Source organism: Lycium ferocissimum, chromosome 9 (genome assembly GCF_029784015.1).
Source record: "Lycium ferocissimum isolate CSIRO_LF1 chromosome 9, AGI_CSIRO_Lferr_CH_V1, whole genome shotgun sequence".
NCBI classification, from domain to species: Eukaryota; Viridiplantae; Streptophyta; class Magnoliopsida; order Solanales; family Solanaceae; genus Lycium; species Lycium ferocissimum.
In genome coordinates, this window is record NC_081350.1 from 21,073,988 (window position 1) to 21,146,076 (window position 72,089).

Sequence of the window (72,089 nt, forward strand, 5' to 3'; positions counted from 1 at the left end):
CTTTCAAACCAACCAACTTCAAAGGTTTTTAGTCAAAATGTCAAAATATGTTGGGTCATTGTTGTTCAATCGTTTGGGGATTCCTCGAGGACTTGGATAACGAACCGATATCTATCTGTGAACCACTTGGGACTGAAGAATAACTGAAGTGGATAGTGTTGTACTAGAACATGCGTGACTGAAGGTCTTGCTACAGCTCCTTAAAAAAACAAGTTAGGGGGAAAATAGCCAAAAGTGTAAAACATTGGAAGTGTAAAATGCCTTTTAACTCAAATTAACAAGATAACATGTTTACCCGTAAAATGGAATAGTTAAATTTGTATACATGGTTTATGGACACGCGGATGGAGATGACGAAATAAGAACCAGCAATGACTATGAAAGATGATATAATAAGCAGAAAAGGGTCATATTTGCCCTTATACTTTTAGAAAAAAAAATATTTTTGCTCTTCGTTATACCTTTTTTTTTTTTTATATATATATATCTTTACCCTTCGCATCTAATTTTAGGTTCATATTGTCTCCTGAGCCATTAGTTTTCTTGTTCTCACCTTTATTATCCTACGTGGTGTCTACGCGGTGCATACATGGATATTTATTTCTCATAAATTAAATCCGGCACAAACCTACCCAACTTGAGAATTAACCCACCACAAATTTCCACCAGAAGCCACAACAACCAAAAATTTCCTCCTCTTAGAAATCTTTGCAGAGGCTTTTCGGTATTGAGACTGAAATCCAAACAAAGGCATGTATCCATGATTATCTGGAATATATGTTGTTCATCAGAAACTTCCCGCTCGTAATTCGCTGGCTTCGCCAATCATTTAAAGTATAAAATATTATTTCTCTAATTCTGATTTTTGAATGTTGTATAGTAATTTCTTGTATTTTGTAATAACTTCTGACTATACAATTTACTTTAACAAAAAAAATAAAGAATATAGCTCGAGATCAAACCAAAATCTAGACGAGTCGACTCTCCAATTTCAAATTATATCGTGACATTCTTTTCTCGAAAAAGAGTAGTTAACTGGAAAATTGACACGAAAACAACCTTCCTAGAGTAGAGTTACTTAGTATCTCTGCTGGTGAAGGTAACAAGTCTCACATAAAATTAGTTGAGAAGCATGCAAGCTGGCCTGAACACCACGATTATAAAAGACGTTGCTAGAGTACAAACTTCAATCATCACAATTATGCTTTGTTTTACAGAAGGTCAATTAGAGTCAATCCGATCATAATATAGTGTTTATATATATAAGAATCATTACGATCTTTTCTATTAGTAACATTTTGAGGCTGGTGATGTGCCACTTAACCATTTTCTGAAGGGGAAATCTACGTGGTGTGACAACACTAATAGGTAATTATATTTAGTAGCTACATTTTACTTTAATTACATCTCATAGCTAAATTTTGTATATCAATTGTACAATATAACTATTCTCCTCTTATTTCATTGTATCAATGATTTTCCCTCAACCCCCCTCTCCCTCTCTCCTCCCTCAACTCTCTCTCCTCTTTCACTCTCTCTTCTCCGTCGGAACCACCGCCAGTCATCTTCTCCGGCGAAACCCGATGCTTTCTCTTCACCTTGCTGCTGTTGTTGCTGTTGGTTGTGGTTCTCTCTCTCTGTTGTTGTTGTTGTTGGCTGCTGTTGTTTTTATTCCTAAAAATCTATAGTTTAAGCTTTTCTAGGAAGAAATTTCTTTTTGCATTTTACTATTTTTAACGCTACATTTTGGTTTTGGTTTAACAGGACTGTGAAAAAAGAGCGAATAGAGCTCTGAAAACTCAACAATGGCAGCTAGGTATGTGTGATAATCTCAGCCATTAGTTTTTGGTTCCAAAAGGATTCATTAACCCCCATTTTGGATGGTGGTTTCCCGTGGTTCATTAATGTATGATTTTTATGAAATCAAGTTTGTTTCCATTGTTCTTGAAATTATGTGGTATGGTGTTGTAAACCCGTGATTCATCCAATGGTTATATAACCATGAAAAGTCCCAATTTTTGTAACCACGGATTTGGTGGTTTTTTCGTGGTTACGTATTTCATTTTTCCATTATACCCCACCCTCCACCATCCACCCCACCCTACACTCGCCCCCCCACCCCCCGCCCCATCCTCCACCTCACCCCCATGCCTACCCTACCACCCAACCCGCCCCAACTACCCCACTCATCCCGCTACCCACCCCACTACTCACTACCCCTCACCGCACCCAATTTCTTTTTGCATTTTACTATTTTTAACGCTACATTTTGGTTTTGGTTTAACGAGACCGTGAAAAAGAAAGCGATTATGAAACTCGAAAACTCAACAATGGCAAATTAGGTATGTGTGATAATCTCGGCCATTAGTTTTTGGTTCCAAAGGATTCATTAACCCCCATTTTGGATGGTGGTTTCCCGTGGTTCATTAATGTATGATTTTTATGAAATCAAGTTTGTTTCCATTGTTCTTGAAATTATGTGGTATGGTGTTGTAAACCCGTGATTCATCCAATGGTTATATAACCATGAAAAGTCCCAATTTTTGTAACCACGGATTTGGTGGTTTTTTCGCGGTTACGTATTTCATTTTTCCATTATACCCCACCCTCCACCATCCACCCCACCCTACACTCGCCCCCCACCCCTGCCCCATCCTCCACCTCACCCCCATGCCTACCCTACCACCCAACCCGCCCCAACTACCCCACTCATCTGCTACCCACCCCACTACTCACTACCCCTCACCGCAGCCCAACCCCACCACACAACAACTCACCCCCACCCTACCACCTACTATCCCCACCCTCATTCCATAACCACCCACGATCACCCAACCCCACCCCTATAACCACTCACCCCCACCCTACCACCAACTACCCCCACCCTCATCCCACAACCACCCACCCCTCCACCACCCCCACCCAATACCTCCTTATTTTTTAAAGTTCCTATTTTATTCTTTACTTGAGTTTTATTAATATATATAAACTAATTTCTAATTAAGAGTTAAGGGTATTTTAGTAAACTTACAAGTTATTATATAGTACCATACAGTCAAACCAAACAATACAAATGTTATTAAACCATAACAAACGATACAGTCTATCCAAATATTGTGTTCATTAATACAGTACAATACAATACAACACTATACTGTACCATACTATACTGTACATTAATGAACCACAGGAAACAACCATCCAAACAGAGGGTAAATATCAACCGTTGGATTTCCTTAATAGAGTCACTGTTCCGATCCAAGTATCTGGTAGAAGAATCAATCTCAGTCGTTGAGATCCTTTATTCCCATAAGATCTGAACCGTTTAATCTGTTGGTTTAACTTTCATTCCTATTGGATTCCTCTACTCTGCAGATCTGGCCGGAGATAGTGGTTGGTACTGTTGTATTCACGAATACGGCGATTGTATTCACTTTTTGAGCTTTTTTTTGTTAAATGTTTAGATTGTATTCATTTTTTTAGGGTGTATTTGTTAATATTTGGTGTATCTATGTTTTTATGTATTCAGTTTTTACTTGTTGTATTCATCAATACAGCGAGCCTGTTTATGAATACAGATAGTTATTTCATGAATACAGCGAAAAAGTAGCTACAAATGAATACAGTTGAGTTGATTATATTTGATTTGAATACAACTTTATTACCAAAAAAAAAAAAAAAAAAAGATTTAAATACAACTTAGTTGAATACATCTGACTTGAATATATCGAACTCTGACTTGAATACAGTGAAATCTGATTCAACCGAATTTTGAATACAATTTACTGTAGCGCGTATCTACTGTAGCTACGAAATGTAATTAGCTAAAGTGTAGCTATGCCAAATTTTTAACCCTCAAAATGTAGTCATTTTTGTAAGTTTCCCTTTCTAAAGAGTATAAGTACTATGGACCCGACCCATCAACCCACTAAAAAAATTAAAAGGGCAATTTGCAGGATTGTCCTTCGCTAGGGTGGTCTTTTATTTTTGTCCCTCAAATTGGTGCTCTTTAACTTTTGCCTTTCGCTAAAAATTCCTTGGTTTCGGATTTGAACTCCTGCTCAGTCAAAAATTTTAAATAAATTCGCAAGGTAGAGTTTGGATTTGCAAGACAGAGTTTTGCCTTCAAAACTCTGCCTTAATGCAGAATTTTACCTAATTTTGGCAAATTCCGCCTTGCGAATTTTTTTTTTTTACTTTTTGGCTGAGTTCGAACCCACAACCTCGGGGTATTAGGCGAAGGATCAACCTTAAAGACCACCAATTTGAAGGGAAAAAATTAAAGACCACCCCAAATGAAGAACAATCTGCGCAAAAAAAAAAAAAAAGAAATTAAAACCCAACCATTTTCTTTTCTTCTTTCAATACCCACCAAAAGCTTCAAAGCTTGTTCTTTCATGGGTTCAATTTTTTTTATTTTTTTAAAATTTTTTTCAAAACTTAGGCCCTGTTTGGACATGTGATTTGAAATCAGGTTGATTTGAAGTTGAAATTTTATTTAGACATGCAATTTACATTTTTTAAGTTGTATTTTTTTAGGTTGATTTGAAGTTGAAATTTTATTTAGACATGCAATTTACATTTTTTAAGTTGTATTTTTTTCTTAAATATGAAAACCCCACAATTTTGGAAAATATCAAAACTTCCCTTACTCTTCAATCTTATCAAATGATCAAATCATAGTTTATAAACAAGGTATCAAAATATCCTAAGGTGTTACATTAATAAATTACGTATCTCCATATTTCTTTTACGAATAAATGCTCGCGATTATATGCTATTACAAACATTCACATACACACAATTTTACAAAGATCCACTTTCATAAAATCATCAATAGTAGTAACTAACTATTTTTTAATATAATCATTCTACATGGCACGACCAATCTCTTCTTGTCGAGCATGAGTCTTTTTTTAACAAAATATAAAATGATGGTTTTTTTTTTAGAAAATATAAACTTATGGGTTAAGTTTTATATTTAAAAGAATTTGAACTCATGATAATCCCGAATCCTATTTTTTAGAGAATTTGGGATTTGAAATCATGATATAAAGTTGAAGTTGAAAATTTGTGCAAATTTCATAAACAAATGTTGATTTGAAATCAAAATATAAAATCATGATTCCAAATCGCATGACTAAACGCCTCATTTTCATCCTAAAATTTCTTTTGGTTGTCTCTCTCCCTTCCATTACTCTTAAGAACGTAAATCAATTCTGTATCAGTAGTCCTCTTAGGAAAATCCATAACATATGTTGAATGGGAAGTGGCTAAGGTACACCATACATCTTAACTTTAGTTTTGCATTAATAGAATTCTAGCCATCTAGATTTCCTCGGTTCTAAATCAGAGGCGGATTCGGGATTTAAACTCTGCGGTTCAACTTTAAGATTCTTAGTATAAACCCGTCGTATTTTAAAAGTTATGGGTTCATGTCTACTATTTATTACAGTTTTAATAAATTTTTACACATAAATTTATGCTCCGCGTCAAAAGTTGGGGGTTCCATGGAACCCCCACCTAGCAAGCTAGATCCGCCTTTGGTTCTAATGAGTTTGTCAAATTCAGTTATGATAAGTGGACGGATCAAGCCTACAAGAATCCGCACTCAGATATGATAAGTGGACGGATCAAGCCTGCAAGAATCCACACTAGTAGAAACATAAGTTTTTCCCACCGACGTTTAGTGGAAAATTTGTGCTATAATACGTGATTTTCCCACTTCATTCCCACCGAACCAGCTCACTGGAAAAACGCATGGTGGGAAACAGGTTCGCATTGAAATGCTGGGAAACCTCCTAATTTTTCCATGTGAAAACACTACTATTTAATTTTTTCCAACCTACATTCAGTGAAAAATAGTCACGAAATATTTTTCAGTTGGAAATAATAGAGTTTTTTTTGGTAGTGCCAGTGTTGATGCTGCAGAGGCCAAGGATCTACTTTTTATAGTAGCGTACAAACCTGGAAATCATCCAAAATATTAGAATTAGAAGGACGTGTATTTACGACCAGTTTAAACTACTAAAACTAATTTCTAAAGTTTAATTTGTTCATATCCTAGACGGGATAGATTTTTACAATCAACAAGATCTGAAGCCAACTTATATTCGTACAAATATTTTCTGTTCCCATTGATTCTTCGAGGTCAGGCATACATATCGCTAATAGTACCATTATTAACTGAAAACTTGAAATCCACCGTGAAAGAACAAGTTTTGAAGTTTTGGATGAGTATTGGAAAGAGAAAAGAAAAATAAAATGAAAAGAAAAGAAAATGGTTGGGTTTTAACTTTTAGTAGGTCCGTGGGTCGGGTCGGACGAATTAAAAGAATTTAAATGGGTGAGTAGATTTAATTGAAAAAAAAGTCACGTAGACGCCACGTACGAAAATTAAGGTGGGGCATGGGGATTTAATGGAGTAGAGATAAATATGACTTTTTTTAGAGTAGAAAGGCAAATATGACTCTAAAGTTGGATGACAAGGGCAAATATGTTAAAAAGTATACGAAGGACAAATATAAGAATTAGAAGTTTGGATGGTCTCTCAACTTTGGGTAAATGGCGACCATAGTCACTCAACTTTGTTTTGTCTTCCAAAAGTCACTCAACTTTGAGTTAGAAGCTTGAATGATACTCAACTTTGGGTAATTGGTCACCATAGCCACTCAACTTTTTGATTTGTCTTCCAAAAGTCACTCGACTTTGACTAATTAGTTTCAATAGTCATTTTAGCAGGAATTATAATTTTCGGTACCTATTTAATAACGTGCACAGCTATAAATTTTTAGAAAATAACATTTAAAAAAAATTAAAACTAATATGTAAATTTATTTAGGATATTCCAATGCATTATAATTAGTTGCATATAATACTAAATTTTAGAATATTATTCATTATTAATAATTATAATGAACATATAAATATATAAAAATTTATATTGAAAATGCAACTTAAACACAATAATTAAAAAAAACTATACTCGTTAAATAAACTAATTAATTAGAGTATATAATACTAAATTTTAGAATATTATTCATTGTTAATACATAAAAATAATGAAAATATAAATATATACTTATACAAGATGTCCCAAGTAATATAAAATTGTATTTAATCAAACAACTGAGCCAATAAACCGAAAAAACCCTAACCTCTAAAATATGCAAATGTAATTATGCAGTTAAACCCAAAATTGGCTCAGTTGTTTAATTTAATAGACCCTCCCCATACCCCACTTGTGGGACTACACTGGGTATGTTGTTATTGTTGTTGTTGTAATATTAATTGAGACATCTCATAAAAGTATATATTTATATGTTCATTATTTCTATGTATTAGTGATGAATAATATTCTAAAATTTAGTGTTATATGCAATAATAATGATGAATTGGGTCCTAAATAAATTTACATATTAATCTTAATTTTCAAAATATTTTTTTCTAAAAATTTATAGACGTCATGTCATTAAACAGGTACCAAAATTATATTTAGGGCTAAAATGACCATTGAAGCTAACTAGACAAAGTTGAGTGACTATGGTGGCCAATTAGCCAATGTTGAGTGACTATCTAAGCTTATAACCCAAAATTGAGTGACTTTTAGAAGACAAATCAAAGTTAAGTGACTATGGTGGCAAATTATCCAAAACTGAGTGACCATCGAAGTTACTAACTCCAAATATAACCTATTTACGAGAGTACATGGGTAAATCTGACCATTTTATGTTTATTTAGTGATCAAAATGAGGAAGAGGACATGTTTCTTGGGTGAATTAATTAAGGGTGACGAAAAAGTTTCAAATTTATTGTAGTGACTCAAGTTATTTTTATTGAGTAGGGGTGATAAAAATTAGATTAGTGATTAATGAGTTTTCACTCATTTTCGGACTTTCCCCCAAATTTTAGTTTTTACACTTTGGCCCAACTTATATAAAACCCTAATTACCTAAAATGGATGGCAAAAGAAAAGCACTGTTTCCGCCACCAACGACCTCTTCTCCTTCTTCAGTCATCTTCTTCATCTCCTTCTTCTTCTCTCCTCCTCCTTCTCCTTCTCTCCTCCTCCTCCTCCTCCTTCATCATCATCATTTAGAAAACATTTGCTCAAGAAAAAAAAAAAACCCACTCGATTTACGTAATTTCCCGACCGAATTTCGTTCATGTAGCACTTGGCATTACTTCATAGGTGATTTCCGCTCATTTGGTAAGTAAAACAATGGTGTTTTATTTCAATTATTCATATGTGTATAGCTGCTGATTTTCCAACAATTTACAGTAGCAGTTGCAGTTGTTGCAACAAGTGCTAAAGATGTTGTATAAGAGCTTCTGAATTTATTGCAACAGCTTTTGTAGTTTCGACAACACTTGCAACAACGCAACAATTTATGCAGTTGTTGCAACTTCTATACTAATCTGTTGCAACAACTGCTAAAAATGTGTATAAATAATTTGGAACAGTTGTTGTACTTTTTGCAACAAGTAGCCTGCTTGTTGCAACAACTGTGAAAGCTGTTGGACAGCTTTTACTCTTTCAAACGATTCACTGACTTGTTGCAACGAGTAGGCCACTTGTTACAACAGCTACATTAGTTGTTGGACATATTTTATAGCTATTGGATAATACCGATACTAAAACTGAAGCTGTCTCCAACAACTAAGTGAGTTGGACATATTTTACAGCTCAGACAAACTGAAGCTGTCTTCAACAACTAAGTGAGTTATTGCAACAAGTAACCTACTTATTGCAACAAGTAACCTACTTATTGCAACAAATAGGCCACTTGTTGTAACAACTACATTAGTTGTTGGACATATTTTACAACTGTTGGATGAAACAGAGACTAAAACTGAAGCTGTCTCCTACAACTAACTGAGTAGTTGCAACAAGTGGCCTACTTGTCGCAACAAGTCACTTAGTTGTTGCAACAACCACTCCAAAGAATTTCATTTTGTAACTATACTGTCATGACTAATTTTTTTAAAACAAAATATGTCCAGGTACCATTAATGGGGGACTCAATAACAATAGGGGTTTGGTGAAGACTTTGGTAAAGACTTCGTTGAAACTTGTAACGCTTTGAGTCCAATATGGTGAAGACTTTGGAAGGCGGATATATGAGTACACATCTTTATATTATAAGATGGAGAAATACATAATTGCATACTGTGAGGAAATGAATCCTGCGCCTTCTGAAGAATCTTGGGTAGTTCCTTTGGAGTTGTTAGGGAGAAAAATACCTCCTCCATATGTTGACTCGAGTAAAACGGGAAGAAGGCAAACAAAGAGGGGGCGTGGAATCGGGGAATCATTTCCAACGAGGAAAAACAAATGCTCCATATGCAAAACAGTTGGCCACAAAAAAACTATATGCCCAGACCGAAATGCTCCATAGTAGTTAATTTTGCTCTGTCTTGTAATAATAATTACTGTTGTTGGTATTTGTGAACTTGGATTTTTTGACATTTTAATTTTGTTCTTTCTTGTAATGGAAAATTCTATTATTGGTGGTTGTGAACTTGATTTATATTAGATCTTGATCTTGCTTAAATCACAAATATTTTTTCTATTGTCAGTTCTGTTGTTAATAAATTGCCATACAATTTCCAACTAGTAAGAAATCTATTGCAAAAGCTTTATAACTTGATGGTGTTTTTCCAGCAAGTGACATGACTTGTTGCAGAAATTGGTGAGTTGTTGAACATATTACAACAAATGGGAGTTTCTAAGAAGTACCAAATCTGTTGCAGAAACTAGGTAGCTTGTTGTGTTTTATCCAACAAGTGGAACAACTTGTTGCAGAAACTAGGTAACTTGTTGCGTTTTATCCAAAAAGTGGAACGACTTGTTGTAGAAACTAGGTAACTTGTTGTGTCGTATCCAAGAAGTGTAATGACTTGTTGCAGAAACTAGGTAACTTGTTGTGTTTTATCCAAAAAGTGGAACAACTTGTTGTAGAAACTAGGTAACTTGTTGTTTCGTATGCAAGAAGTGTAATGACTTGTTGCAGAAACTAGGTAACTTGTTGTGTTTTATAATCCAACAAGTGGTATGACTTGTTGCACAACTATGTTACTTACTGCAACAGATACTGCAATTGTTGCAACATATACTACTAGATTCACACATATTTAGTGATCAAAAAAGGGAATCAATGATATTTAGTGATAAAAAAAGGAAATCAATGATATTTAGTGATAAAAAAAGTAAATCAATGATATTTAGTGATCATTATATAGACTTAATCAATTTGATGGTATTTTGAGTCAAGACAGATGCTCAACTAAGTGACTATGCACTAAATCGATTGATCATTAGAGTGATTTGACGAGAACTACTTGATTCACCTATATTTAGTGATAAACAAAGGAAATCAATGATATTTAGTGATCATTATACATACTTAATCAATTGATTGTATTTTGAGTCAAGACAGATGATCAACTAAGTCACTATGCACTAAATCGATTGATCATTAGAGTGATTTGATGAGAACTACTTGATTCACCTATATTTAGTGATAAACAATGGAAATCAATGATATATGGTGATCATTATGTATACTTAATTTGGTGGTATTTTGAGTCAGGACAGATGATCAACTAAGTCACTATGCACTTAATCGATTGATCATTAGAGTGATTTGATGAGAACTACTTGATTCACCTATATTTAGTGATAAACAAAAGAAATCAATGGCATTTAGTGATCATTATACATACTTAATGAATTTGATAGTATTTTGAGTCAGGACAGGTGCTCAACTAAGTCACTATGCACTAAATCGATTGATCATTAGAGTGATTTGATGAGAACTACTTGATTCACCTATATTTAGTAATAAACAAAGGAAATCAATGGTATTTACTGATCATTATACATACTTAATCAATTTGATAGTATTTTGAGTCAGGACAGATGATCAACTAAGTCACTATGCACTAAATCGATTGATCATTAGAGTGATTTTATGAGAACTACTTGATTCACCTATATTTAGTGATAAACAAAGGAAATCAATGATATTTAGTGATTAATAGAGTTAAAATTTTACAACAACTAGGTACATTGTTGCAACAAATGAGTACTTATTGCAACAACTATGCCATCTGTTGCAACAGATGGGTAACTTGTTTCAACAGCTGATCCATCTGTTGCAACAGATTAGTAACTTGTTGCGACATCTTCAACAACTGTATGATTTGTTGCATCAACTGATACATCTGTCGCAATAGAGTACTCGGTTGTTACAATAATTTACTATGTTGTTTGATTTTTATCCACCAGTTGCAGTGCTGCAACAGATAATGAATCTGTTGCAACAACTTTACTCTTCTAATCAAATATTTGTAGCAGTTGTTTGATTATTACTAGCAGATGCAAGATCTGTTGCAACAAATTTGTAACTTGTTTGAAACAACTGAAACAACTTAAATACATACCGAACAAACAAAATACTGGTACTGAACACCTAACACACACACACATAACTAAATTACATAATTTCATCAACATCCACCATATTTGAACAACAACATAAACTAGAAACTTAAAAGAAATTGTTCAACAACCCCTAGGGCTCCAAAAACGCAAATTAAAGTTAATTCTTCATCAAAGAAATCCACCACCACCACCAACATCACCAAATCCACCACCACCATAGCTGTGATGACCACCACCATCATCATCATTCTTATTTTTTCACTGGCAAGACCTGCCACAAGATCATCAACACCAACAACAGCATCACCAACAATACCAATACCAACACCACCAGTTGATTCCCTTGTGATGACTGTCACTCCAGCTAATTCTAATTTCAACCCATCCATCAACCTGTTAGGCATAGATTCTAAGGGCACAATGGAAGCAAGACGTGGCATCTCCAACTCTCGTCCATCGGTCTTTTCAAAGAAATCTAAATACAACCCAAAACAGCTAGACCTAAAGAAATCCTCCAACCCCTTCTTTTTAAGTATGATCCTAAACTTATCGAAGCTCATGCCCATGTCTGATTTGACCATAATATCACCGATCAAATCATTGTGTACATCCATCGGCATGCTCACACCGTACTTGTCAGTACTAAAACTTTTGACGACATCATCGGTGGAAGGTCTGTTAAGATCTGTGCCAATACTAGAACACTCAACAAGATTGACATTTACATTATGTAAGTTTTTTTTTGTCTCTAACTTTAGCTACGGTCATCGGCCTTTCATTTGTATTTTCATCTTCATCTTCATCTTCTTCATTATCCTTTTCACTTTCTTCATCTTCTTCATTTTCTTCATCTACTTCATTTTCATCATTTCCTCCATCTTCTTTACTTTTTTCATTTTTATCTCCTACTTCTGGGCCATCTTCAGGTTGTTCATCTTGGCCATCTCCAAAACTTCTACTTGAGAGGTTTCCTTGGACTCTGAGCTCTCCTTTCTATCTGAAGATTATTTATCAGTAGGAGTATCACTTGGACTACATTTGATGATTCAGAAATAACATGTTCAGCAAACTCTTCTAATGGTGTTTTCCCCTTAGGTCTTTTACTATCTCTTGATGCCTCAGTTGATTCCTCTCTTTTCTTTTGCTTGGAACCATTTTATCTACACACAAGAGATAAACAAAAACAGTTTCAATTGATTTGTACATCATTCAAAGTAAACAGGGAAAAAGAACTGCATCAGTTGATCAAACTAATACAACAAGTAATGAATTTTTTCCAACAGCTTATTAATCTGTTGGAACAACTGATTAAGTTGTTGCAACAGGTGTATAAGTTGTTGCAGGAGATTCTTAAGTTGTTGGAAAAAAATCAAAACAGTGCAACAGCTTCCTCATGTAAAAAGAACTGTAGCAATTGACCAAACAAATACAACAAGTAATAGATTTTTCCAACAACTTAATAATATGTTGCAACAATTGATGAAGCTGTTGCAGCAGATTCTTCAGCTGTTGGAAAAAATCAAAACAGTTACACCATATTACTAAACAACTGTTTTGATTTTTTCCAACAACTTGTGAATCAGCATGCAATGCCTTCTTCTTCTTTGCCACCTCTCAAGAATCGTTTTGATTTTTACCAACATATGAGGAATATGTTGCAACAACTGATGAAGTTGTTGGATAAAATCAAAACAAAGGCAAGATCCTTTTTCATAAACCTTACAAGGACAACAAGAACAAGAACAAGAACAACAACAACAACAGCAAAAAAAAACATCTATTTCACTATCAGTGTATGATATTTACAAACACACAACCATCACAAGTTAAACAAAATACACCAAATAAGGGTTTTTGAAGCATGCAACCTCAATAGATGTTTGCTTTTGTCAAACAAGTGCTGAAGCTGTTGCAACAACCATTGCAGTTGTTGGAAAAAATCAACAAAAGTGCAAGCCCTAATTTTCGAAATCCTAGAGGAGAACAAGATAAAAAAACACCAGCAAAAAATAAAATTTCACTTCCAGAAACACTATTTACAAACACACAACCACAACAAGTGAAACAAATACCCCAAATAAGGGTTTTTTAAAGTATGGAATAACAAAATAAACAACATTGAAGAGGAACCCATGTTCTTCTTCTTCTTCTTCTTCTTCTTCTTTAACCAAAATCACCATTTTTCATGCTTGATTTCAAAACCCTAACTTTTGAACCAAGTGAAAGAGAAAAAGAAATTTTACCTGAGAATCTACCCAATGTAGAAGGAGAAACAACGAAGAGAGAGACACGATGGAGTGCCAGAGTCGCAGAGGAAGAAAAATTTCGCCGGTTGTGATTTTGGAGAGGAAGAACACAGCGAACAAGAAAAAGAAGAAGAATAAGAAGAGGGACGGTTGAGCGGTTCCTGATGAAGTGGGTGGGTTTTGATTTTGAACTTTGAAATGGGTTTTAATTTTGATACAAATGGGTTGGGGTTAAGTTGGGGTTTTTTGTATTTTTTAAAAATTTAACAAGTTTTAAAAATTACATTTTGAATCCTAATTAACTTAATCAAATCTTTAAGTAGGTTTTGACCTTAATTGGTCAAACTTGTCACCATGTGTAATTTTGAGACTTGTTTGATACCTTTAGTTAAATCTTCTCATGTTTTTTGATAAGGCAGGCTTTATAGCTACTCGATATAGGCTGCCATAAAAAGTCGGCTGGTTTGGCTAATCATAGTATTGCACTCCACCATTTTTAGCATATAAATAGACCACACATCATCTCAACAATTAGTCGCATACCAAACTCCTCCTTCAAACCAACAGCTTCAATAGAATTAAAAAGCCACGTGTGTTTTTCTTTCTCCTTCATCTGTTTTTCCTACTTATCTCTCATTCAACTAAATTTTTGTTCATCATTCACTTCAAGCACTTGCATTTTCTGTCAATGCATGCGATAGCGCTGTTTAGTACTCCTTTTTGTTTGTATCAAATTTTACACAGAATAGTATCTTTATTAAGAATATGTGGTAATACGGTATAGCATATGAAGTTTGGCGTAGACCCTTCCCAAAAACTGAAGACATAAAGAAGAGTAATTTAATATCTTAATCCTACGTTAGGGTTAAATAGCATCAACCTGCTTAAGCGTAAATAGCTCGCGTGCTATAGAGTGATGATACTTCTAGACTATGTCTTGTTTACTCGGCATATATCCACCTCCTTGAAGAAAATAAAAGACTATGGTTTTAATCCATCATTATGCCAATGTAGACTTTCTTTGTTAGAGTTTAAGTTGTAGACGTGTGGAGCTGCAAGTTGATTGTTTTTGTTAAGGTTCTACATGCGGATAATAGTAGAATATTTATAATCAATTCACTTATTAAGTAATTATAGATTAAATTTCATGTTTTTTTGATAAATACCAGTAATAGACATGCAAATAGATAAATGTACCAATTAATCTGCTATCACGATTTAAATTTTACTGATAGTCTATATAAAAAAAGATATGTAACTTAAATACTTCTCGTGATGGTACTGTGACATTGATGTATTTTCCATCTTATATACTATTTCAGGAACTAAGACGAGGTGCGATAACTTGTGTTGAACGATTGAAGAAATGACAAAGAAGCTTCAATCAACATGGAAATTGGGATTGATGGCGTGGCCCTTATCACTATGCTTAATCCACCTGTCAATGCCTTAACTCTCTCAGGTCCTTTTCTTTTTTCCTTAATACAAAAAAATTCACATTCAATAGTTCAATCAAAACCAGCCCCATGGCAGGTTTTCGTAAAAAATAATACTCCATGTGTTTCAATTTATTTGTTTTACTTTCCTTTTAAATTCGTTTCAAAAGTTGTCTCTATCCTTTTTTGACAACTTTTTAATTCCAACTTTCCACATGACACGTTTATGACCACAACATTAAAAGACGTTTTGGTATATTCTACATATCTTTAATTTAAGACCACAAGATTCAAAAGTCTTCTTTACTACTCCCTCCGTCCCAATTTATGTGGCATCATTTGACTTGGCATGGAGTTTGAGAAAGAAAGGAAGACTTTTGAAATGTGTGGTCCAAAACAAGCCTTATATAAATGTGTGACTGTAAATCATCTCATAAAATTAAATTGTTTCTAAATATAGAAAGGTGATATTCTTTTTGGGACAGACCAAAAAAGAAATGGTGCCACATAAATTGAGACAGAGGGATTATTTCTTAAAATTTCGTGCCAAGTCAAAACCAGACAAACAAATAAAAATTGTGTGTGGGGGGGGGGGGGGGGGTAGACTATTGATCTTCTCCCAAAGCGCATACTCAATAATCTATATCTAGACCCTTAGTGAAATGTCGTTGCCTCTTTTACCCTTTAAAAATAGGATTTACACTGGACAAAATAATCATTTAATCATTTTCCTAATTTCTGAAAAGTTCAAGTTTGATTGTCTGGTTTATATAGTCTCACTATAGGTGCATGTAGGGAGTAGCGGAACCAGGAATTGTACCAAGGGGTGTCAAAATATAAAAAAGTAGACACACGTAAAAAATAATGGGAATCAACATATCGTATATATACATAAAACTAAAATTTTAACCTAGCTAAATAGCGTAATTTTCTGACGAAGGGGTTTAGCAGAAGGTGGCTCCGCCACTAATTGCAGGTATATCCAAAATCAATTATTGCAAATCTTTTATCAAAATAGTAAAAAGAAAACTTAGTTAAATTTTTTGGTCGATATCTATATATTTGATATAAGTGTTTGTTACAAAAAGAAGTTAAACTAGACAAGAATACACTGGTTATTCAAAGTTAGAACATGTGAGATTTGATGGTTTTGTAATATTTGAATTGGAGTGACTGGATATTGTCCGAAACATAAAGATGAATAATTAGATTAAGTTAGATAAACATTATTTATAATTGCATCACTTTTATTTTATAAAATACACAAACGTTATTTGGTTGTATCTCATCAATTTTGATAGTTCATTTCTATTAAGTTAAATAGAATTATTTATAATTACATAATACTCTATACACGTTTTATTGATAGACACAAAATTCACGCACAAAACGCGTACACTAAACTAGTTAATGAAAATACTCAATTATTCTCCTAAGTTTTATAAAACGGAAAAGGGCCAAAATTACCCCTGAACTTTGAAAAATAGTTCATCCATGCCCTTCGTTATACTTTAGGGCCAATTATACCCTTAACGTTATACTTTGGGCCAAATATGCCCCTGAGTTTAACGGCTTGCCACGTGTCAGCCTCTCAGTGGCTAACTTAATACCCCTTTTATTTTTCACCCTGATCCAATAAATACGGATCCGACCCGTTCAAATTAATACCCAACCCATCTAAAAAACCCATCAGACCCAAATATACCCAAACAAACCTAAATCTAACGCTACTCTCTCTCTCTAAAACAAAACGCAGACAATAGCTATCGTCTCTCTCTCTCTCTATCGTCTTCAACCTCCATAGCTGACTTCTCTATTAGAACGCAGACCACCTCTTCTACAGTAAATCACTGCCTTACGTCTCTCTACATCAAACCTAACTTCGTTTATGTCATGATTTCTGTTGTCATGACTAAACTTCGTCCATTGTCTGCTACTGTTGTTATGTTCTTGTATTTTCAGTTTTCTAAGGTTTGTTGTGGATTCTCTGTTTTGCTAGTTGATGTGGCATTTTGTTGAAAATGCAGACTTCTTAGTCTGACTGCAATCCCGGAAGGAGATTTTGGTCTTGTCCTCACTATGGGGTTTGTGTTCATGTTCTAATTTGGTTGATTAATTTTAGTGTTAGTGTTAATTTGAAGTGATTGCATTCTTTAAATTTCAGGCCACCAATTGCAAGTTTTTCAAATGGAGAGATAAGCAAAGTGTTGATGAAAGATCAAAGTTTATTATTCCAAGATTGGTGAACAAAATCAAAGAGTTAGAAGAAAATTACGAGCGTGTTAGGTTGCATTTGGCTGAACTTGAAAGTTTTAAGATGCAGTTTGATAATCTCAACATGAATTCACTTGAACTTGAAGATTCAAAAGAGGATGAAATTCAGTTGGATGAGCTTGAAAGTCTTACCCTTCAATATGATAATCTCAACATCAATTTGGTTGAGCTTGAAGATTCAAAAGAGATAGGTGATTTGAATGAGGTTGAAGTTTCAAAAGAGGAGACGAATGATTTGGATGAGCTTGGAGATTCAAAAGAGAAGAGTAATTTGAAAGAGAATGATATGAATGAAAAAAAGAATAGCAACTCGTGTAGGTTTAATAGAACAAATCCTTTGGTGTTTGATGGTTTGTGTATTTGTTGTGTATCTTAGTGGTTTAATCCAAATGGGCAACTTGAAGAAAAATCAAATGAAGTTGCCATAGTACTAATAGAACCTCATTTTGGTTGTCGTAATGGAACTTTAATGATCTCGGATAGGCTAAAGTTAGATTTGTTTTGTTGTAAAGTACATTTTGGTATTATAATGAAGCATGACTTGTTTGGTTTATCCTACTTTTCTTGTTGGTATTATTTGAGTAAATTTTGGCAATTTTCTTTTGTTATTGATTGAGTCAATTATGGCAGAATAAGATCACATATAGCAACAGATTTTGTTTCAAAATGTTGAGGACTGGGGGAGTGTATGCCGGATCCGGCATACAATCTTTAAGGAAAAGCTAAAGTTATGCCGGATCCGGCATAACTAAAAGTCTGCCCCATAAGGCAGAATTTTTCCTAAGACATAGTTTAGTTATGCCTTATGGGGCGTAAATTTTAGTTAAGGCAAAGTCTGCCCCCTCCGGCAGACTTTAGTTAAACATAACTAAAAGTCTGCCCCCTCCGGCAGACTTATTGTTAAACATAACTAAAAGTCTGCCCCCTCCGGCAGACTTTTAGTTAAACATAACTAAAAGTCTGCACCAGTTTTTGTTTCAAAATGGACCAACTTTTGTTTCAAAATGGACCAGATTTTGAGTCATAATGCACCAGATTCAGTGTCTGTACCTAAAGAAGATGTTGTGTTCAAGCAGAATTCAATTTAAAAAAAACAGTGTAATTTACCTTCTGCATGTCTGATATGAAGGTTATTCCTTTGCCATTATGGAGTTCAAGTGAGTGTTGCAACTGCTGTAAGAACCAGCTCCAAGTCCTCGTGGTCTCTTTATCAACCACTGCCCATGCTAGAGGGTAAAATTGGTTCATACTGTCTTGACCAATAGCAACCAATAATTGACCCTTGGCTTTTCCTTTAAGGAATGTACCATCTAACCCAATAAATGGTCTTAACCCTTCCTTAAAACCCATTTTCAATGCCTTGAAACAAATATACATTCTTAGAAATTTCCTTTTACCTTGAGCTAGTGCCTCCTTGGACAAATTAATCACAACATCACTTCCTGGATTTGATTCTCTCAATTCATTTGCATAGGCCTCCAGTTTTTTGTAATTATCTGTAAAACTACCTTCCAGAGTTTCCAGAACCTCTCTTTTGGCTCTTTTGCATTTTCCTTCACTTACATTTAAATCAAAAACTCTATGTAAGTCAGCCCTCATATCTTTTACCTTGTATTTTGGGTCATCTTGTAACTTTCCCTTGAAATATTGAGCTATGATACTAGAGTTAATCAGTGGGTTATCATACACTACACCACAATCACTATGAGGAATTAAAGTCTTAACAGTCACCCCAACAGTAGTCTCATCATCAGATATGTGGCATATAAATGGGCATCCTACAGTATCACATGAATATCTCACCCTATGCGTATCACTTTTTACAACAACTAACTCTTTCTTGTTTGCCAGTGCATAAAGTCTACAGAAATTCCTTGCTTCTGGTATGTCCTTGAAGGTCATACCCTTAACTAACTCCCTAAAATCATTCAAGTTTTCAGTGATAGCCCTTCTTTTGTGGGTAGCAAGTCTCTCTAATTCCTCACTATCATATTCTGGACAATCAAATGTCATACCATTATCATCCTCAGTCTCACTACAATCTGTCCCAACTTCAGTAACAAAATTAGGTACTAAGCAAAGTGATTCATCATTTTGTAGAACATTTGGAACATGCGCATCTGTTCCAACTTCATTAACAAAATTAGGTACTAAGAAAAATGATTCATCACTTTGTAGAATATTTGGAACATGCACAGCTATTTCACATTCATCTGTAGCAAAGAAATGAATGACATGGTATTCTTCGGAGACAAATGATAATAATTTCCTAATACCTTCATCACCTTCTAATTCAAAGTACTTTCCAGATGGTCCAGCAACAATTAATTGTTGGACACCTACAAATCCTAACTGGAAAGTGTACTCATTTACAATGTCAATATAAGATAAGAGATCAGGATCATACTCTCTCCAATAGTGAACCCATTTCTTTTCATACAATACATGTGGTTCTCGAATCCAATCACCACCATGATGGAAGAATAAGTTGACTTTTATCATCTTAATAGGCTGCAATTAATTAGTAAGTAAAAGTTAATGTGACTGAGTAGACAAAATACCATTTATCAAAACAGAAAAGTAAATAGTAAATTAGTTAAAATAAGGGACCACAAACTGAAACCAAGACACAATAGTATAAAAATGAAAAAAAGATTTCAACTACTTCGGGGACCACACATAATAGTATAACAATAGGGGACCCCTTCATAAATGTAAAACTAATTACCACACATAAATGTTAAACAATAAAAAACACTAAGAGACAACAAGACTACAAGACACCACACAACCAAACATATATCAAATGGAATTGTTTATCACACTAATCAATATAAAATTCTGGAGAAAGTATAAAAAACATGAAATTGTTTATCCCAAAACACACACTTGACATGGCATTGTTTATTGACTAAATTCCCCAACATTGACAAGATTTTGTTTTTCATAAATCACCCCATAAACTAATAAACAACGAAACCAAACTAAGCAATATAAAATTCTACGGACCAAACCCTAAAGAATATTTTAAAAAAATAAAAATCCTAAAACAAGTACTCACCTTTCATTATACCACCAACCACACATTAATATCAGGACCAGACAAGAACCCTAAAACCACTAAAAACAAAACCCCAAAAGCAAGTAAAAAGCAAGTAACTATAAAGTCCACCACAGAGGCATAAAGTAACTATATGAGTCCACCATTTTCACTAAAAAACAAGTAAGACCAAACTTTAAGTTTGTAATAACTGCCAAGACACCTTTCCAGAAAAAAGTAAAGCTAAAAAAAACCTAGGGACTCTAACCCAACAGAAAAGAACTATGCTTATAAGATTCTATTGCACTTTCCATATAACCCCACAAAAGGGAAACATATCAAAGACAAAAAATAACTAAGACAAAAAGGAATCTAACGAAAAAGTTGAAATCGGAATATATTAATCAACAAACAAACCAAGAAATGGACCCGAATTTAAAATGGAAAAGAAAACTGAAAATAACAACAGCACCAGTTAAACACATATATGTACAATCAGTACCTTCTTGAGCCTTCAAAAAACCTAGGGTTTCTAATAGAGAAGTCAGCTATGGAGGTTGAAGACGATAGAGAGAGAGAGAGACGATAGCTATTGTCTGCGTTTTGTTTTAGAGAGAGAGAGTAGCGTTAGATTTAGGTTTGTTTGGGTATATTTGGGTCCGATGGGTTTTTTAGATGGGTTGGGTATTAATTTGAACGGGTCGATCCGTATTTATTGGATCGGGGTGAAAAATAAAAGGGGTATTAAGTTAGCCACAGAGAGGGCTGACACGTGGCAAGCCGTTAAACTCAGGGGCATATTTGGCCCAAAGTATAACGTTAAGGGTATAATTGGCCCTAAAGTATAACGAAGGGCATGGATGAACTATTTTTCAAAGTTCAGGGGTAATTTTGACCCTTTTCCGTTTATAAAAACACTAGTACACTGTTTCTTAAAAAAAAAAAAAAAAAAAAAAATCTAGTGCTTCCTTAAAATTAAACAAAGATATAAATCCAAACACCAATCATTAGACAACTTTATCAATATGGATGGTGGTAGAATGAATAAGATCCCTTCACTCTTAACTAAAGGTTTCGAGTTTGAAGCTAAGGATAAATTCTTTAGGGAGCGCTTTCCCCTTAAATGAGTCGTACATGGCGCGAACCTAAATTAGTCAGGGCCCAATAAGAATATTGGACACCGGGCGGGAAACTAAAAAAAATTCATTAGACAACTTTAAGTTTCGAGAAATTTTATCTTCTATCTCACGCTATTGACATAAGCTGTAAGACAGTAGGAGATAGTTTTAATATTTGTGATGCATGGTATCAATGGCTGAGCTAAAAATTTTGGTAAGAGTGTTCAAATGTTAATGAGTAAATAGTTTTTTTCCGATAAATGAGGGCATCAAAATTCTTTTAACATCATCACTTCACACCTGCTAAAAATTTATGATTCATTTGATTTTGTAAGTTATATTTTTGATAAATTTCGTTGCTAGAAAACTTTTACAGTGATTGCAGTCGCAAATGACAGAAGCAAAGCAAATTTTACTAAGCGAAAGATAATGAACCAATTACTTTTTTTGAAAGATCACCAAATTCTAAATTGGAAAAAAAAAAAAAAAAAAGAGAACAAAGTTGGATGACTATTTTTTTTTTTTTTATAAAAAGTTGAATGACTAAAATGTTCACAAAAGCAATTAAAAAAGAAAAGAGAACAAAATAAGTGGTTGATAATTTGCAATTAAATCTTGTTCGTCTTCCTTTCAACAAAACAATAGGTCTTTTTCTCTCCAGAACATGTTGAAGGGGTTCTTTTCCTTTTTAGGAAATAGGAAGGAAAAGAAAAAGACTAAAGGAGCTTCAATAAATGAGTCCAACTCCGAACCAGCATTGAAAAAATCTAAACACAAATCATAACTCAAATACAAATAAATTTAGCCGGAACATGAAAGAAAAATAAAAAAAGAAAAAAATACAAATACAAATCAACCAAGTAGTTTCAGACGCTGTTTTTCTATGTTTTCTTTTAAAGAAAGAAGAAGATCAACGTTTGACGCAAGCTTTAAACCGTGACTTATAGGTAAAATTGAACACCATTCACCACTAAGCTATCTATCTCAATTGTCTTGAGGTTGTTCAAAATTTAATCTATATCTAATTAACTATAATATCTAATCTACCATTTCTCAGCCAAGGGTATGCAAGTGACCAACCTATAGATGTCTTTCTTGATTGCTGTAACTTTTCCATTCCGCGTCTCTTATTTGAGGTTATTTCATTTACCCCACGCCCTACAAATTTCTCCATCCTGCCGTATTTAACATGATACGCATCCCCAAGTGCTTTATTAGTAATTATATCAACTTTGAAACCCATTTGGGTAAAAGTTTCTTGACAGAAAAATAATGTGCTATTATTTACGAATAAAAATAACAAATGTTCGAAGATATTTGTAGACAATAAAATTCATGTTGAGAAAATAATAATCAAGACAGAAAAATATCGCAACAATCGTTGTATTTGATTTCAAAATATGAGTGTTACAATCTCTATGAATCCTCTGATTCGTCTTTTCGATAATAAATTCAAGGGCTTTTGAGCATGATCTTGAACTTGATGGGTTTGATCTTGATTTATACTTGAATTCAAAGGCTTTTGAGCTTGATCTTGAATCTGGTGGTCTTGATCTTGAACTTGTACTTGGATTCAAGGGCTTGAAGCTTGATCTTGAATCTCCGTCTGGATCTCTAGACCTTCTAGAGAAATACTTGAGTGCTTGAATGCTTTTAGCTTGTAGAGAAATCTGCGGCGTTTGATCCACGAGCTCTCTCTGGCTTTTTGTTAGAATTTCTATCCTTTTTTCTGAATTATAAGGCCCCTATTTATAGTTGTAGGATGGAGGATTCGTGATAAGGACGAACTCCTTTTGGCCAATAAGATTTCAGTTGACATGGCGATATTTGATTGGTCGGAGCATTCACTTGTACACGTGGCACATCTTCATTGGTCTTTGATTTAACTAGGCATGCTGTATCATTTTGACACGTGTCCTGACCCTATAGGTTTCTTTGTTTGACTTGGCGTGCCACGTCATTTGACATGTGGTACCAAAGTGGGCCTCTAGGAAGATGACATCTTGGGCTTAGCAAAGTGGACTCATTATTTATAGCTCAAATTAATGGACTAGCCCAATAAAATCATACCGTTAATTAAATCCATCTTTATTGGACTTAAATAATTAATTCAAAATTATATTAATCCATAATATTTGATTGGACTAATGTTTTGAATTTATTATGATCCGAAATTCTTGTGAAATTAAATTTAATAAAATTTCTTTATCCACAATATTGTCTTTCCCATTTTTTTTAAATTTCTGTGTGAACCAAACATTAAAATTCAAGTCAAATGAAAAAAGATAACCTAAGTCAGCTGGACCCATGTAATTGTTGGAAATTATGATCCAAGAAACAAAGATAAAGGCTTGTAAATTAAGAACAAAGAACTAATAATTATTATGCCCTGAAACACGTATGAAACGTTTTCCTAAAAGCGATATTTGATCCCTCTCCTCTGCGAGATTGTTATGGGATTATGCGCAAATAGCTTTAGTTGATATGACAAACCTTTGGAAATCTACACTAAGCAAACAGTGAAAATATTCATCTTAGGAAAGCAAGAGCTATTTTTATTTTCAAGTGCAGGATTCTTGTAGAAGAAAAAGAATTCTGATAAGGAAGACAAGACTTAGAAATCTGTAGACCTCAAAACAAAGTAACGTTTAAAGAATCTCTATTCAAAAGGCAAGGAAATTCTCTTGGAATAGACAAGTGTGGTTATTGTTGCGCTATAAGAACTATATTGGTAAAATGATTCTGTGTTGTTTATTTCTCATCATGAGGATACATATATATACAAGTATCTGCATACCAAACTTCTACCTATTCTAGGAAACAAATATATACAAGGTAATAAGAGATATTCCCTAATTATGAATCCCTACAATCATGATTTACTACAATTATTATGGATCCCTAAAATCATGGTTTACTATAATCATGTTGATACTCCTACAATCATGCTAACACTTCCCCTCAAGTTGGTTCATAGATATCTATCATGCACAACTTGTCAATCACTCCATGAAATATCCTTCCTGAGACCGCCTTTGTAAGGATGTCTGCAAGTTGGCTTTCTGACTTGACAAATGGAAATTGAATAATCTTTTGGTCCAGCTTCTCTTTGATAAAATGACGATCAATTTCAATGTGTTTAGAGCGATCATGTTGTACCAGGTTTTGAGCAATTTGGATAGCAGCTTTGTTATCACAAAATAAACTTATAGGCCTTGAACATTCAATTCCAAGGTCCTGTAGCACTCCTTTAACCCATAACAGCTCGCATAAACCATGTGCCATACCTCGAAACTCTGCTTCTGCACTTGACCGAGCAACGACCTTCTGTTTCTTGCTTCTCCAGGTGACAAGATTTCCTTCCACAAACGTGAAATATCCTGAAGTAGATTTTTTGGTTGACTGATCTCCTGCCCAATCAACATCGGTGTAACCTTTAATGATGGAGGCTTCATTCTTTGAGTACAATAACCCTTTTCCAGGTGCACCTTTCAGATATCTCAAGATTCTATAGACTGCTCTCATGTGTTCCTTATTTGGAGCATGTATAAATTGGCTTACCACGCTCACAAAGATATGCGATATCCGGCCTAGTGTGTGTTAGATAGATCAACTTTCCTGCTAGCCGTTGATAGCGACCTATATCTACCAATTTTTTTCCAGCAGAAACTTCAAGTGAATGGTTCATATCCATTGGTGTTCTAACTGGTTTGCATGTTAACATCCCGATTTCAGTAAGCAAATCCAATACATACTTTTGTTGGCATAGAGAAACTCCCAGATTTGATCGTGATACTTCAATACCCAGAAAATATTGTAGTTGTCCTAGGTCTTTCATTTCAAACATGGTGGCCAAATACTTTTGTAGCCTCTCCATTTCTTCAGCATCATTACCAGTCAAGACCATATTGTCACGACCCGCCTAGAGGGCCGTGACGGGTACCCGGAGCTGGCTACCGAGCACCACACATCATGCTACTATCGTCTTAACTCGTACACATATATGCTCCATAAAACATGTACACATATCCACATATATATAAGCCCTCACGGCAGCAAAAGAATAATATGCAAAATATACATCAAGGGTCACATAGCCACCGTTACCCACGTACAAGCACCTACGAGCCTCTAACTGAAACTTTGAGGTCATGAAGATGGGACAGGACCCCATCATATCCAAATATATACACAAAAGAATATATCAGAGACGGCGCCGGTCCCCATGAAAGTGCTCGGTGCTGCGGATCGACTCTAGGAAGGCTTGGGTCGTCTCCTTGTCTACCTGTGGGCATGAGCACAGCATCCAAAAAGAAAGGATGTCAGTACGAACAATGTACTGAGTATGTAAGGCATACATCATAAAGTAACAGGAGAACAAGAAGGTAAAATAAAGATGAAAAGATAGCTGGTGACTGCTTGCCTCTTAAGGCGGAGCCATGCATGCATACGCGTAGATATCATATCACGTATTGTCTTTAACGAACATGCAGCCCGATCCATATATCAATATCTTGCCGTGGAACGTACGGCCCGATGCATCACCCATATAGCTCGCATCCGGGCATCCCGCATCAGGGATGATATCATAATAGGCCAGCTGATCAGGTGGCTATGCGTCTATAGCGCCTCTCCTTTCCCCATATCCCCTATATACATATACATATTATATATACATATAATATACGTTTCCCCATATCCCCTATATACATATACATATTATATATACATATACATATTATATATACATATAATATACGTAGCATGCATGAGAGCCCAAATAAAGATATGCTCTCTCGGAGTGACGTAAGGTTGTAACCCTCTGAGTACATTATGGCGTCATCATCATCATGGTTTGTGTCCTGGGTAATCCATGACATAAACGAGGCCATATGTTATATAGCTCGGACATAAGTCAAGCCATATGCTTTATAACTGGGGCCATATGTTATATAGCTCGCTCGGACACAAGGGCGAGGCCGTATGCTTTATAGCCCACTCGGTCACGTCATGAAATCATTTAGGATTTCGGGTTTGAAAATCTTTCGGATTGGAATCGTGTATGTATGCTTCGGAAACTATAGACTCTTGGCATTTATAGGAGTAGAAATATAATGAATGTCATGTATGGAATCAAAATATAAGGGTCATGCCTTTGAAAGAAAAAAGGGATAGCCTTACATACCTTTATATCTCCTTAACGACGTCGACTAAAAGCTTTCCTTCCGACTTACGATTCTACATACAAAAGGGTTCGTACGAAGGTTAGATTGTTGAAGGCATGCTTAAGCCTAAACTAAAGCGAACCAGGCTAACGAAAATTGGGCAGTATTTCGTTTGTTTCAACAACTTTTCCTCATATATCAAAATAGCTCTCAAGTAACACAACAATGTCCATAATATCATAATACGCAAATTTCCCTCAAGTTAAACATTATTCAATCTCTAAACTCATTTTCGGAATTCCCCCCCGACTATAGCTATAATACAACTTCATACTTGTTTATAATTCCAGTTCTTCAACCACTCAACACCCTTACTAGCATGAAATAATTATAATACTCACCTTGATTATGTAAAGATGATCTTTGGATAAAAATACTCCACTTGAGAAGAACTCCACTTGACTACCAAGGAGATTTTCAACTTCTATCAACCTTTAGGAAGCATTCACGCCCTTGATTCTACTAACTTTTGATGTTTAATCTTTGTTTCCCTTCTTGAATATGTATTGATGTGTTAGGGAGAGGGTTCTAGAGGTTTTTGGAAGATTAGAGAAGTGAGAAATGAGAAAAAGAAGGAAAAACCGTGCCTATATAAAAATGAAGTTCGGACCCGACCCGAAATATACGGTCCACTATACGGACGGTATAATTTATACGGTCCATACATTGGACCGTATGTTTCCTCCAGAAAGCCACCCTTAACTGGAAGGGTTCTACGGTCAAGTATACGGGCCGTATAAAATATACGGTCCGTATATATGGCCGTATAATCCCCAGTTTCCCGATTTCATTCTCGTCGCTTCGTTTGATCTCGAATCCTTATGGAACCTTCTTGGTACTTGTGCAACACTTCCTTAACGATCTAACGGACATTATAACTCGTCCTTAAATCCTCACTAAACATTCGTTAGTTCGACACCTATGAAATCCTTCCCAAACATAACTTATACTTCACTTTCATGACGAGCCTAGTTTCGCCAAGTCCGATGACTCAAAAATCTTATCGTCTATACATTAAGGCTGCCAATCGCCCTCTTATAGTCGTGAAGGTCTCGTGTCCACCTTGATCGACGTCAGTCCATTCACGACGCAACGTCACGAAATGGCCGAGGTGTAACATTCTCCCCCCCTTAAGAACATTCGTCCTCGAATGTTAAATTCTTAGAAATCCTACGAAAATTTTGCCAGAGTTTTCCCTGTAATTTGGCACTACCATCCTGTTACAACGGCCCAAAATAACATCGCCACACAGGGCTACAACATCAACAATAAGAAATTTGGCCACACACGACCCGGAAGCAATAAAGTAGAACATTTCATACCTGGGGGCATTGATGTTTCACCTTGGGTCTCTGTTGGGGGTGGAAATAAATGCGGATATTTAGTCTTCATAGCTTCTTCTGCTTCCCAAGTCATCTCCTCTCTGTTATCGTTCCTCCATAATACTTTGACCGAAGCGACCTCTTTATTTCTGAGCTTCCGCACTTGTCCAGTATAGCAACAGGAACTTCTTCATAGGTCAGTTTTTCAGTGACCTGAATGTCGCTTGCAGGCACTATTCTGGTCAGATCCCCAACGCATTTATGAAGCATCGATACATGGAAGATTGGATGAACTGAATTCAGCTCTGGGGGTAAGTCCAGCTCGTAAGCTACTTGACCCACTCTGCGTACAATCTTGTAGGGCCCAATGTATCGAGAACTGAGCTTACCTTTCTTACCAAATCTCATTATTCCCTTCATAGGCGATACCTTCAAAAATACCCAATTATTAACCTGAAATTCCAAATTCCTACGGCGATTATCCGCATAAGACTTTTGGCGGCTTTGAGCTGTCACCAACCGGTCTTGGATAAGCCTAATCTTCTCAACCGCTTGTTGGATCAATTCTGGGCCTATTAGTTGTGTCTCTCCCACTTCAAACCATCCAATAGGCGACCTACACTTCCTCCCATATAAAGCCTCATAAGGAGCCATCTGAATACTGATATGGTAACTATTGTTATAGGCAAATTCAATAAGTGGCAAATGATCCTCCCAATTTCGGCCAAAATCCAACGCACAAGCTCGCAACATGTCTTCTAAGGTTTGAATAGTGCGTTCAGCTTGTCCATCAGTCTACGGGTGGAATGCAGTGCTAAATTTCACTTGGGTGCCCAATCCTTCTTGAAAGGATTTCCAGAATTTAGCTATGAATTATGCTCCTCTGTCAGTAATAATAGATGTAGGAATGCCATGAAGCCGCACTATCTCTTTGAGATACAATCTAGCATAGTCTTCTGCTGAATATGTAGATTTGACCGGTAGAAAATGTGCTGATTTTGTGAGCCTGTCAATAATCACCCAAATGGAGTCGTACTTTTGTCGAGAACGAGGTAATCCAACAACAAAATCCATGTTGATCGCCTCCCATTTCCAGGTTGGAATTTCTATTTCCTGTAAGAGCCCTGCTGGTTTCTGGTGCTCAATTTTTACCTGTTGACAGTTTGGACATTGAGCTACAAACTCGGCTATATCTCTCTTCATTCCTTCCCACCAATACATTAATTTGAGATCATGGTACATCTTCGTCGCTCCCGGATGAATGGAATAACGAGAGTAATGAGCTTCTTCCAGAATCTGACGACGAAGTCCCGCAATATCCGGAACACATAACCTGTTGTGGTACTTGAGAACCCCATCTGCTGAGACTTCAAATGGTGACTTTTCTTTTGGGAACTGCACACCTTTATAATACTTCAATTTGGGATCCTCGTATTGACGCTCTTTTATTTCTGTGTCCAAGGATGAAACAGCTGGGTTAAGCACATTAACTCCTGTATCGCCCGAATCCACTAAACGAACTCCTAAACTAGCCAGCTGGTGGAGCTCGCGGGCTAATTCTTTCTTTTCTGGTGGAACATCACTTCGACTACCCATAGATTTACGGCTAAGGGCATCAGCTACCACATTCGCTTTACCAGGATGGTATAGAATATTTACGTCGTAATCCTTCAATAGCTCTAACCATCGCCTTTGACGCAGATTCAATTCTTTTTGCTTAAAAATATATTGAAGACTTTTATGATCTGTGTAGATGTCCACATGGACACCGTACAAATAGTGCCTCCATATTTTTAGAGCGTGAACGACCGCAGCCAACTCAAGGTCGTGAGTCGGTAATTCTTCTCATGCCTTCACAGTTGCCTGGAAGCATAGGCAATGACCTTGTCGTGTTGCATCAGTACACAGCCTAACCCGACACCTGAGGCATCACAATACACCACATAACCTTCTGATCTTTCTGGAAGTGTCAGGACCGAAGCCGAGGTCAACCTTTGTCTTTCGGCCTCCCGAAAGCCTCGCCACAAGCATCCGTCCACTGAAATTTAGCGGCTTTCTGTGTTAGCTTCATCAACGGTGCTGAAATAGAAGAAAATCCTTCCACAAACCTCCTGTAGTATCCTGCCAGTCCCAAAAAACTACGGACTTCCGTAGGTGTTGTGGGCCTCGGCTAAGTTTTTACAGCTTCAATCTTTTGGGTATCAACCCGAATACCATCGGATGAAATAATGTGGCCCAGAAAAGTTACAGAGTTCAACCAGAATTCACATTTTGAGAATTTCGCATATAATTTGCGAGCTCGAAGAATTCCAAGAACAGTACGCAAATGTTCTGCATGTTCTCCCTCTGATTTAGAGTATACCAGGCTATCATCGATGAACACAATTATAAATAAATCTAGGAATGGCCTAAATACATCATTCATCAGGTTCATGAACACCGCTGGAGCATTAGTCAAACCAAACGACATCACCTGAAATTCATAATGACCATATCTGGTCCTGAAAGCCGTCTTCGGAATGTCTTCTTCTTTGACTCTTACTTGATGGTATCCTGACCTCAGATATATCTTGAAAAACCATTTGGCTCCTTGTAGTTGATCAAATAAATCATCGATCCTCGAAAGTGGGTATTTATTCTTTATTGTCACCCTGTTCAACTGCCTGTAATCGATACACATCCGCGAGGATCCATCTTTCTTCCTTACGAATAAGATGGTACTCCCAGTGGTGATGAACCGGGCCTAATAAACCCCTTCTCGAGTAAATCCTTCAATCGTGCTTTTAATTCTTTCGCTTCTGAGCCATTTTGTAGGGAGGAATAGATATTGGCTCAGTGTCCGGCAATACATCGATAGTGAATTCAATCTCCCGTTCTGGCGGAAGACCTGGAAGCTTGTCCGGAAATACATCTGGAAACTCGTTCACTACTGGCAAGGATTGAAGAGTTGGCGGCTTTGCTTCCGTATCATGAACTCGAACTAGATGATAAATATAACCCTTGGCAATCATCTTCCTTGCCTTGAGGTAGGAAATAAATCTGCCTCTTGGAGATACAGTGTTACCCTTCTACTCTAGAACTGGTTCTCCGGGGAATTGAAACCGGACCACCTTGGCCCTGCAGTCTACATTTGCGTAGCAAGAAGTTAACCAGTCCATGCCCATAATAACGTCGAAATCCAAAGATTTCCAATTCAAACAAATCAGCTACGGTGTGTCGACCGTACGCTACAACTATACAGCCCCCATAGACTTGCCTGGCTAGTACTGGGTCGCCAACTGGAGTGGACACTTCAAAAGGTTTGATTGGCTCGGGTGTTATCCCGATACAACCGGCAATGTAAGGAGTAATATATGACAAGGTAGAGCCCGGATCAATCAATGCATAAACATCATAAGAAGATACTGTCAATATACTTGTCACAACGTCTGGAGAGGTCTCCAAATTTTGCCGTCCGGTCAATGCATAAATACGATTCTGGGGACCGCTCGAACTAGAGGCTCCTCCTCTGCCTCTGCCATGGCCCACTGGAACCTGAGAAACCTGCCCTGCGGGGCACACCGATGACGAAGAACCCGCTGCTGAACCTGTAGGCTGGACCTCATCTCGGCCGCTCCTCACTGGGCAATCACGCATCATGTGGCCAACTTGACCACAGGCATAACAAGTATCCAAGCCTCGGTGACACTGACCCGGATGTAACTTACCGCATTGACTGCACCGTGGTATCGGCGGCCTCCTCTGACTAGAATCGCCACGATACTGGGAACCTGAAGCTCCCGAACCCTGACTCGGCCCAGAATAAATGGGGCGATCAAACTTTCGGCCCGCAAACCGAGGGGTTGCACTAGACGCAGACTGGCCTGAATGTCTGAGATATTGCTGCCCCTGACCTTCTCTGTACTCACTGCTAGCACCCGCTGATCTAGTCCTTTTTCCATGTCCCCTGTCCATAGCTCGCTCTCCCCTTGGCGGCTGCTGTTGTTCTTCCGTTCGAGCACGCGCTTGAATGCGCGAGATATCCATTCCTTCCAAGAACGAGGTCGTCAAACAATCTTTAAATAAGTGTGGCCCTACGCCTCTCACAAATCGGTGTACCCGGTCTCTCATATCTGCTACCATGGCCGGAGCGTATCTAGCCAATGAATTAAACCGGAGACTATATTCCCGAGCACTCATATTCCCTTGCTTAAGATTCAGGAATCTATCTGCGCGAGCCCGACGAACCTCAAGTTGCCGAATAAAAGCATCCACAAACTCTTGCCATTTTGGGGGAGGTGCATTTTCCCCTCTTGAAGAAATCTAGTTATTGTACCATAAAATAGCTACGTCCCGGAGTCTATACGAAGCCAATTCCACGGACTCGATATCTGAAGCATGAATAATCCTTAACGTCCTCAATACCTCATCAATAAAGCCCTGCGAGTCTTCATCCGGTTTCGACCCAAAAAATTCTGGAGGATTTAAACTTATAAAATCACGGGCTCGGGCACTAGTCGCCCTATCACTTGAACCCGCACCCTACCACTGGGCCTGCGGAGCAAATAACTGGGTCAGCAACTGGACGGCATCCCGTAAGTCCTGGTCTGGAGCAATAGGGGGAAGAGATGGGACTCTCTCGTGTTCCTCTGCCGCTGGAGGAATAGGAGTGGGAGTGGCATGCGAGGGAGTAGCACTCTGTGCCTCGCCCTGTCCCAACTCCGCTGGAGGCTCTCGGCTGGTGCCTTCCCCGGCGGCATCTAATATTGTGCGGATTTTCTTCCTTCTTGTCGGCATCGCTGAAATCATAACGCACAATTAGAATAGGGAAATCTTACATTATGGCTCTATCGCACGATCTATGAAAAGAAAGACGGTCATTATTCCTAAATGCCTTGCAGCTTCTCGTTTATAAGTGTGGCGTGCTTCACACCCATAAACAAGACTCTACCGGACACGGCTCGTAGACACATCCTAGGACGAACTGCTCTGATACCACTTTTGTCACGACCCGCCTAGAGGGCCGTGACGGGTACCCGGAGCTGGCTACCGAGCACCACACATCATGCTACTATCGTCTTAACTCGTACACATATATGCTCCATAAAACATGTACACATATCCACATATATATAAGCCCTTACGGCAGCAAAAGAATAATATGAAAAATATACATCAAGGGTCACATAGCCACCGTTACCCATGTACAAGCACCTACGAGCCTCTAACTGAAACTCTGAGGTCATGAAGATGGGACAGTACCCCATCATATCCAAATATATACACAAAAGAATATATCAGAGACGGCACCTCCGGCCTACGGAAGTGCTCGGTGCGAGCGGATCCGACTCTAGAAGCTAGGTCGTCTCCCCGTTCTCCCGCGGGTACGAGCACGGCATCCAAAAAGAAAGGATGTCGGTATGAACAATGTGCCGAGTATGTAAGGCATACATCATAAAGTAACAGGAGAACAAGAAGGTAAAATAAAGATGAAAAGATAGCTGGTGACTGCTTGCCTCTTAAGGCGGAGCCATGCATGCATACGCGTAGATATCATATCATGTATTGCTGCGGAACGTGTAGCCCGATCCATATATCAATATCTTGCCGTGGAACATACGGCCCGATCCATCACCCATATAGCCCGCGTCCGGGCATCCCGCGTCTGGATGATATCATAATAGGCCAGCTGATCAGGTGGCTATGCGTCTATAGCGCCTCTCTTTTCCCCATATCCCCTATATACATATACACGGAGCATGCATGAGAGCCCAAATAAAGATACGCTCTCTCGGAGTGACGTAAGGTCGTAACCCTCCGAGTACATTATGGCGTCATCATCATCATGGGTTGTGTCCTGGGTAATCCATGACATAAATTGAGGCCATATGTTATATAGCTCAGACATAAGCTGAAGCCATATGCTTTATAGCTTGAGGCCATATGTCCTGGGTAATCCATGACATAAACTGAGGCCATATGTTATATAGCTCAGACATAAGCTGAAGCCATATGCTTTATAGCCTGAGGCCATATGTTATATAGCTCGCTCGGACACAAGCTGAGGCCATATGCTTTATAGCCCACTCAGTCACGTCATGAAATCATTTAGGATTTTAGGTTTGAAAATCTTTCGGATTGGAATCTGTGTACGATGCTTCGGAAACTATAGACTCTTGGCATTTCTAGGAGTAGAAATATAATGAATGTCATGTATGGAATCAAAATATAAGGGTCATGCCTTTGAAAGAAAAAAGGGATAGCCTTACATACCTTTGTATCTCCTTAACGACGTCGACTAAAAGCTTTCCTTCCGACTTACGATTCTACAAACAAAAGGGTTCGTACGAAGGTTAGATTGTTGAAGGCATGCTTAAGCCTAAACTAAAGTGAACCAGGCTAACGAAAATTGGGCAGCATTTCGTTTGTTTTGACAACTTTTCCTCATATAACAAAATAGCTCCCAAGTAACACAACAACGTCCATAATATCATAATACGCAAATTTCCCTCAAGTTAAACATTATTCAATCTCTAAACTCATTTTCGGAATTCCCCCCTGACCATAGCTATAATACAACTTCATACTTGTTTATAATTCCAGTTCTTCAACCACTCAACACCCTTACTAGCGTGAAATAATTATAATACTCACCTTGATTATGTAAAGATGATCTTTGGATAAAAATACTCCACTTGAGAAGAACTCCACTTGACTACCAAGGAGATTTTCAACTTCTATCAACCTTTAGGAAGCATTCACGCCCTTGATTCTACTAACTTTTGATGTTTAATCTTTGTTTCCCTTCTTGAATATGTATTGATGTGTTAGGGAGAGGGTTCTAGAGGTTTTTGGAAGATTAGAGAAGTGAGAAATGAGAAAAAGAAGGAAAAACTGTGCCTATATAAAAATGAAGTTCGGACCCGACCCGAAATATACGGTCCACTATACGGACCATATAATTTATACAGTCCGTACATTGGACCGTATGTTTCCTCCAGAAAGACACCCTTCACTGGAAGGGTTCTACGGTCAAGTATACGGGCCGTATAAAATATACGGTCCGTATATATGGCCGTATAATCCCCCATTTTCCCGATTTCATTCTCGTCGCTTCGTTTGATCTTGAATCCTTATGGAACCTTCTTGGTACTTGTGCAACACTTCCTTAACAATCTAACGGACATTATAACTCATCCTTAAATCCTCGCTAAACATTCGTTAGTTTGACACCCATGAAATCCTTCCCAAACATAACTTATACTTCACTTTCATGACGAGCCTAGTTTCGCCAGGTCCGATGATTCAAAAATCTTATCGTCTATACATTAAGGCTGCCAATCGCCCTCTTATAGTCGTGAAGGTCTCGTGTCCACCTTGACCGACGTCAGTCCATTCACGACGCAATGTCACGAAATGCCCGAGGTGTAACACATATCATCTACCTACGCTATTAATGCTGTGATTTTTTCTCCTTCATGTTTAATAAATAAAGTGTGGTCAGAATTACTTTGTCTATAACTAACCAACTTCATTGCTAATGTGAACTTTCCAAACCAGACTCTCGGTGATTGTTTAAGCCCATACAAAGATCTCTTCAATTTGCATACTTTACCTTTATGTATGGACTCACATTTAACACCAGGAGGAATCTCCATATACACTTCTTCCTCTAGGTCCCCATTCAAAAAAGCATTCTTTACGTCAAACTGCCACAATGGCCAATTTCGGTTGACTGCAACTGGTATGAGGACATGAACATATTAAGCTTAGCAACTAGTGCGAAAGTCTCTTAATAATAAACTCCATACTTTTGTGTGTAACCTTTTGCGACCAACCTTGCTTTATACCTGTCGATACTTCCATCAGCTTTAAGTTTGACAGTGTACACCCATTTGCATCCAATAAGTTTCTCCCCTTCAGGCAAAGGGACTAGTTCCCAAGTTGAGTTCTTTTTCAAAGCCTCCATCTCTTCATTCATTGCTTTCAACCACCTTGGATTTGCTAATGCTTCCTGCACACTGTTAGGAATACACACTTTGGACAATTGATCAACATTTAGGGCATATGAATCTAATATTCTATGAGTAGAGGTATAATTATTGATAGGGTATTTGACATTTACTCTGACATCAGGTTCATATTGTTTCTTTAGGACACCTATTTGATCTTGGTGGTAATCGGGAGGGTAAAGGATCATTTGAGAGGGAATTATTAGTTACCTGGGGTCCAACATTTTCTTGATCATTCTGAGAAGGATGCTCTTCGGCTAATGGTGTTAACACGAGCTCTTCTATTGGAACTTCATCATTATCGTTCACTGATAAATTCAGCAAACTTGGAGTCTGTAAACTTGGAGCATCTACATTGGGCTGATCGATGGTGACTTGAGGTGTATTTAATTCTTCTTCAATAGCCTCTAGTTCTGAAAAAATAATTTCACCTTTAGAATTTCCATTGTTTCTGTCATGTTGCTCAATCTCATCACTCAAGTTCTCCCTCTGAGGAGATGGGCCCAAAACTCCCCCTTTGTAGGATGGTTCAATTTTATGGAAGGATACATCCAAGAAGACTTGCAATTTTTTAGTGCGTGGATCATAACATCGGTAGCCCTTTTGAAAATCTGAATATCCAACAAAAACACATCGTGTGGCATAAGGATCCAATTTGTTTCGTAAGACTTTGGGAATATCAACATATACGGTACACCCAAAAATTCTGGGTTCGAGATTTGCCAAATGCGGAATAGAACAAAAAGATTGGAGCTTTTCTTGTGGAGTTTGGAAGTCTATAACTCGGGAAGGAACCCGATTGGTAAGATACATAGCAGATTTGACTGCCTCCCCCCAATAAAACCGCGACATGTTCATCCCAAAGAGAGGTGCACGTACCACCTCCATAATTTGCCTATTCTTCCTTTCTGCCAACCTATTCTATTGTGCTGTGTATGTACAAAAAGTATGGAGTCGTATTCCTAACTGACTCAAATATTCTCCAAATGAAGCATCAACAAATTCTATGGCATTATCAGATTGCCAAATTCGAATTTTTTGTTGATATTGGCTATGGACCATATTGTAGAACTCCTTAAATGCCCATACATGCATCACTCCTCTTATGAAGCAAAGATACCCATGTAAACCTAGTACATTCATCTATAAAAGTAACAAAATAACGAGCCTTTGCGAGGGATGGAACCTTTGCAGGTCCCCAAATATCAGAATGTATAACAACAAAAGGCTGGGAGCATTTATTTAAACTGGGTGAATACAGAACGCAATGGTTTTTTGCCAATTCGCATATATCACATTTAAAAACTGAAATATCTAAACTAGAAAATAAATTTGGCCTAGGTTTCTTAAGGCAGGCAAAGGAAATGTGACCAAGTCGCCTATGCCATAGCCAAATACTATCACTAGTCTTCTCAACCCCAGTTGTGTGAAATGCATGATGAAATTGTTTTTTTTCCATATTCAGTCAACTCTAAATAGTACAACTCACGTTTAACACCATAACCAAGAGTTCTTCGGGTCAGAATGTCCTGAAAAACACAGAATAAAGGCCAAAACATTACGGTGCAATTGAGAGATAAGGTGATTTTTCTGACTGACAAAAAATGATAAGCAAGTGTGGGAACCACCAGGACGGTATCAAGTGTCAAAGTATTAGAAAGAACAATTGATCCCTCTCCCGTAATAAAAGAGCTGCTACCATTTGCGGTGGAGATGTCAGATTGAGATGAAGATTTAAATGTCTATAATTTGGTAGAATCACTTGTCATATGATCGGTTGCCCCTGTATCAATAATCCAAGCACTATTATTAGTAGTGACATAAAGTACATCCACCTTACCAGAAATACCTGGATGAGCAACATTAGCAAAGGGTTGAGTTTTTTCTTCTTGGGCTGATCGGTTGTGTCCTTGCGTTGCCATTGCTACATTGTCATTGATATTTTTTCTAGGTTTCTTTGAGAAATCCCACCATTTCGGGTATCCAATAATCTCATAGCAGCGTTGTTTCGAATGTCCTTTCTCACCACAATGAGTACAAATGTAATCATTAGATTTACCCGACGATTGATTATAGCGCCCTTTGTTTTGGTGAAGCGTCACGACTGAGCTTTCACGAATTGGACGAGAATTTCCCATGGTCTGCCTTTGCTGAAATTCCCGCCTGACATATGCATATGAACTTTCCAGATCCAACTTTAGATCCTTTCGCAAAATCTCACCACAAACTTGATCAAATTCTGCATCAAATCCACTGAGGAATACATGAACTTGCAGCCTAGCCATCATGGAATGCCCATGTACAATTCCAGCAACTGCTTCCTCCTACGCGACTATTCGATGGTCGATTTCCTGAAATATTTCAACCAGTTCATTATAGAAAGTAGACAAAGGTCGATCATTTTGTTTGGTGCTGAAAGACTTTTGATTTAACTCAAACAAACAAGTTTTGTCAGATCCATCATAGAAGGTTTTTGCAACAGCTTCCCATATCTCCTTGGTTGTGGCTAGCCGGATAAATTGCTGCATAAGATGAGGGCTCATTGAATCAATGAGCCAACTTTTAACTCTATTGTTGTCAGTAATCCATGTCGCATAGCTCGGATCATTCGTTGTTGGTTTCATTTTTTCCTCTGTCAAGTATCCGATTTTGTTTCGTGCGCCAATGCGCCTCTCCATCAATTTTGACCAAAGGAAAAAAATTGTTTCATCAAGAATAATACTGGAAGGAAAAGCTGAGTTATCGTGATGGACTATGATAGATGGTGGTAGAGAGGTAGTGGGAATGGTCTGGTCTCCCATTGTGAAGAAAAAAAAAATTGATTCGGGTTTTGTTTCGATTTCAATTCGATTGTTAATCAGAAAAGCACTGATACCATGTTGCACTGTAAGAACTATATTGGTAAAATGATTCTGTGTTGTTTATTTATCATCATGAGGATACATATATACAAGTATCTGCATACTAAACTTCTACCTATTCTAGGAAACAAATATATACAAGGTAATAAGAGATATTCCCTAATTATGAATTCCTACAATCATGATTTACTACAATTATTATGGATCCCTAAAATCATGGTTTACTATAATCATGTTGATACTCCTACAATCATGCTAACATATAATTTTGAAAGGACAATTACTTTCATAAAAAAGACACCTTCTCATGTAATTTTTTTTGTAAATAATTTATATATTGACTTCTAATCATAAGCAAGAAACTCCCAAAATTTAAATATTTCAAGAGCCTTTTCCATCACACATATCGAAACTCAAATCACAGATTCACAGTTAGGTAAAAGGCATAAAATTATTATACTTCTTTCGAAACGTCAAACTCATAAAAGGTCTTTAATCTTTAAGCTAAATCAGACGGTAAATATCATTCATTCTTATGATCTTAAAATGATAAAATTAATTTTCAAGTGTTGATATGATCCTTATAAATAAATCATCTAACAACTTGAAAATAAAATTGGTATATAATTTGGTAGCATGCATAAAGCATTTTGCAACAGATGGCGCCTCTTCGAAAAATTTCACTGGCCTCATCACACGACTTTGCCCCATTCTTAAATAGAGATTTTCTTGAAAAACATGATTCAAGAACACAAGATAAATGCTTGTAAATTACGAACGAAGAACCTAGGAATTATTAAGTCTGGAAACATGTACGAAACCTTTCCTAAAAGCAATATTTACTCCCTCTCCTCCTCCGCGTGCAGTTTCTTAAATAGAGATTTTCTTGAAAATTATGATTCAAGAACACAAGGTAAATGCTTGTAAATGACGAACGAAGAACCAAGAAATTATTAAGTCTGGAAACACGTACGAAACCTTTCCTAAAAGCAATATTTACTCCCTCTCCTCCGCGAGATTGCTATATAGGACTATGTGCAAATAACTTTAATGGATATGACAAGCCTTTTGGAATATAATCAGTAAACAGTTGAAGATCTATCTTAGGAAAGCAAGAACTTTTTTGGTTTTCAAATGAAGGCTATTTGTAGAAGAAAAGGAGTTTTGAGAGGACGACAAGATCTAGAAATATGTAGATCTCAAAACAATGTAAGAGAATCTCTGAATGCAGGTACTTAATGGGAATGCTGGGTCATCCGGAGCTAAGGCATAGCTTCAGGGAGCAGAACAAGGTGGCAGACTTACTAGCCAAAGAAGGAGGGAAGCAACTTTTGTTTGACGAAGTGAAGCTATTGGAAGCCCCTCCTATTTTTGTTAGAAATGTATATTTTGATGACCAATGTGGTACTTTCTTTAATCGGGTTATAAATTTTGGTACCACCCATGGGGGTGATGTTTTTGGACAACTAAATGGCCCTGGAGCCGTTAACTCTAACGTAACTGAGATGTAGATATGTTTGCTATAAATATATATATAAGTAGTATCTGTTTGACACAAAAAAAAAATGTTAGAGAATATCTATTCAAAAGGCAAGAAAATTTTCTTTAAATAGACAAAAGTGGTAATGTAATTTTAAAAGGACACTTCCTTTCATAAAAATACACATTCTCATGTAAAAAATTTTGTAAATAATTTATAAAATTTAAATAAGGGAAAACTTCAACAATACCAAGTGTCACTAAAGATAGCCTATTGTGTTAGTTGTGTGAGTCCCAAGAAAATAGTACTTTTGTTAAGCTACTATCAGTCTATCACTATCGGCACGCTCTTGGAAAGTATATGCATTTTTGTTTCTTTTCTTTATCTGTTTCCTTTATCTTTATGTTGAAAAAATAATTATAATATCTCAAAAAGAAGCATTCATATTAATGTGCAAATTCATTTCTTAATACCCAGTTACCTTACAATCCTAAAATTACTTTTGAAATCATAACAGTCCCTTTACTATTCTTTAACCATCAGTTTTTAGCCTTGAATATGGCTTTTACTATATCATAATGTTTGATACGTCTGAGGTCCAATACTTACTGCCATTAACCTCTTATTAACGTTGGGACATTAATTCTTATTAACGTTGGAGACTATTCAACCATCTTTAATCCACCTAACCGTTGCTTTGGCTATGAGACACTATTCTCATTTGAGTTCTCTTCACCTATATATACTTGTCCTATTCTTTTTGGTAAAGAGATACATCTAGAGAACTTCTTCTTCCCAAATTATGTTGTGTTGGTTTTCTTTTGTTAATCTTTATTAGAGTTTGACTCCTAGTTTTATACTGGAAGAGCTTGTTGAATCCTGAATACACCCATACCGAGTGAAATATCCTTAAGGACAGTGTCTTAATTGACATGCCTCAAGCTATGTGAATTCGTTAAAGTGTTCGTGATCGAGTATTTTCCGTAAGGTTTTCAACACTTTATACAAACTGAACTGTTATTGATTCGTATTCACTGTGATTATAATGAATAACAGCAATTGAGGAATTCAAGAGATGCTATCAAGAGGCTATAGATAGTGTCAATGTAAAGGCTGTTGTTCTTTCTGGTAAGTTTCATTGTAAATCTTCTAATAATTCTTCCAATGTTAGTTTAATCAAATATGCCAACAAATACTAATAGCGCAAGGTTGAAGCTAGTCTCTATAAGCATATGTGTAGGAAAAATTAGGATAAAAGAGTAATCACTAATTTTAATTCTTTTTCCTGTCCAATTCAAAATGTCAAACAACAATCACTTTACAGAACTCGTACACTTGGAGCGACATTATCTGCTGCTGCTGCAACCAAATTTAGTCATAATAACTATTCATGACCTGCTTATGTTGCGGCTTTAGTTGAAATGTCTTTGTGCTAGACTAAGTCTTTCATTTGATTTGAAATATTTATCGTCATCTTATGTTAATAGGTGCCGAAGGTAGATGTGGTGGTTTGGACATCAGTGTTGTGGAGAATGTTCATAAGCATGGTAACTTTTAGCTCACTTATTCCTTATTTATTATATGTCCATAGTGTAATCTGACCAGCTTTTTCCTTTAAAAATTCCAGGTGATATATCACTTCTACCAGATCCATCGGTTGGTCTCGTGGTTAACAAAATGGAAAGTATGTCCATAATTTGTTATGTTCTTTGCCAAGAATTTCTTTACTAGTTCTAAAGTAGTTGGCAATGGATATGTAGTTTGATTATGTAAACAAAACTTTGGCGATCATACATAGATGGGAAGAAGCCTTCTGTTGCTGCAATTCAAGGATTTTCCCTTGGAGATGGCTTTGAGTTGGCTATGGTTTGTTCTCTCTGCTCTAGTTTTTTAACCATTTGACTTCATTGTTCTCAAATTGTCACTTAATTGCTTTTCTCGATTTAAATTGTGTAGGGGTGTAGTGCTCGAATTGCCACACCGAAAGCTGAACTTGGTTTACCTGAGCTGAAGCTTGGACTTATTCCCAGTTGTGGAGGTACATTTCTTTTATGTTTATGATTTGGCGCCTTACCATTTTAAGTAGCTTTCTAATGAAAAACGCGGACATATGTTTACTTTTTAGGCACACAAAGGCTTCCAAGGCTAGTTTGGGACCTCAAAGGCTGTTGATGGTAAGTGTCATTCTTGAATTGTACTCTACGAAATCAGTCTTTCTAAATTTTTGATGGTAGCATAGAGAGGCTGAAGTTTTGTCTAAATATTGAACAGTCATCCAAGACCATAACTTCTGAAGAGGGCAAGGGATTGGGTCTTATTGATGCCATTGTTTCTTCGGAGGAGCTCTTGACAGTTGCTCGGTGCTGGGCACTCGACATATTTGAAGGGCGTAAGCCACATTGTAATTCTCTTGAAAAGACAGATAAACTTGGATCTAAGGAAGAAGCACTTGAGATACTGAAAAGTGCTAGACAATGCGTATCTAGGACTTCTCCTAATGCACCTCATTACAAAGCCTGTCTTGATGTGATCGAAGAGGGCATCATATCTGGAGGATACTCTGGTATTCTTAAGGTGAACAATCCTATGACACAAAAGTGTATATATATGTTTTTCTTTGATATCTCAATGGTTACATATTGAGTGAGATATTGACAATATTGCTTAGTAACAAATATTGTTTATAGTTGCTTTCACGATGTATTAGTAGAGATGGATGGTGTGTAATGTGTCCTCTCAAACACTGTGTTTGGTTTCTGCTTATAATATATGTAACTGATTACAGGAGGATAAAGTATTTAATGAGTTGGTACTTTCAAATACTGCCAAAGGACTTCTCACGTATTTCTGGCTGAACGTGCAGTCAGTTAGTAATATATTATGTCACGGATTCCACTTCTTTCATTGTCTAATTGAGAACGCACAAAAATTAGAACTGTTTTTACACCTGAATTTTATTTGGTAATACATATTATGCATGATTAAGGCCGGCATATTAATACTTCTTCATGCCTTGTAGTATTTTGTACTTAACAGTCAAGCTTAATAATCGCATTCTGTGCAAGAGAATCTAGAATGTTAAGCATTTTTTAACTTTTGAGACAGCTTTGAGTTCTTAAAACTAGTTTAACAATGTGGTAACACAATTTGCAGGTACCAGGTGTTACTGACATTGGGCTTAAGCCTCGGAGAATAGAAAAAATTGCTGTTGTTGGTGGTGATTTAATGGGATCTGGCATTGCTACAGCTCTCATTATCTGCAACATTAATGTCATACTTAAAGAAATTAACCACGAATATTTACAGAAAGCTGTGAAATCAGTAGAAGGTTAGTACAACATCCTGAATATTTTTGGTGTAATTTAACATTATGCAAGTTGTGATATTAAGGTTTTAAAGTATGCCACCTCACCTTCTTTAATAGCAGCATCCTGAATATGTTTCTCTCTCTCTCTCTCTCTCTCTCTCTCTCTCTCTCAGGCTGTTAATGAGGTAGTTTTGCTAAAACAATCAATTTTTGAAGATATTGAGAAAATCTGTACTCCAGAGTGCATTTTTGCATCAAACACATCTACAATTAGTTTTGATGTGATTGGTGAAAGAACAAGTAGTCAAGATCGCATTTTGGGGATACATTTATTCAGGTCCGGTTTAATTTTATACCAGATTTTAGCCCGAATGTTTACACCGAGTTGAGCAGAGAATAAACATTGCTATATATGTTAATCGGTTTTATCACAAACAAGAGATGTTCTAAGAGCATATTCATTTGAAACAAGAAATTTAGTTTCAAAGGAATTTTTTAAGCATCCTTATAAGAAGGTTTAACGAGCATTTGATCAGAATGTTCTTGCTTAACTTTTAGCTAAAATTAGAGAAGGTTAGTTAGTCTAGTTTGTCGTTGTTAAACAATGCAAGGGCCTAATTGTAAAAGTAGGAGCAACATCTTGGATTTTACGAGCACTTTCACCACCACTCTGCCAATTCGCCATGGAGGTTTAGAAGACCTATAATAGGCAGTTGAATTTCTGGTCCCTTGAGGACTCTGCCAGATTTGCTGGGAATTTTTATTTATATAAGTTTATTCACCTACTGAATGTATCTATACTCCCTTACTACAGAAAAATGTATTCCCTAAACTCACGAGATGATGCGATAAATGCATTCTTGACTTGATTTAACATAATTTATCTTCTCACGCAAGTAACATGAAGATAGTTATTGATTTTTTGAGAATATTGTTTCATTACACTATGTCTTTATTCTAATTTTCCTGGTTTTCGTTTTTCTCTCTCTTTTCCGGGTGAAGTCGTGCCCATGTGATGCCTCTGGTGGAAATCGCGAGGACAAAAAAATACTTTTCCACAAGTAATCGTTGATGTTATAAGATTCACTAATATAATGAAGAAAGTACCCATCATGGTAAAAAATTGTACTGGTTTTGCTGTCAACCGGAGCTTCTTCCCTTATATGCTAGGAGCAGACCTGTTGGCAAACTTAGGTGTTGATATCTTCAGAATTGACCGGGTGATCACTGAGTTTGGCATGCGGCTTGGCCCTTTTCAGTAAGTTGTTTTCTAGACTGAAAAATTGTTCATTACCGGCATGTTTTATGCTTGCACGGCACTTTAATTGTTTATCAGCATCTCCTAGTATTTACGTTTATCAGCATTTCCTAGTATTTACACCAAAATCATTTCTGCATATCTATACAAGTTTGTTCATGTTAACATTTTGGTATATTATGATATGCAGGCTCCAGGATCTTACTGGCTATGGTATATTTTTGGCTGTTGTAAAAGAGTTTGTTGCTGCTTTTCCAGACCGTGCTTTTCAATCGCCCTTGGTTCAACTAATGGTAGACAATGCCAGGGAAGGTACCGATGACATTTCTATTTTCCACTCAACTCTTGGCCTGAAAATACTGCCCCAGAAAAAAATTTATTCAAATTAAGGAAATCGAAATCTTGAAGGAGATGAAAGTTTCAATTTGAGAAGTTAATGACCTTTACATGAAGAATATTAATGCTAGTTGAATACCAAGAGACTGCTATTCATTGTGTTTGTTTTATATCTAAATAACCGTAGGTAAGAAGAATGGAAAAGGATATTACACATACAAGAAAGGAAGCAAGCCAGAAGCTGATCACTCTGCGATACAAATTGTTGGGGAGTCCATGCAATTAACCAATATTGCTCCTGGTGGAAAGGTTTGTTACTGTTGAATCCTTCTTCTAATCCGAATTCTTGCAAACATTCACGTGTAACTACAGCCAATGCTATATTGTGCATGTCTGAGTGATACAAGTCTTTAACATGATTTTGTTGCATGTGATTTGGCAGCCAATATCTGTGACCGATGAAGAAATTCTGGAAATGATGTTCTTCCCAGTGGTGAACGAGGCTTGTCGAGTTATTGAGGAAGGAATAGTTGTCCGAGCATCTGATATCGACATTGCATCTGTCCACGGGTTTAAATTTCCCTCAGAAAGGTAAGTATTAAGTAATAAAGAGTTAGGCTGTTTATTAGCGTTCTTCAATTAACTATTTGTACATTTTTTCTGTCCTTAGCTCCAACTGGTGTTGCCTGAACTATGAACACAAATGCATTAGCCTACAAACCGATGCTGTTCATTTTACTGATGAAATCTGCTAACATACAAATAATCAATTAATTCCTTGAAAGGAATCTCTATGCAGTTAGTCATTGTCTGTTCCAGACAGGTTCTTGTATAATGACTAATATTTTGTGCAGTGGAGGTGTCATGTTTTGGGCTGATACAGTTGGATCTGAGTACATATACTCAAGCTAAAAGGTTGGCATGAGGCCTATGGGGATTTCTATAAGCCATCAACATTCTTGGAGCAAAAAGCTGCAAAAGGTTTGCCATTGGTAAGACTATTTCTTTCCTCTTTCTTTATCCTGCTCATTAGTTAAATTCATTTCTTGACACCCTTCGTGATGCATCAGAGGGAGGATCGTGTTGACCTAACCTTCAACATATCATAATCGAATCCGTACAGAAGATTACTGTAAACATGCTGAATTTGAGGTTGGAAATAAGGCAGGAAAGTTGGTCAATTGCGGTCAGATTGAAGTTCCCATTATATCAATAAATTAGTTTATAATGCTTGTCCCTTTAGCTTTTGAGTTTCTTTTCCTCCAGTTTGTTCATTGTAATTGTAACAGACAGCGCGGGTTGTCTTAATTCTCAACTCAGACACTGATTAATGCCAATGTCTTGATGTGATACTAGTTGATTTAAGATCTAGGTGATGCAATGAATGCGGGGTTATTTATCCAATCTCGTGCTAACTTGTATAAATTGCTTGATCACCACTAGACTTTGTTTCAACTTTCTCACTATTGAAGGAGAAAAAGAACTTCTGCAGTACATTAAGATTGAATAGTGTAAGATCAAGAAACAACTAGTCATTAGGTGAATTAATTTGAGTGCTAGAATAGGAATATACCTAATTGCTCTATGGAGCTACAACTAGATCGTGAAACTAAAGCTTTTTCATAGACATCGCTCTCTTAGAAATATAGGGAGTAAGTCAAGGTAGACAGGTTTGTCAGCAACTTAGAAGATACTCACGAGTAAATTAGTGCCGGTTGATTAATAACACAATCTATTGAAATAAGATACAGAGGCTGCAATTGGTTGAATGAATAAATTGAAGTGAAAATATATATCATCTAGTCATAGTTAAATGATAAATTACGTAAAAGACACACGTCGTGTACTTATAAATTGGTGCATGTACCGGATGCGAAGAAATAACTTTCCATAAATAATACAGCTTGCATATCTTAAGATCAGACAACATGTCATTGTAATAGAGACCAATGTGGTTTGTAGACATTCATTTTCCTTATATTCAACTTCTCTGGAGAATAGTTCTTCCGTCCAACTTCGGGCAAAAATCGACCCACCATGAAAAACTTAGTTGCCATAAAATGAAAAGAAATGGAAGACCAAATACAAGCCAATGATACAACTTGCAATCTTTAACAGTTATCCTTCAAAATTATTGCAGGAAATAGATTCAAGCACTGGTATTACGCTTAATAAGAAATCTGTCAAACCAGTCACTTGCTTCTTTTACCATCAATGGCGTCATTTGATGACCAATTCCAGGTTGCGCTATAAGCTGAAATTTATTTAAAGCAAGCATTTCAGAAACTAAGACGATTGATCACCCAAAAAAGAAAAACTCAAATAATAGTAAAGTATTAAAATTAAAGGACTTGCTCTTTCTAGCAATGCTAGTTTCAAGAAATTGATATTTACTTGCAACAGAGAAGTAAAATCCAAGAACTAACAGTCCAGTTGGTCTTAGGAAAACCATTATTCTAACGGTTTGACCAACTAATTCCGTCAAAATTTTACAAAATGACACAGTGAATATCATTTGAATGGATAGAAGTAAGAGTCTGACAAGCCCGAAAGAACAAGTTGGATTATCCCAAATGAAGTGAATGGAAAAGGAAAACAATTAAATGGTCCTCAAAAGTAATTGAATCAGGTCAATCACCAAGGCTTATAGTTTAATGATATCAGAATGAGTCTCCCCAAACAACAGTTCCACACTACTCTCTGTCCCCTTACCCTTCCATGACCCCCCCTGTATCGGAAAAAACTTTTGAAAGAAGAAATTTAAAGAGATTATTTATAGATTCGAGTATTGAATTGCAGCAGTATCCACTACATAATCAGTTATTGGGGAGCTCATACCATAATCACTCAAAACTCATACTTAATGACTAGCAAAGTAAGGAAAAAAGCTTTTCTGTTTCTTTTCATAGAAAAGCAGGCTAGGGGAGGTCAGCTTTGTACCTTGAAATTCTGAGGACAATTAGCCTCTTCATAAGCTTTGCGAGCTCTTGATACTGGAATTTCCAGGCCACGTAGTGGGCAACGAGGATCATCTTCCCCTTTAATATTTGGAAAAGTAGATTATCTTTAGACACCAAGAAGAGAAAAAAAATCACATTTATTTTGATGATTGATGGGTAACAAATATGACGAATTCTTTTTCCGTTATTTACGATATGTAGATTACGTACCGTTTAAAATCAGAAAAGGGCGTGGTGCAATAGTTGGAACTGTGTATGGTGCATCAAATTGAGAGGCCAAACCCGGGCAAATCCTGTCCCAGACCTGGAGAGATTTACCACTAAACATCAGATAGTTCCATGAAATACAACATTTGAGAAGCTTACAATAGATTTTAGCAATGTATGCTATTCAACTTATAAAGGAAACCGCAAGAAGCATCAGAAGAATGATATTTGAGACTAGAAACTCAATCTTTTCTAACTCTAGATCAATCAGTTCGTGTAACTCCTAAGACTGAAACTTTACTAATTAATAGAGTGGGTCAAGTCTCTCAACAGTCTTTTCTCATGATATAAGTTTTGTCACCCAAGAAAAGGGTGATTATAGATGATTGTCCTGTTAGCCTAACCTTGTCGGACGTGGTGTGGAGATAAATGGAGATGGGCAACTACAGATTCAATCAAGGCATGAAAGATGGATCATGACATATTCCTTGATGTACCTACAAAGATTTCTAAAGGCCCACTAGCTCTTGAGAGATTTGGAAAGATTCAACGTCCAAAACCATAAGGGTATGCTGGTTTTACGCTCTAATCACTACAAAATTGATGAGCATTTCAGCTCAAAGGGAGTCTAAGGCAAGAGGCCTCTGATGCCAAGCCTTGATGATATGTCAGCTGAAGCAAAGGTAAAGAAGCAAAATAATTCAATCTCGGGACTTGAAAGCAAGAATGAATTTAAGGGGATCTCTAAATTGTGGTCAACTGGGTCTCACTCAAATCTCTGTAACTGTGAAGAATGAAAATGAAAGAAATGATGAATCTGAGGGAATCTCTAATTGTGGTCAACTGGGTCTCACTCAAATCTCTCTAACAATGAACACTATATGTGATCTCTGTCTGATTTTGTTGTCAGAAAATCCACAGTAATCTCTCCTTTAGATTCTCAGGTCAAAATATGGGAAAGGTCAACTCAGTTCTCGATGGAACGCAATTTTGTAAACTCCCCCCGAGCTTGAAAATCATTTTGAGATCGTCGTAGCTCATATCTCAGGGGGAACCTTTGCGCAAAAGTTCTATTACTATCAACGGTGGCTCTGCAATTTCTTATGGGCACAGGCATCTCAATACTAAAATTTGTATTAATAATTATCAAATAATTGGAAAAATTAAGAAAAAAAGTCTTTTATATCTTTATGATTCATCAAAATCCAGAAAAGTCTGAACTATATGGCTGATCTCACTTCTTTCTGCCTATTCTACAGCTGCTTAGTTACGCGGTATTGCTTCTTGTTATAGCAGATTAAATGTCGTTTCTTCTTTCTACTGCTGAATCTGCTACTAAAATAGTTACGAATGTTATGCTGTCAGAAAGACAATATCTGGAGGAAGAGCTTTCCTATTTTGAATTTTTGACAGAGGTGATTAACTTTTCAAAGCTGCAACCACTGCATCTAGCTTAGATTTACTCCTATAAAACTTCCTTCAGCCTACCTAGAAGGTGATATTATATGACCACATACTGCCCCCCCCCTCCCAAAATTTAATTGGTAAGGTACACATCCGATCCTATACCTTATATAGCTTGGAGTCCGACAAACCTCTCATCACATGGATGCAAATTCTTAAATAATCTTGAGAAGGAGCGGGAAGACCACAGCATATGAATTGCTCACTATGCATGAATGAAAAAAAAAAAAAAAAATTAAACTTGAAAGTCATAAACCTGACCTTCTCAACTACTTCTTTATCAATTGTACTCTTGTCTAAATCAGCACGTGCTTCTGAAAAGAATAACAACCGAAACAGATAAGCTAAAAACTATATATGCAGCACTAGAGTAGCTGGTAACAAACAAGCAAGACAGATGTTCTAGGAACCATATAGACAGCAGTAAAGTAGCTGATCCAACTAATAAGGTTCTTGGAGTTATGTTCACCTTCAAAGACAGCTTTGATACTGTCAACTCTTGCTTGCCACTTATCATGCTCAATAGCCCATCGAAAACCCTACAACCTCGTTTCAATATCTCATCATAATCTTCTATCAATTAAAATCTATCGTTGATCATATTATACTCAACACGCAGTACCTGAACTCCAATTATGGGGACAACCACAGAATAGCGAGTGTCAGCAAATGCAGCAAACCAAGCATGCATACCTGCAAGGCAGAATGTATTTGAACTTGATGTTCTTTAAGATACTGTTATGTAAAGCTCATAATTCACTTGTCAAACCTCCAAGAGATTCGCCAGTGATTCCTATCTTTGATGGGTCAACATCTTCCCTCTCAGTAAGATAATCAGCCAGTTTTATCAAGTCCCAAACCTTCAAAGATCAGCAAGGGTATGGTCAGAGCTCCATATCAACTAATGACTATGGCAGCATAACCAAATTTCACCAAGCTTTTCAAATGGTAGAATCAGGTTAGTTTTTTCAATAATTACCGTATCAAATATGAACGGCATCGTATCGCCATTTTTCCATGATGACACTAGGGCCTGTACTACAGAAAGAAGAAGTTAGCAAGATCAAGTGAACTATGTACAGTAGTATTCAAGCATAACTGCTTGGTCAGCATTACTTATTCTCATTAAAGAACCACTCGTAAGAGAGTATTCTTATTATGAAGCCAATTGTGACTTGTGAGAGAAGGTATCTCCTGCATTTAGCCTACTCCTAATTGTCTATATTCAGGCCTTTCATGGGCTAAAGTTCATAAACAAGAAAATCCATCATCAAACAACCAGAGGCCAGGGGTAATTTTGGACAGACCCCTTGCATAAGCGGTCTGAGAGGAAAGTTCTTTTCTGTATAAGCTAATTGAATATACACTTAAGCAAAGAGAAAAATACTGACATCTCGATAGGTTGTCAAGCTGGTTGCACGTTCTCCATGGTATCGAGAATCAATTGCAACAGCGATATATCCCCTTGAAGCATATCCCTAAAATAAAAAGTTATCCTTGATACTCCATTTTAGTGAGAAAAGAAAAAGTTATCCTTGATACCCCATTTTAGTGAGAACTCAAGAATGTTCAAGAAAACAACAAATGTCACCTCAAGCAATGGCCTCAACCACTCTTTGCATTTGTGCGTGCTATGCAGGAAAACAATAGTAGGCCGCCGCCTCTTTTCGCTTTCTTTCATGCTCAATACCAATACGGGCAAGAGACCTTGCTCCCCTTCCTGGAAACAGTAAGAAAGTTGATGTCTGAAACTAATTGCTATAGACATGGAGAATATCCATTCGTGTTGGATCATTCCTGTGAAGTGATTCCTCATAACTGAAAGAACTACAGTGGGCCAAACCAATTTCATTAGACTTCCTTATACTTGACTAGAAATTTTATTGTCATTGAAACATTGATTTAAGACCATTTAATTCACGTCAGAGTTTCTTTTATACTTCTCAAACACTATAGTTAAAATGTATTACATATTGATACTAGTAATAGTTTACCTTAAAAAAAAAGAATACTACTACTTCTTTGTTCTCTTTAGAGTCCCTAAAGATTAGACGCTAAAGTTCCTATAAAGACGACAGACAAAGAATACTTTTTATTTCAAAATATGATGAAAAAGAGATCTGCCAAAGTATTATTTGTTGCTTATTTAGGGTTTTTCTTTCTGGGGGAAGGAGAACCAACTATTAGTCAAGGGGGAAAAAGAAAGAAGTACCAAAAAATTCTGACAGTCAGACACAGCTACCTAATTTAATTGTATTCCATATTGGTTATTACAAAAATCATCGCATCTCAGAAGTCGGAAGAAACTGGCAATTATCATCTTAAATTCTTATTCGGCTACTCAGCAAGTACATTGTCTAATAAATAGAATCTGGTTATATACTAATTAGTAGATTAATCAACAAAATTAAACTTCTAAGATCCTATCACCTCGGTCGTCAAGTAGAAATTTTCCTCTTGAAGCAGTTCCTTAAAATTGGGTATATCTTCCTTTGGGCATGAAGCCATTGCCTGTTATTAGATAAAAATGTCAAAATGAAGTATCCGGAGTAAAGAATTATCCATGGAAAGAAATTGAAGTAGTTTTGTACCTCACTGAATTTTGGCTTTGGATTTTCCTGAAAGAAAGGATCCTCCACAGGTTCCCCAGGTACCACAGATAGTGGAACTGTAAGGAATTAGACCAAACAAATACAAGCTTGTTAATTGACATCCAAAATATAAGTTGGAAACAGGAAGAAACTACAGCAGACAAGAAACTTGTTAATTACCATCCAAGAGACAAGATGGCTATTTATGTGTTTAGATGAAATTACATAAAAAGGACACAATTTGACAGTAATCTATTGAATCTACGACGAGATAAAAATGATGATCTCAAAATGCACTCTTCCTACCAGAAAGGCCAACTACAGGACCATTGTTGTGTAAGAGTCTATTACCATGGAATTCAGGTTATGGAAAGAAACTGATACAATATCCCATAATTAGTTGTGGAAATTGGTCTTCAAACTCTAGACACCTTTTTACTCTTCAATCTAGATCACTTAAAATCTACCTTCTAGGATCGCTTTTCCTTAATCTTTTTTCCTTAATAACCTTCAAAACTCAAAGCCCATACATGATTTTACATAAATATTCCCTTTCAACTGCCCAGTCAGCTAAAACTGAATCAATTCCCTTTATAGGGTTAATTTTTCTTGTTTTCCTTTCTAGTAAGTTAAAAACCTTACACGAAGAAACAAATATTTGACAGAATATGCCAACAAGCTCACATAAATAAATAAATAAATAAATAAATAAATAAATAAATACAACAAATGCAAATATATATATCCTTTCTTAGGATAAGTGTAACTATATGTCTCTTTTCCAGTCTGTTGATTTTGGATAATAATAGCCAATATTACAAACAAGGCACCTAACAGTTTCTGTTCCTTTTCATTATTCAATCTCCGTGCTTTTTTTGTGTTATGCATCTACTATCGAAGCTTACTAGCAATCTGAATCTACGTCGGGTAGGTACACCAAATTAGTAAAGTGCTTCCTACCAAGAAGTTATCCATTAGGGCTCAAACTTCGTAACGTCTGGCCGATAAAGGGGCGAAGGGATCCCGGCCATCTCAATTCCCACCTCTGGGTGGTTTTCCAGCTATTCATACTGCCAAGTAACCTACTAATTTTTCCTTGAAAGACAATTTTACTGTCTCAATCCTCCAAGCCCCAAAAAAATTAGAACAAACCTTTCCACCACTCTCACTATTTTAGTTTCCAATTAAACTGAGACAAATTATCTTACAGATTTGCGACCGTCTAATTAGATTTAGATCAGCTTTACTAAAAAGATGATACCCCCTGGATCATTCTGCTGGTACACTTCTCTGTTGCATTCTAGTCTTCCCTTTCTAAATAATCCCTTCCATAGCAATTCTTCCCCAGTTCAGTTACAAAATCAAATAACAAAATACAAATAAATAAATTTTTGAAAGTTTTGAAAGCTATATATAAATAATGATAATGTGTTATTCTTTTTAAAACGCTCCAAAATGTAAAGAGTGTGATATAAAAGAAAGAGAAAGTATAACACTACATATCTAAAGATTCAACCCAAACAAAATTAAGCTATTATGCTCTACCCCCTCCCCGCGGCCCCAGCATTGCTCGAACTCTTCAAAAATGTTACATGTGAGTGTCAGATCCTCCAAAAGTAGTGCATTTTTGAAAGATAGATACGGGTGTGGCAACATTTTTGGAGAGTCCGAGCAACATACCCGACAACCCAGAAAATGAGTGGAAATGGTTAGTTTATACAACAATCATACAAAGAATGAACAAAAAAATGCCGAAAAGAAAAAAAAAAAGAAAAAAGTGAACTAATCTTGACAAGTTGCAGAATAAGGGAAAGTCAAATACTACAATTGTGAGGAAGAAAGACAAGGGTGGTAATATATAATGCACTCAATTGACTAAAAACATAAAAACTATGATTCAAGAAATTAAAACTTGACATTGAATACAGCAGTAAAGTTCAAATTTGACTTTTATCCCCAGTACTTGAATCCACTCATTAACAAGATCATTAAAAAAAATAGTAGTAGTAGTAGTATTGAACAATTAATTTGAGAAAAAAAAAGAAAAGAATAACGTAGACCTTGAGAAGGACGACGACTACGAAGGACATTGATGAATTCAGAACAGAGATGACTTGTATTCTCCATGGATTAATGTGATCAGTTGAGATGAAAATGAAGTCTGAGTTCTTGGACATATAAATAGTCTAGTCTCTTGGTTTTATTTTTTTTCGTATAGATGTATGTACGGAAGTGAAGGACAAAAAGGGAACTTTCCCTCTTCCGCCATTGTTTCCCCAACTACCAGATAATGAACTTTCCCCTAGTCTGGAAGGAAAATGCACCTGTCCAAATCTTTCTCTTAGTAGACGTTTAGCCATGCATATCAAATCATAATTTTATATTTTATTTTTAAATCAGCGTTTGTTTATGTAATTTGTAAAAAAATTCAACTTTAACTTCATATTATAATTTCAAATCCCAAATTTTCCCAAAAAAAAGGTATGATTTGGGGTTCCAAATCATGATTTCAAATTATTTTAAATGTAAAACTTGACCCATAAGTTTATATTTTGTAAATAAAGATTTATAAGTTGGTAGATATATTTACCTACAATTTATATCAAATATTAAAAGATCCGCAAGTTGGTCGTATAGTTATAACATTTTTACTCCTACCAATGCATTTACTTACACAACTCATGTTCAATTTTCCTTTTTATTGAACTAAAGTTCGATCACTTGATGTTGTATTTTTTAGAAAGGCGTAGTGTATTAATTTTGTTATGAACTATGATTTGCTCATTTGGTAAGATTGTATAAGAATTGAGAAAGTTTTGATGGTTTTCACAACTTGTGGGTTTTATATCTATGAAAAAAAAATTATAACTTAAAAATTCAAATTGTATGTCCAAACAAAACTTCAACTCAAATCATCGTGATTTCAAATCACTGGTTTCATATCATGATTTCAAATTATGTCCAAACGATTCCTTAGTTAAATTATATAACATCACTATAATATTTTTCTTATTTAAATTATATAACATCACTTATTTTGTTTATCAAATATATCCAAAATGGCGCATCCTATCCGTCCTTTTGAAATCACCAATCAAATTCTGCTCCAATTTTGCATCCTAATTTTCAAGATTTTCATCCAAATTGATAGTAATTATTGTCTCCAAAGCTCTCTAATTCCGAGTATCTATCTTCTTATCCATACCTTTTATTTTTTGTTTTGTTTTTCTTAAAATCTCATGCAAAATAGTCCAAAACTAGCTCTAATCAATCAAACAATTTAAAGGAACAATGAATTAAAAGAAATTTAATCACAAGATTATTACTTTTGATGTATTGATAACTACTATTAGTAACTATTAATCACTTCATAAAATTCAGTTTCTCGCTATCCAATAAAATAAAACGTTTTGCAATATATATTAACTACATCTGGTCGGGTCTATCATCTTTTGATTGGGTTTGCATGTAATAAGATTTAAAAATGGATTAAAATATAGAGTTAAAAAAATTATCTCTCATTGGAAGGTCGGATTTTTCGGTAATTTTGACTTTTATATTACTAGGGTGAAAGTTTTTGTGTTTTTTATGTTAGAAAATATAGTTATGTGACTTTGATGGAAAACAATCTTAGTTATGTGACTATTTATGAGATTTACCTCGAATACTAGGATGTCATGCTCAACTTGTCATAAACAGGTTTAGGTCATGCTCTTGAAACTCAACAATATCATGTTATAGTCATGAGGGATTATAACACGGAGTAAATAGCTCAAAATAGCATACATGTCCTACTACACACTCGCCCCTTAACATATTAACTCGTTTCGGAGCAATTTATGTACTTAATAATCATGCTTTCGGAAAAACAAACAATCCAAAAAGGTTAAAAATTCACTTATCTTGAAATCAACAAGTTTTTTAAACCCGAAATGTGCAAATCTCTTGTAAAAATGACCTCCAATGGCCTCAATCTACGCACAATATTAATAATAATTTTAATCATACTACTCGGGGTTCAATCCATAGTTTAGATTAAGCCTAGATCAAAGTCAATGGAAGCAACTCCCCAATCAAAGTATTCAAACCCCAAAAAAAATTATAGAACAAGATTACCCATAAGAATACGGGCCAATCTATAATTAGGTATTGATTTTGACTTAATTAGCTCTGTCAAATTTCTAATTTCCTAATTGAAAAGTTAGGTCAAGAGCTCTCGGTTTAGTCTCTTGAAACTCGCGATTTTATAGTTAAAATCCATCTAAAGTCAAGTATAACCTCATAAAGTGCTAAAGAATCCTTACATTGGTGATCAAGGTCAAAATCGCTCCTTGGAATCGCCCCTCGTGAGCTCATTCTTTTTCAAAATGACACAAACTAAATTTAAAATTTGTCATTGTTCAATATATAGCCAGATATGATTTCTCCTTATTCAGACCTTTCATTTTTTTTTTTTTTTTTTTTTTTGTCTTTCTCAGAATCAAATGCAAAATATTCCAAAAGTTTCTCTAATCAATCAAACAACTTAAATGATCAATGAATTAGAAGAAATTTATCACAAGATTATTACTTCTAATGTATTGATAACTACTAGTAATAACTATTACTCCATACAATTCAATTTATCCAAAAAAAAATATATTGGGTCTGTCGAGTCTATCATCTTTTGATTGAGTTTGTATTATTAGATTTAACATAAAAAGGGCTAAGATATAGAATAATAAAAATTATCACTCATCAGAAGGTCCAATTTTCCTGTAATTGTGACTTTTATATTTCCAGGGTGAAAGTTTTGAGCTTTTACAGTTAGAAAATATGGTTACGTGACTTTGGTGGAAAATTAACCTTAGTTATGTGACCAACTATGAAATTTACCTAGAAATACTAGGATGTCATGCTCAATTTGTCATAAACAGGTTTAGGTCATGCTTTTGAAACTCAACAATATATGTTATAGTCGTGAGGGATTATAGCATAGAGTAAATAGCTCAAAGTAGCATACATGTCCTACTACACACTAGCCCCATAACATATTAAGCCTTTTCAGAGCAATTTCATGTACTTAATAATCATGTTTTTGGAAAAACAAGCAATTCAAAGATTAAATACTCATTTACATTGAAATTGACAAGTTTTTTAAACCTGAAATGAGCGAATCTCCTAAAAAACGACCTTCAACGGCCTCAATCTACGCACACTATCAATTAGCTATTTTAATTATACTAGTTGTAGTCAATCCCAAAATTTAGATTTGTAACAACCTGTTAGGTCGTTTTGGTGATTTCACCTATTTTTGCCCAAATGACCCTTCCCTTAGCTTTATTTTTGCGTATTTGACTTGCGGGGATGGGTGGCACAGTTATCGAGGCAATCAATTTAGTATCCGAGTGAAAAACCTAAGTTTTGAGTTTGAAGTTTTGATTTTGTGAAAAGCTTTGACCAATAATTGACTTTTGGGTAAACGTGTCCGGAATCGAATTTCGATAATTCCAAAAGGTCCGGAGTGTGATTTTTAACTTAGTCGAGTAATTGGTTCGTGTTTTGAGGGGTTCAGAAATATTTTGGGTGCTTGGTTTCTATGTTTTGTTTTCTGAGAAAATTAGAATATTTTTGTAGAACCTTAATGATGTTGGATCACTGTTTTGAGTGTGCGAGCGAGTTCGTAGTGTCGTTTATACTCAAGTTGCATATTTAGTTTGTGTTCGTGGCATTCCAGATGAGTTTCGGGTGTTGGATCGGAGGCCTGTTGTTACACCTAGTAAATTTTAGCGTCATTTTGTAACGACCCGCTTGGTCGTTATAGTCTTTTCGGTACTTTTTGACCTTTTCCCGAGCTTGTTAGCTAACTTTTGACCCAAGGGGACTGTTGAGACGCTTCCCGAAGTGTTCGGGGTTGATTTGGGTGACATTTTAGGAAAATTGGGCTTTAGGAATATGAACAATCAATGAATCAATATCAAGGAACATAAGTCACCATGCCACAAGTTATATCAAGACTCAAGAATCAATTCAACAAAGGCATGAACAAGGGATTACTCCAAGTCAACAAGAAGAGTATTGATTAACTCCTTCTTTATCATATCATAATAGTTAATCACATAATCTATCAACCAATATCAAATAAAGGAATTTCCAACCACACTTTATGTTCAAGCCCTAATCATGCTTCTCCTGTTAATTTCATAACATATACAATCAACTAATCAAAATCTAACTCAAGTAGACCGTAACCTATTTCAAAGCAGAACTGGGACAATGCAACTCTGCAATAGCTTTCCCCTTTCACAAAGCTTCAGAACGTTCAAAGTCTAGCAATCATAACGCTAAGTGAGTAATGGATCATCTACTCAAACAAACAACAATTTAGGGAAGAGAACCCAACTACTTCTACCCTTTTTCAAATGGATGAACTACCACTAAATGTGAATTCATACTAACATCAATCCTAATAATCATATTCTACCCATTCATGGGTTTTCCACTCAATTCAACCCCTTTCAATCAGTTTTTAGGCTAAAGCTTCCATTTTTATTGGAACTCTAAGTCTCAATCAACAATTTCCACCATTAATAACCAATTTCTCACCCTAGAAAATGATAATCTATACTCCTAGATGATTAAACAACAGTAAAATCGATAACCCATCAATTATTCAAGGGTTCTAGGGTTCTAACCTTTTTTTCCACCATTAAAGGACCCTTAATTCATGTAGGACTTAAGAGGATGATGGAATGAACAGAGTCAAAGGGTCGAGACTTATCTTTCAAGAGTGTTTTAGCCCTAGTCTTAGAAATTCGCCACAAGAGTCCTTAGGAACTGTTTTGGAGTTATGTGGGGAATGGATTCGGAATAACGAATATAAAATACAGATTCTGCCTCCCGTTGATTGCTGCAGTGGTCTCGCTATAGCGGGAAACCTCCCGCTATGGCGGACCTCATTTATTCTCCGACTTCCTGCAGAGGCTAGCCTCGCCCAGCTATGACGGACTCGCTATAGCGGTCCCACCATCGCTATAGCGGTCTATTTTGACCAGTAGCTCGAGTTTTTCCACCAGTTTTCACTCAGAAATTTCAACACCAATCTGAGGCCCTACATACGCAAACCAAACATGCACATATATAGAAAAACACGCTACGGACTCACCCGTGGCCTCGAGATTCCCAACAGAGGTCTAATTTTTTCTAAGTTATCTCCCATAATGACCTAGTGGGTCATTACAGGAATAGCCCACAGAAGGGTATTTATCAGAGATCAGAAACCCTTTATTTGCAAAATTGAACCTAGACTTCAACATTTCATATTTTGGGTTGAGAACTCTTATGGATACGATTTCAAGTGGTTAGGCTTCAATTCATCTTGGGGGGTGAGTTTCTAAGCTCGAAATTTGTATTTTCTACTAGTCTAATCCCTTATTTAACCTTGTAATCATGATTGGGTTTGTGAAATTGGGGGTTTTAGACCTTAAATTCTAAGAGAGGGTTTTTCTTTAAATTGAGGATCAATTTGATGGATTTTTAATTGAGTCTTTTGGATTTAGACTAGTAAGACTTTAGGTGAACTAATTTTCCAATAAAAATCTAGTTTTGTCCTTGTGGGCCCGGGGTCACTTTTTAAGGTTGTTTTTGAGTTCAAATTAGAAGTATAGCAATATGAGTATCCTTAGATTCATATTCGAATGTAGAGTACTTATTTGATGGACTTCAACCGTTCAGAGGCTCTCGCCAAAGGGAACGCATTGGCTTGATTGTTCGTGACTCCCGCTGGACCTTCGAGGTACGTTACGGCTTACCTTTGTTGGACTCCGATTAAAGTATCGTATATAGATGGTAGATATTGACGGGGAAAGCATGATAGGCCTTTAGACATGGTTGTGGTGATAAATCTACTAGCTTGGTATGGATTTTGTTATGTGGGCTTATCACCATAATGAGTTGTGATTGTTGATTGATTTACCTAGTCATTTGATATCTCACTTATCTCATGAAAAGGGAAGGATTATGTATTAATGACTTGAGTTGTGTTCGGTATTCATGATATGCATCTATTGTTTCCATGATTTACGATTTTGTTGAATTTGATCCTTTGCATTGACATGCCATCCATTTACATACCATCCATTTCATACATGATTGGTTACAATGGTGAGAAAGAATGATAGCCTGTGTAGTAATTGGAAAGAATGATAGCATGTGTGGCAAATGGTAATAATGATAGCCTTCATGGCAAGTGGTAACAATGATAGCCTGTGTGGCAAGCGGTAACAATTACAACCTGTGTGGCATTTGGTACATGGACTTTCCGGGTCCCCCATGGGTCATGACTTTGAGGCATAGCCTTTAGCATGTGTGTATGAGAGGGGAGAGTTAGCCTGTGTGGCACTACATTGCACTTGCATTGCATTACATTCATTCATTTACTCATGACTGCTTACTTGACATCCTATATACTCAATATGCACTTATACTTGAATATGCTTTCCTGACTGTACTTGATTGCCTTCTTTTCTCTACTTGTTGATTTCTTCCAATTTATATGCATTATGTAATCGTTGCCGGCCTATGATGTCAACGGGTACTAGTGTTGTACTCATACTACTCTTGCTGCACTTTTTGTTAAGTGCAGAGTTTGAGCCAAGATCCAGTTCGCGACCTCGAGAATGATTCCAAGGCCTTATATTCGGAGATCTTAGGGTGAGCCACTTGCTGGGGAAGTTTGATTCTAACTGGGTGATTGTTGACAGGTTGACTAAGATTGCCCACTTTATTCTGGTGCAGATAACTTATGACGTGGAGAAATTGGCCAAGATCTACATTCGTGAAGTGGTTTGGCTGCATGGGGTTCCTATCTCCATCGTGTCCGACAAGGGCACAACTTTCACACCTCGATTTTGGGAGCATTTTCATGAGGAATTGGGTACTAGGTTGGACCTTAGTACAGCTTTCCACCCTCAGAGAGACGGACAGTCCGAGCGGACTATTCAGGTCCTTGAAGATATGCTTCGGGCTTGTGTGATAGACGTTGATGGTCATTGGGATTAGTTCTTACTATTGGCCGAGTTTTCATATAATAATAGCTACCACTCGAGCATCGACATGGCTCCGTTTGAGGCGTTGTATGGGAGGAGATGTAGGTCTCTGACCTTTGTTCGATGCGTTTGAGGTAAGACCTTGGAGTACGGACCTTCGAGAGAGTCCTTAGAGAGAGGTGAAGGTGATTCAAGCTAAGCTTACGCGGCACGAGTAGGCAAAAGGAGTACGCGGACCGTAAGGTCCGAGATCTTGAGTTTGGGGAAGGAGAGCAAATGTTGTTGAAAGTCTCACCCATGAAAGGTGTGATGAGGTTTGGGAAAAAGGGCAAGCTTAGCTCGAGGTACATTAGGCCATTTAAGATTCTCAAGCACATGGGGGAGGTGGCTTATGAGTTGGCTTTACCTCCGGGTCTATCACGCGTTTATCCGGTATTTCACGTCTCAATGGTGAATAGGTATCACGGCGATAGTTCGTACATAATTCGTTGGGATTAGGTTTTGCTAGATAAGAACTTGACATATGAGGAAGGGCCTGTTGCTATCTTAGATAGGGATGTTCGCAAGTTGAGGTCGAAGGAAATAGCCTCCGTGAAAGTTCAGTGGAAGAATCGCTGATATGCCCAAATTACACCTTTGAAAATAGGAGTAAGCGGTCGTTGTCAAATATAGAACCCAACAAGGTTGGGGTTGAATACCACAGAGAATACAATGAAGAAATAAACTCGGTAAGTGTAACGCTTGACTAATAGTCAATATTTCTAGGGACGGCAATGTATAAAGAGTTTGGTTTTAATATTTGTCATGATTATCGGTAAGAGAATGCTTGGTTTTTAATTAATAATTACTAAAAGCACTAAGGTTGTGGTTCCAATGGAAAGTAATGCAACTGGGTATTAATCCAACTCCTTTATATGTGTAGATGTAATTAAATATGGGATACAAAAGCTTATCAAAAGTTTCTCAACCAAATTGATAAAGATCAGTACTAAGCTTTCTCAATCCTTAGAGTGTGAAAAATATGAACACCCATTTTATCTCAAATAACTCTCCTATCTCTAGCTCAAGTTATTAGATGAGGTTTATAAGCCTCAAATCCTTGCTATTTACTCTTTTCTTAACTCCCCCCTCTCTCTCAAGCAAAGGAAAAGTGAATAGGCACAAATAATGTTGTACACCATTAAATGGCATTAAAGAATGAAGAGTAAGTAGAAAAATATCATAACACATAAATGGAGGTTAAATGCAAAAACACAATTACATAACTAACACATTTGGTCCCACAACCTTAGCTAAATGATTTAGCTACTCATACTCATAAATAAAAAGTAGAAGCAAAGAGAATATTCATGGAAGCTTACAATTTTTTTTTTTTTTGGCAAATAAATTTTATTATTACACCAAAGTAAACGTTTAAGTACAAAAAAACTTGCTAATGGACACAACCCCAATTAGCAAGAAACAACTACTCCTTCTATCTTAGGAACACATCAAATGAAGCTACAATTTTACACTGGATAACAATTGAATTGATCAAGCCATTTTGTAACTTTGGGGCAACCTCTTGCCTTGAAATGCACCTCCTGAATGACAACTTTAATCAATAAGTTTGCAGGTTGCCTTTTTTGCTGAAATACTCTTTGATTCCTCTCTGCCCACAGATGGTATACAACACCTGCAAGAACCATTCTGTATACTTGTGCTCTTGGACTTCTACCCTTTGCCTGTTGTTCAACCCATTTAATCTCATCACTCCATTGCATTGGGCTTCTGTATATGTGTTGCCATTGAAGTAGCTTCCCCCATATATAAGCAGACTCATCACACTCAACTAATAAATGGTCAATGCTTTCATCCTTAACCCCACATAAATGGCAGATTGTGTCTGTGGTGATACCCCATTTGAATAGCCTATCCCTGGTGGTTAATCTTGTATGTAGGCCTAGTTGTAGGATAAACACCCACCTAGGCAGCCCCAAATTTTTACATACAAGCTTCCTCCAAGTCACTCTATCATAGGTTCCCTTTGAGCTGAGATATAATGCTATTGTTGAGAAACTTGTCATGTTCATAACATCTGCCATTGTGTACCCAGCTTTGTGGAAGTGTTTGGTGCTCTTTAAAACCTTTTGTATTATCCAAGATGCCTGTTTTGGCACTTCCTCTGGTATATTATGTCTTATTCCATAATAAGCATGAAGCCATTTAACCCACAATTTATCTTTCTTGGCACATACATTTCGCAAAAGCTTCGATTCTTCGCTTTATTCCGAGTCGATATCAAGAATGTTTAGGCCACTAGCTGAATTAGGATAGCAAATATTTTCCCAAGCCAAAGGTGCCTTCTTAGATACTTCTGCTCTACCAGTCCACAAGAAAGTTCTACATGTAGCTTCTATCAGTTTTATTACAGTTTTTGGCAATACAAAGTCCTGCGCCCAAAACACTTGGACAGAGAGTAGGACAAATTTTATGAGTTGAGTCCTCTTTGCATATGATAAGAATCTAGTAGTCCAAGATTTGATTCTAGCTAGGATTTTGTCTACAAGTGGTTGACACTGAGCTATGGACACTTTTTTTAAGCTTAAGGGCACCCCAAGATACCTAAAGGCAAAGACCCTCTACTGAAACTTAGGACAACTTGGATTTCTTGTTGGATTTGCTCAGATACACCAGAACAGTAAATAGAGCTTTTAGAAAGGTTAGCAATAAGACACAAGCATTGGAGAACTCTTTAAATTTTATGAAGACCATCAAGACATAAGAAACATCACCTCTACAAAACAGTAGTAGGTCATCTGCAAATCCTAGTTGGATAAGCTTGACTCTTCTACATTTAGGATGAAACTTGAAGTGTGGTGAGTGATGTAACAGCTTGAGTGATCTACTGAGGTATTCCATGACTAGGACAAACAATTAGGGGGATAATGGATCGCCTTGCCTAAGACCTTTCTTAGCAGCAAAAGGGGTTGTGGGCTGGCCATTGATAACAATTGAATAAGAAACAGTGGACATATAACTTATTATCCAGTCTACAAAGGTCCTAGGGAAATATAAAGCTACTAGAACTTGTTCCACAAACACCCATTCTACAGAATCGTATGCCTTCTGCATATCTATTTTCAACATACACCTAGGAGACATGCCTTTTCTATTGTACCCTTTGACAAGTTCATGACTCAGCGGGATATTATCAGTAATAACCCTTCCTGGTACAAATACAGCTTGCCCAGGGTCTATCAAGCAATCCATAACATGTTACATTCTAGCAGTGAGTATTTTTTAGATCATTTTGTATAACATAGTACAGCATGAGACAGGCCTATGCTTCTTAATAGAGGAAGGATTTTGTACCTTAGGAATTAGTGTCACATTTATGCAGTTGATAGCATGGTACATCCTTTTATGTTGAAAAAAAATCCTGAATTGCTACTGTCACCTCATCACCTATGAATTCCCATGTCTTTTTAAAGAAAATAACATTGTAACCATCACAGCCTGGGGCTTTAAGATCTGCACACTCCTTTAAAGCTGCTAATATCTCCTCTTTTGATATAAGCCTGATAAGTGCCACCTGCTGCTCTCTATTCAGGGTTGTTCCCTACTGTATCACTATAGGGTCAATGGCTGTAAGTTATGTAGCACTTGTTCCTGATAGCCTTTTATAAAACTCCATTATCTCTTGCTCAATCTCTGTCTTTGTGTTAACTAGCAGCCCATTACTGGTCATCACCTTCTTAACACAGTTTTGGCTAATCCTGTTTTTGATATTAGCATGAAAGTAAGCAGAGTTTGAGTCTCCAAGTGTCAGCCATTGCACTCTAGACTTTTGCATCAAAATACTTTCCACCACTAGTACCCACTTCTCCAGTCTTGTTTTAAGCTCTTTCTCCTTTGCATATAGATCTGTGTCATCATATGTGGTTCTTAGTTGCTGTTGAACCCCCATGAGTTTCGTTCTTTTATATTATATGTTACTCTCAACCTTAGGGAATGCTATAGTATGTAGGTTCTTAAGATATCCATTTAGTAGTTAGAGCTTCTTCCAGATTCTCTCCATAGGAAAACCAGTGACACTATGCTTCCAAGCTTGGTTTGCTACCTATGGGAAGTCATGGTGCTGGGCCAGGTGGTTCAAGAATTTAAATGGTTTAGCCCCACCCCATTAGAATTCCTCAATTTTGACACAAAGTAGACAGTGATCAGAGAACTGAGGATCATGAATCACCACTTCAAGGTGTGGCCATTTAGTGAGCCAGTGGTGATTAACAAGAGCTCTGTCAATCTTGCTGTGCACATGGTTATTAGTCCATGTATAGAACCTACCTATAGTCCTCAGTTCAGCTAGTCTAGTGCTTTGCAAGCAGTATTCAAAGTCCCCTGTCTCACTATCAGTCACTTGTCTCCCCAGTATGTCTTCACATCTTAGAATGGCATTGAAGTCTCCCATAACCAACCAAGGTCTATTGACCATGGTATGCATTATATCTAAGGCATCCCATAACTCTTTCCTATCATCAACAGTATGCAGCCCATAGATAGCAGGCCATATAAATTCAATCTGAGTGACTTGGCCATAGGTTTCTAGCAGGCAGTGCAAGTGTTGTTGATGAGTATGTAATATTGTGATGTCCACCACAAGTGGATTCTAGGTGATCCAAATTCTACTATTTTCATTCCCCATGTAGTTGTGTTCCCATTTCCATCCAACAACAACTTTCTTTAAAATACCCTAAGCATTACTCCTTGTTACCCTATGTTCTACAATAGCTATAACATTAATGTGTTCCCTCTTTATGACCCTAGAAAACTTTTTATGCTTAAAAACTTTATTTAAATCCCATACATTCCAACTAGCTATCTTTATTGGGTAATGTTTGGGGGTTTGGCAATCTGTCCTCCTTCACTTCCAATATGTTGTCCATAATCCACTTTATCCCCAATTGCTTATTGTAGAACCATCAATGGATTAAATCTATTTGTAATTCTCACCTCACTATCTTGAGCTGGGATAGTATATTAGGTGTCTTTCCCTTGGTATTTACCCACCCCTGATCTCCTTCCTTCAGTTCTGGCACCTCTCTAACTTCTGCATCAGTATTATGTTTTGCCAAATAGGTTTCTCGGCCTTCGTACTGTACGGTTGTTCTTCCTTCTTCACGGCTTAAGGATCAGGTTCCTTTGGCTTAGGTATGACTGTTGGTGCTTTAGGACCACACACATACCTAATTTGGCAGCAAGTTGGGCAACACTGTGGCTTCCAATCATATCTCACATCCTGCTCAAATATTTCACCCATAGGATCCATTACTTTGGCTAAATTAGAAAGGACAATACGTTTATCTCTATAAAGACCGTGCTCAAGATATCCTCTCCAAACTGATGTACAATCATCAAGACACACTAGTGGTTCTTAGCGGACTTCATTTCAGTGATCCGACTCAAGTTGATCTGTGCCCCCAAGAACTCAAAGGTAGGTTGGAAATCTTGCCCATAAGGGTATAATTTTCAATATTTCATTCTTAAAGCAAAACTTAGCAGTCCATGGTTTTACTATGACAGGTTTAGAGTTAATCGTATGTGGTCCAGATCTAATTACTAGGTCCTTATCTTCACTTGTACGAAAGTTGACAACAAAGCAGTTATCATTATGATAGTAGACTTTCAGTTTTTGTGAATACTCACCCTGTTTTTCAAAGAATCTGGTCACTGCAGCAATAGTTGGTGAGTCTCTAAGCACATATAAGATAATAGCATTTTTCCAAATCGATGCTTCACTAGCTACCTCTTCCTTGTTCAATTGCCCTATCTTAACCCCATCTTTAATCATCAGATGAATGAATTGCATGTCCATTCCTTTGGAAGCCATAGTGTTGCCATCGAATAGTGATACCCCTGACTTCTCAGTCGTAGTAGGAGCTGGCATATGTAATTGCAGCTGTGCTGAGGTGTGCTCTGATTGAGCAGTGGCCTTTCCCCTCTGTACACCCGGTGGGTTCTCCGATTGTGCTCCCTTCTTGACCGATGCATCACTTTCATTCGCCTTTGCCTTTTCCCCTCCATTTGGTTGACCTAGTGGTGTTTGTATTATTCCCACCTGTATCACCCCCCACCTATTGGCGATGGAGCGACCGCCGTAGCTGGAATTCCATTCGTACCACTAGAACTAGGGTTTGTGTGTTGTGTTGCTTGCTGTTCCTTTGTTGTATTTTCCTTAGCTTGGGCTTTTGTCTGAGCGTCCTTTCTCGGGCGTCCTTTGGTCATTCCGGTAAGGTTGGCGCCGTAGCTGCACCACTAGGCGTACCTTAGTGGAAGAGCTTTATCGTACGCTGAGAGAGAATATCCTTTCGCTTACAATAATGTTAAAGAAGAAGATGACAAAAAGTGAAGAATCTTCTCTACAAGATTTCCTAACAATAGTATTCAATGCTCTTCTTTAAAGCTAAAAGACAACAAAAACTGAAAAGTGAGGAATATTCAATGTCCAACACAACAACCAAGGACTAGTATTTATAGATGGGGGACAAAAGTGAAAAAGTGGTTTTTAATGCACCCGTGCGGGCCAAGTGTGCGGCCGCATACTGAGTATGCGCCCGCATAGTCTTTGTTGATCACCACACTTTTGTTTTCTCTCATGGGATTATGTGAGACCCAACTTAGTTGGCGGAGCCGCATACTCTTTGCATTCTTGCTCAATTTGCTCCACTCACTGGCTCGTGAAAGGAAGAATATGTGACCGCACATCAAGTTCGCTGTCCCATATACTCTTTGCGTACTTGTGAAAATTGTGCTGCTCACTGGTTTTTTTGATGACGAGTATGCGATCGCATGACAGAGTGTACGATCCCACATACTCGTCGCATGACAGCGTTTTTCTTTCTTTTTGCGTCGTTTTGTCATTTTCTTCTTTAACATTTTTGTAAGCTTCCATGAATGTTCTCTTTGCTTATACTTTTTATTTAATGAGTATGAGTAGCTAAATCATTTAGCTAAGGTTGTGGAACCAAATGTGTTAGTTATGTGATTGGGTTTTTGCATTCAACCTCCATTTATGTGTTATGATGTTGTTCTACTTACTTTCATTCTTTAATGCCATTTAATGGTGTACAACATTATTTGTGCCTTTTCACTTTTCCTTTGTTTGAGAAAGAAGGGGGGAGTTAGGAAAAGAGTAAATAGCAAGGATTTGAGGCTTATAAACCTCATGTAATAACTTGAGCTAGAGATAGGAGAGTTATTTGAGATAAAATGGGTGTTCATATTTTTCACATTCTAAGGCTTGAGAAAGCTTAGTAATGATCTTTATCAATTTGGTTGAGAAACTTTTAATAAGCTTTTGTATCCCATATTTAATTACATCTACACATATAAAGGAGTTGGATTAATACCCAGTTGCATTACTTTCCATTGGAACCACAACCTTAGTGCTTTTAGTAATTGTTAATTAAAAACCAAGCATTCTCTTACCAATGATCATGAGAAATATTAAAACCAAACTCTTGGTACATTCCTGTCCCTAGAAATATTGACTATTAGTCAAGTGTTACACTTAACGAGTTTATTTCTTCATTGTATTCGCTGTGGGATTTGACCCCAACCTTGTTGGGTTCTATATTTGACAACGACCGCTTACTCCTATTTCCAAAGGTGTAATTTGGGCGTATCAAATTTTTGCACCGTTGCCTGGGAATACGGTCTAGAAATTTACTAACTAGTGTAAAACTTTAATTTTAGTCTTTATTTCTCTTCTTATTTTGTTTGTTGTTGTTGTCTTGGCTCAGGTGCAATGGGTGATAATATGGATGAAGATGAAATGATTGTGGAACCGGGTGATGCAGCCGCCATTCGCCCACCTCCAGTGCAAGGAAACAGGAGTTTCCTTATTAACAATACCATGTTGCACCTACTTAACACCAAGGGCTTATTTAGGGGTCTACCAACAGATGACCCGAATAGGAACTTAAAGAATTTTTGTGGGGTGTGCACAACTAATATACATCCAAATGTCTCCACCGAGACGGTTAGGTTGAGGCTCTTCCCGTTTTCTCTCACGGGTGAGGCCATCGCATAGTTGGATGATCTTTCAGCCGGGTCTATTACTACATGGGCGGAGTTGACTGAGGCATTCCTCAAGAAATTCTTCCCTCCTTCTCGGATGTTACAACTCCGTGATGAAATTAACAACTTTCGTCAACTTCCCACCGAAGCTCTACACGAGGCTTGGACTCGTTTCAAAAAGAAAGTAAAGAGTTATCCAAAGCATGGGTTGCCCGATAGTGTTCTTCTCCAAACATTCTACGATCATGGCCACACGGTCGGCAAGTCGGTGGCAAATAATATTGCGGATTACAGTGATGGAAAACTATTATGCGGTGATGAGTGCTCTCCTAGATAAATTGATGAAAACCAATGAAGCTTGGCACACTAGGGAGAGAGAAGTGGATGGAGGAGGTCCTTCCAAAATTATCTTGTCTAGGGAGACAATAAAGAAGGAAGAAGAGAGAGATGAGACCATGGCAAAATTGGTTACCCAAATGGATCTTCTCACTAAACATGTGTTAGGTGGAGGCTCTAAGCGAGTAGATGTAGTAGGATCTTGTGAAGGGGATTCTGTGGATGAGCAATGCTTCCAAGTGTGTGAGGAGGAAGCCAACTTTATCAACAATCAAGCAGGGGGTTCCCGTCTGAACTACCAAGGTCCTAATCAAGGATTTTGGCGGCAAGGTCAAGGGAATTAAGGTTGGAACAAGGATAGCGGAAATCAAGGGTGGAGTAAAGATAGTGGAAATTCTCATTGGTGGGACAACAATCAAGGGGGTTATAACAACAACCAAGGTGGTTACAATAATAATTACAACAACCACAGAAGCTCAAATCTTTATGTCCCACCAAAAGGGAATCAAATTATTTCAAGTCAACCATCTATTAGCGACCCCGCTAGTTTTAAAATGAAAGATATGCTATTAAGAGTGTTGAAAAAGGTAGAGTCAACCGATTCCTTTTACAAACAAACAAGGGATGAAATAAAGAGCTTGGGGCAAATTGTAGGTTCTCATTCAACTTCCATCAAGCAACTAGAGTCGCAACTTGGCCAAATCTCGGCCACTCTCAACCAAAGACAAAAGGGCATACTCCCTAGTGATACGATTGCAAATTCAAGGAATGATGGTGATCATAAATGCCATGCAATCACTACGAGGAGTGGCAAGACTATTGGGGAAGAGGCATTGGTGAAAGATGATGTGGTGGTTGATGATGAGAAAATGGTTGAAGAACCCTTAGTTGTTGAGGAAGAAGTGACTCCAAAGAAGAAGCAGGCTAGTATTGCAAAGCCCATTATTGTTGAAGACGGTTCAAAAATTGATAATGCTTCAAAAAGCAAGAAAGCAGTAGAAGAGGTGCCAAGGGCTTCACCGTCCGTTCCAAAGCCTCCTCCTCCATTCCCTGAACGATTGGCAAAGAAAGTGGATGATGAAAAATTTCTCAAGTTTATCGAGAGATTGAAAGAGCTTTCAATCAACATTCCATTGGTGGAAGCACTTGAACAAATGCCCGGTTATGCTAAATTCATGAAAGATCTTGTAACCAAGAAGAGACATGCTAGTTTTGAAATGGTGGGAGTTACACATCATTGTAGCTCTATTGTGACAAAGGACTTGGTTCGAAAAAAGATGTCGGGGAGCTTTCACCGTTCCTTGCACAATTGGTATGTATAAATTTGCCAAAGCCTATGTGATCTTGGAGCGGCATTAACTTGATGTCGCTTGCTATTTTTAACAAGTTGGGTTTAGGCACTCCCAGGCCTGACAATGAGATTGCTAATGACGGATAGAAGCAGTGAAGAAACGGTTGGTATCCTCTATAATGTGCTTGTGAGAGTTTATAGATTCATTTTTCCAGCCGATTTTGTGATCTTGAATTGTGAAGTCGATTTCGAGATGCCCATAATCTTGGGAAGACCTTTCTTGGCCACGGGGCGTGCTCTTGTAGATGTGGAGAGGGGTGACCTAAAATTTAGAATGAATGATGAAGAAGTCACTTTTCATATTTGCAAGTCAATGAAACAATCGGCGGATATGAGTGTTGTGTCGGTTATTGATATAATTGATGAAGCCATGGATACAACCGCTGAGCATGAACATGTGGGTGATATGTTGGCGGCGGTGATAATAAATTATAAGGGGGAAGATGAAGAAGATTTCGAAGAGACGGTTAATGCATTGATTGGGTTGGGGTCATACCACTACAATCCAAAGAAGCTTGATCTTGATTTAGAAAATCGTGCAACTCTTCCCGCATAGCCCTATATTATCGAGCCTCCTACTTTCGAACTCAACCCTTTTCCTTCACACTTGAGGTATGAATTCCTTGGTCCTACCAACACATTGCCCGTGATTATTTCCGCCTGGTTGATAGATGAGCAACGAGAAAGGTTGCTAGTAATCTTGAGAAGATAAAAAAAAGATATTGGTTAGTGTATTGCGGATATCCAAGGGATTCC

The 72,089-nt window shown here is 36.9% G+C and overlaps 2 protein-coding genes, 1 long non-coding RNA gene and 1 pseudogene across 3 annotated transcripts; 2 read left to right on the top strand and 2 right to left on the bottom strand.

Annotated features, from left to right (window-relative positions):
- Positions 1 to 12,711: 12,711 nt before the first annotated feature.
- Positions 12,712 to 46,671, top strand: LOC132031653 (peroxisomal fatty acid beta-oxidation multifunctional protein AIM1-like; annotated as a pseudogene).
- Positions 17,134 to 17,705, top strand: LOC132029868 (uncharacterized). The gene is made up of 2 exons (XR_009407951.1): positions 17,134 to 17,212; positions 17,293 to 17,705. It is a non-coding gene; the product is annotated as an uncharacterized LOC132029868 (long non-coding RNA).
- Positions 46,672 to 47,292: 621 nt separating the features above from the next.
- On the bottom strand, positions 47,293 to 54,770 carry LOC132029867 (uncharacterized). Its single transcript, XM_059419253.1, has 13 exons — positions 54,623 to 54,770; positions 52,563 to 52,639; positions 52,402 to 52,482; positions 51,563 to 51,691; positions 51,363 to 51,449; positions 50,951 to 51,004; positions 50,741 to 50,831; positions 50,594 to 50,664; positions 50,441 to 50,510; positions 50,233 to 50,285; positions 48,511 to 48,604; positions 48,281 to 48,378; positions 47,293 to 47,594 (listed from the first exon to the last, which is right to left on the bottom strand). Exons 1-13 carry the CDS (start codon positions 54,687 to 54,689, stop codon positions 47,490 to 47,492), a joined length of 1,077 nt encoding a protein of 358 aa, XP_059275236.1. The 5' UTR covers positions 54,690 to 54,770; the 3' UTR covers positions 47,293 to 47,489.
- An 8,326-nt stretch (positions 54,771 to 63,096) lies between these two features.
- On the bottom strand, positions 63,097 to 63,672 carry LOC132031654 (uncharacterized). The gene has a single exon (XM_059421604.1). The coding sequence runs from the start codon at positions 63,670 to 63,672 to the stop codon at positions 63,097 to 63,099; it is 576 nt and encodes a 191-aa protein (XP_059277587.1).
- Between the last annotated feature and the right edge of the window lie 8,417 nt (positions 63,673 to 72,089).

Excerpts from the sequence above, each read along its gene's own strand:
- LOC132031654 (XM_059421604.1), bottom strand. The coding sequence starts at position 63,672 with ATGGCAGATGTTATGAACATGACAAGTTTCTCAACAATAGCATTATAT.
- LOC132029867 (XM_059419253.1), bottom strand. The coding sequence starts at position 54,689 with ATGGAGAATACAAGTCATCTCTGTTCTGAATTCATCAATGTCCTTCGT. Across the intron at positions 51,692-52,401 it reads ATTTCTACTTGACGACCGAG|GAAGGGGAGCAAGGTCTCTT; the intron begins GTGATAGGATCT and ends TACTGTTTCCAG. Across the intron at positions 50,665-50,740 it reads CACTGGCGAATCTCTTGGAG|GTATGCATGCTTGGTTTGCT; the intron begins GTTTGACAAGTG and ends TCTGCCTTGCAG.